General features: G+C 39.8%; 1 long non-coding RNA gene and 1 other non-coding gene across 2 annotated transcripts; one reads left to right on the forward strand and one right to left on the reverse strand.

Annotated features, from left to right (window-relative positions):
• Positions 1-22,100: 22,100 nt before the first annotated feature.
• On the reverse strand, positions 22,101-22,175 carry Trnas-aga (transfer RNA serine (anticodon AGA)). The gene has a single exon. It is a non-coding gene; the product is annotated as a tRNA-Ser (tRNA).
• Positions 22,176-24,209: 2,034 nt separating this feature from the next.
• Positions 24,210-57,764, forward strand: LOC126253120 (uncharacterized). The gene is made up of 3 exons (XR_007545905.1): positions 24,210-24,301; positions 24,416-24,462; positions 57,602-57,764. It is a non-coding gene; the product is annotated as an uncharacterized LOC126253120 (long non-coding RNA).
• The last annotated feature ends 14,325 nt before the right edge of the window (positions 57,765-72,089 follow it).

The raw sequence follows: 72,089 nt of genomic DNA on the forward strand, positions 1-72,089 counted from the left end.
AAGTAGTGGGTACAGAATGCTAGGTGTCCAGTCAACAACCAAAGTTTCTTATGCAAGAAAGTGTACAATGTATGTAAACTAAATCGACCATACATTGTCCTTCCTGTATCTGTGCATACTGAGGTGCTACAACAAGCACATGACCACGTACTCTCATGTACCACCATGTTGCAGAAAGACTTTGATGGAGAATACAACTTGGTGAAGTAGGGCAGTATAAAAAAAACTTCACTCCATGTGTTCAAAGAACAGTTTTGAGTCACCAAAAGATGCAATTTCAGAGATTACCTGAATCTAATAAACAGTTAAATAGAATTATGGCAGGTAATATGTAAGAAGTGATGATGATCCACCATTTTTCAGCAATACCAGATCAAAAAGTGAGCACTGTAGATCAAGCCATGGATAATAATTAGCTGCTTAAGTCTGGTGTAGCAAAAACTGTAGTCACAGATCAGAGAACTATTTTTATGTTTTATCTGATGAGAAAGTATATGTAGTCTATTGAAACTAAAGAAATTGCAATTTAGTCAATTCCACACAGAAGCTTATGACTGTACAGAATGAATCCGCCATACCATAGCAAAGATATTAAGTCACTACATGAACAGTCAACATTTAGACTGTGATGTCTGTTTAGGCTATGCGGAGCAGGCATAAAACACAAAAATCCACATATGGTCAGGTCTTTCATCATATGAAGTGGTATATAGGCAAAAGATGCTGTCACCTTTTTGTTTAGTGCAGTCAAAGAAAGGAACACAGGGTGAATATGTGATGCAATCCACGAAATCACTAAAAGAGGTTTGGGAACAAATGAAACAAGCAAATACAAAGGCACTGGAGCATTGAAATCAAACTGGGAGGATACAAGTAAATTACCTCATTACTGTGTAGGACAATGGGTTTTACTAGCAAATCCAGTTCTTGAAAAATTTTCAAGGACCAAACCAGTTAGTATAGATGACTGTAATGCTCAATTTCAAATTACAATTACCAACGAAATTATGTCAGTCAAATTAAATATTTTAAGGGTACAGTTGATAGTTTACCACAAATACTGGCACTGCTACCAGAGAAAAAGAAATTACCACACGGAATGAGAGTAGCATAGAGTGTACCCTAGGTGTAGAGATAAGTGATAAAATAGCAGTGTATTGTGTTTAGTTTCATACTGGGATACCTAGATGAACATTATTCTTTCAGATTGCTGTAGCAGATTCTCTGAGAGATACAATTTCTTGCTAAGGAGTGAGGAGCTTCAAGGTCATTACTTTCTCCTAAGTGTTGCCAAACATGAAGTTGCATTGTATTTCCATGTTTATAATATTTTTACATGAATCTAAAGTGGAGGTGATTAAAATCCAGCCATTGGATAACAGAAACTGAATGGCTACAGGAAGTGGTAAACCATGCAACACATGAACAGTTACGTACTTTATTGTTAACATCAGAGCAGATTCTGTTGAGATTGCAACAAGTGGAAAAAGAATTTCCAACAGGGATACGACATACTGTACCACTAGTGACAAGTAATATAGCAATTTTCCTTCATGTTTCCACAGTTAAGGTGTATTCAGATCCAGCTAGGTTAGATATTAAAATGCAGTTTCCAGTTGCAAGTTTAAATTCTCATTAGCACTGTTTCATGATCTTTCCATATACAGTCAGAAGGAAAATTATCAGTATGTGTGTGTAAGTGCAAACTAATGAAGTGTTACTTATGTCGCTTCAAACATATACACGTGTTGTTATGTTTAAGATATCTTAGCAGGTGTGTCAAGGAGTTAGTCACCATTTGTTCAGGGCAAGTAGTTCAAACTGGCAAGTGAGGGTGTGAAATTCACTTGTTGCTAAGAAATACAGGAACATCAAAGTAAAAAAGTTTTAAAAAGTAAAAAAGCAATGCCACGACCACATTTTCAGTGGATTGGTAGTCACTGGTTGTATCCTAAGTTTTCACCTGAGGCAGTGACAATAAATTGCTACAATAATAAGGCATTTATGGTGATGACAAATTTAGAGTTAAACAAAGTGGATTATTAGTAAATTGAATCAGGTGTGATACAGCCAGGAAAAAGTGTCACCTTCCTGAGACAATTTCAGGTACCACAATAAGTACAGGAACTCGAGAAATATTGTTCTGCCCGGAGAGACCCTTTAGCATGTTACCATGAGCTCCTGAAGGAGGCTGTGTTGTTACCCATACAAGACCTAGCCTTCCTGAATAATACATTAAATCCAACCTTACTATGGCCAGTAGATGAATTAATTACTGCAGAAAAGGACAAATTTCAGTTGTTCAAAAGTTACAGCATTTACACAAATACCAAGAGAAGTGTAAACAGAATATCGGTAAAATGAGTATCTCAACCACTAGTTTTATAGTCATACTAGCTCTGATTTGTGCAGACACAACAATGACTTGTATTCTCAGTAATAAAGGGACTGATCTCGAATACTGTTTTATTTGCATCTAATGACACCACACAGGTCTCAGTCTGCATCCTGCTAAAAGTGTTGGGGTTTCCAGCCCAACACTGTGCGACCCCTACAACATACATTAAACACAAGTGTAGAGCAGAGTACAAAAACTCATATCTGCTAGACAACTATTATTACAACGTAAAATGTGGGCCATGGTATGGTGCTTCGACGACCAATCCACCTGTCATGAAATAAGCTATTCAATACCGCTTCAACTGCACGTGAGCTACGTGCCGGGCTTCCATCATGTTGGAAGTACATTGCCATTCTGTCATGCAGTGAAACATCTTGTAGTAACATCGGTAGAACATTACGTAGGTAATCAGCATACATTGCACCATTTAGAGTGCCATCGATAAAATTGGGGCCAATTATCCTTCCTCCCATAATGCTGCACCATACATTAACCCGGCAAGGTCGCTGATGTTCCACTTGTCGCCGACATCATGGACTTTTCACTGCCCAGTAGTGCATATTATGCCGGTTTACGTTACCACTGTTGGTGAATGACGCTTCATCACTAAATAGAATGCGTGCGAAAAACCTGCATTGTCCCGTATTTCTCTTGTGCCCAGTGGCAGAACTGTACATGATGTTCAAAGTCTTCACCATGCAATTCCTAGCGCATAGAAATATGGTACGGATGCAGTCGATGTTGATGTAGCATTCTCAATACCGACATTTTTGAGATTCCCGATTCTCTTGCAATTTGTCTGCTACTGATGTGCGGATTAGCCGCGACAGCAGCTAAAACACCTACTTGGGCATCATCATTTGTTGCAGGTCGTGGTTGACGTTTTACATGTGACTGAACACTTCCTGTGTCCTTAAATAACGTAACTATCCGGCGAACGGTCCGGACACTTGGTGATGTGATATAGGATACCGTGCAGCATGCATAGCACATGCCCATTGGGCATTTTGATCATAATAGCCATACATCAACATGATATCGACCTTTTCCACAATTGGTCCATTTTAACACGGGTAATGTATCATGAAGCAAATACCGTCCGCACTGGCTATTACAGCGCCATCTACCACAAAGTGAAGTAAGTGGTCCAACTAAAACATTCATATTTCTTTACATACTACACGAATATGTAATAAAAAATGGGGGTTCCTATTTTAAGAAAAGCAGTTGATCTCCATTTGACCTATGGCAGCGCCATCTAACGGGCCAACCATAGCGCCATCTGGTTTCCCACTTCAAGCTAGACCGAGCGAGGTGGCGCAGTGGCTAGCACACAGGACTCGCATTCGGGAGGACGACGGTTCAATCCCGCGCCGGCCATCCTGATTTAGGTTTTCCGCGATTTCCCTAAATCGCTCCAGGCAAATGCCGGGATGGTTCCTTTGAAAGGTCACGGCCGACTTCCTTCCCTGTCCTTCCCTAATCCGATAACCTCGCTGTCTGGTCTCCTTCCCCAAATAACCCAACCCCTTCAAGCTAGACGAGTTTCGTTCTTTGTAGTTATTTCGTTTGATGGTTATTTCGTGAGATATTTGGCCCAGTCACTATCAATGGACCACCGACAAAGAAAAGCATTTCTCATCAATTTACCAACCATTGTACAGAAGATAAAGAAAAACATTTCTGATCAATTTACCAATCATTGTACAGCAAGATAAACAGAGATGTCACTGAACAAGCTTATTAAACTACGTCATGCAATAGTCAAATAAAATAGTCTCATCAGTAGATACTCACAGCTTGGTAAAATCCTAGCAGTTACAACACGATGCCGTAGGTGGCAAATGATACGTTGTGGATTGCACCCAGGTCCTGTCAAATAAAAGTTGACAGCATGGTATATCACCTGAAAGGCATATATTATACCCTTGTTGCTTGCCATCTTGTAGATCACATTCTGCTGTCTTGAACTAGCTCAGGATGTATTATGAATCAGTTAACTGATTTTATAGTTGTGACTGAAACATTCGTTGCCTCTTTATGCTGATCTATGCCTATAAATCCCCATATGAACTCATACCTACAATGTTAGTGTTTTTAGTTCATGTGAGAGCGAAAAACTTTATCTTTTCATAGTATGTTTTCTGTGTTTAACTACGAAAAGACGACAGCTTATCGCCACATGAATAGGACTGTAATAAGTGATGCCTTGGGGGAAGTTAACAGTCTCTGTGGCCTCATGCAGACAAATCTGTAACTTCCGCCTTCATTTGCCTAGTGGAGCCTATACATATTTTGACACTTAACAAAACTAAACCTTTCTCACCTTTCCCACTACGAAATATTTCTCGAACTTTTAACCAGTGTCTCTAACGTATTTTCCTAATTTCTACCAGCGAATTTAATCGCCAAAATCCAGAGCTGATTCGATCCACTTCACAACAATGCCTTAATCATCAAAGGTAGCAATGACCACAATGGCTTACGCTCTACTTCAGGTGTATTTTGGTTCCAATCAGATTCCGTGACATCAAATAGTCTCAGTTTAAAATTATGAAGACTGGTCTTCAGCTCTGATGGAACATACGCTGTTCATCGTTTTAAAAGAAAATGTAATGTAATTATATTTTGATGTTGAGTTAATTTTGAGTTCTTTGTCTCCAAGAAAACAGCTTTGCTCTCACTGAAATGTTTATGCACTTTATGGTAACTTTTTGGAAATTCAAATATGAGGGGGATAAATTGACCTTACTTTAACTGTAGCGCACTCGATACTAATACAAAATTTCTGATATGCCATGTGACAAAAATAATTTTTGTATTAATAATCACTTGAGAAATAACTGTCATCAAAATTTACTTAAACTGAAATGTATTCTCAGCAAATTCAAATTAGAGAAACGATCATTGCATTTGCACACGGTTTTTAGCTCTGAGGGAACGTTCCACATCATAAACTTACGATATTTATGATGACAAAAATTTTTCATAATTGTAGACTTAAAAAAACATGTTTATATACTCCAATTATTACATCAAGTTACTTGAGTAGTGGAAGCAAGGTATTATTAAGGTAAATGACGATTTTATGACATAAATTTTACCTTTCTGCAGTTTCAAAACTTATCACATATTTTGAGGTAATATATGAGCTCTCCCATACTTCTGATAGTGTTAATAAACATCTACTCTTCCTTGCCTTGAATATGTAGACGTTGAGTTGCTGTTGTCGAGGTGAGGTGGTAGATGAATCATGTCTTCATACTTCAATATGACTGCACATTATTGTGACAAGCCATTGTGCTCATTGCTGCTATTGTGCCCTTGGTAGCCACATCCAACTCACTATTTGCAAGTAGAACGTGACAGGAGAGCTCGGTAGGTGGTACAAAAGTACCATCTGCCACATACTAGAACAAGACGTGATAATGGAGCAATCCGATATCACATGTCGATATTTTGAGAATACTGAAGAGACGTTTGCAAAACAACATTCTTGGGAAACTGATAACTGCGCCAACTTAAGACCTAGAATACTTTCTCAAGGTCGTGAATTCGATTGACCTCATTTATAAGAGCAGTCAAAAATCAAATAACTGTAAAAGAAACCAGATGAGTCCACCGAGAAATGAAGAACTTAATAATCGTGGTCCTCCCCATGAACCATGGACCTTGCCGTTGGTGGGGAGGCTTGCGTGCCTCAGCGATACAGATGGCCGTACCGTAGGTGCAACCACAACGGAGGGGTATCTGTTGAGAGGCCAGACAAACATGTGGTTCCTGAAGAGGGGCAGCAGCCTTTTCAGTAGTTGCAGGGGCAACAGTCTGGATGATTGACTGATCTGGCCTTGTAACATTAACCAAAACGGCCTTGCTGTGCTGGTACTGCGAACGGCTGAAAGCAAGGGGAAACTACAGCCGTAATTTTTCCCGAGGACATGCAGCTCTACTGTATGATTAAATGATGATGGCGTCCTCTTGGGTAAAATATTCCGGAGGTAAAATAGTCCCCCATTCGGATCTCCGGGCGGGGACTACTCAAGAGGACGTCGTTATCAGGAGAAAGAAAACTGGCGTTCTACGGATCGGAGCGTGGAATGTCAGATCACTTAATCGGGCAGGTAGGTTAGAAAATTTAAAAAGGGAAATGGATAGGTTAAAGTTAGATATAGTGGGAATTAGTGAAGTTCGGTGGCAGGAGGAACAAGACTTTTGGTCAGGTGATTACAGGGTTATAAATACAAAATCAAATAGGGGTAATGCAGGAGTAGGTTTAATAATGAATAAAAAAATAGGAGTGCGGGTTAGCTACTACAAACAGCATAGTGAACGCATTATTGTGGCCAAGATAGACACAAAGCCCATGCCTACTACAGTAGTACAAGTTTATATGCCAACTAGCTCTGCAGATGATGAAGAAATAGATGAAATGTATGACGAGATAAAAGAAATTATTCAGGTAGTGAAGGGAGACGAAAATTTAATAGTCATGGGTGACTGGAATTCGTCAGTAGGAAAAGGGAGAGAAGGAAACATAGTAGGTGAACATGGATTGGGGGGAAGGAATGAAAGAGGAAGCCGCCTTGTAGAATTTTGCACAGAGCATAACTTAATCATAGCTAACACTTGGTTCAAGAATCATGAAAGGAGGCTGTATACATGGAAGAAGCCAGGAGATACTGACAGGTTTCAGATAGATTATATAATGGTAAGACAGAGATTTAGGAACCAGGTTTTAAATTGTAAGACATTTCCTGGGGCAGATGTGGATTCTGACCACAATCTATTGGTTATGAACTGCAGATTGAAACTGAAGAAACTGCAAAAAGGTGGGAATTTAAGGAGATGGGACCTGGATAAACTGAAAGAACCAGAGGTTGTAGAGAGTTTCAGGGAGAGCATAAGGGAACAATTGACAGGAATGGGGGAAAGAAATACAGTAGAAGAAGAATGGGTAGCTCTGAGGGATGAAGTGGTGAAGGCAGCAGACGATCAAGTAGGTAAAAAGACGAGGGCTAATAGAAATCCTTGGGTAACAGAAGAAATATTGAATTTAATTGATGAAAGGAGAAAATATAAAAATGCAGTAAATGAAGCAGGCAAAAAGGAATACAAACGTCTCAAAAATGAGATCGACAGGAAGTGCAAAATGGCTAAGCAGGGATGGCTAGAGGACAAATGTAAGGATGTAGAGGCTTGTCTCACTAGGGGTAAGATAGATACTGCCTACAGGAAAATTAAAGAGACCTTTGGAGAGAAGAGAACCACTTGTATGAACATCAAGAGCTCAGATGGAAACCCAGTTCTAAGCAAAGAAGGGAAAGCAGAAAGGTGGAAGGAGTATATAGAGGGTTTATACAAGGGAGATGTACTTGAGGACAATATTATGGAAATGGAAGAGGATGTAGATGAAGACGAAATGGGAGATAAGATACTGCGTGAAGAGTTTGACAGAGCACTGAAAGACCTGAGTCGAAACAAGGCCCCGGGAGTAGACAACATTCCACTAGAACTACTGATGGCCTCGGGAGAGCCAGTCATGACAAAACTCTACCATCTGGTGAGCACGATGTATGAGACAGGCGAAATACCCTCAGACTTCAAGAAGAATATAATAATTCCAATCCCAAAGAAAGCAGGTGTTGACAGATGTGAAAATTACCGAACTATCAGTTTAATAAGTCACAGCTGCAAAATACTAACGCGAATTCTTTACAGACGAATGGAAAAACTGGTAGAAGCTGACCTCGGGGAAGATCAGTTTGGATTCCGTAGGAATGTTGGAACACGTGAGGCAATACTGACCTTACGACTTATCTTGGAAGAAAGATTAAGAAAAGGCAAACCTACGTTTCTAGCATTTGTAGACTTAGAGAAAGCTTTTGACAATGTTGACTGGAATACTCTCTTTCAAATTCTGAAGGTGGCAGGGGTAAAATACAGGGAGCGAAAGGCTATTTACAATTTGTACAGAAACCAGATGGCAGTTATAAGAGTCGAGGGGCATGAAAGGGAAGCAGTGGTTGGGAAAGGAGTGAGACAGGGTTGTAGCCTCTCCCCGATGTTATTCAATCTGTATATTGAGCAAGCAGTAAAGGAAACAAAAGAAAAATTCGGAGTAGGTATTAAAATTCATGGAGGAGAGGTAAAAACTTTGAGGTTCGCCGATGACATTGTAATTCTGTCAGAGACAGCAAAGGACTTGGAAGAGCAGTTGAACGGAATGGACAGTGTCTTGAAAGGAGGATATAAGATGAACATCAACAAAAGCAAAACGAGGATAATGGAATGTAGTCAAATTAAGTCGGGTGATGCTGAGGGAATTAGATTAGGAAATGAGACACTTAAAGTAGTAAAGGAGTTTTGCTATTTAGGGAGTAAAATAACCGATGATGGTCGAAGTAGAGAGGATATAAAATGTAGACTAGCAATGGCAAGGAAAGCGTTTCTCAAGAAGAGAAATTTGTTAACATCGAGTATAGATTTAGGTGTCAGGAAGTCGTTTCTGAAAGTATTTGTATGGAGTGTAGCCATGTATGGAAGTGAGACATGGACGATAACTAGTTTGGACAAGAAGAGAATAGAAGCTTTCGAAATGTGGTGCTACAGAAGAATGCTGAAGATACGGTGGGTAGATCACGTAACTAATGAGGAGGTATTGAATAGGATTGGAGAGAAGAGAAGTTTGTGGCACAACTTGACTAGAAGAAGGGATCGGTTGGTAGGACATGTTTTGAGGCATGAAGGGATCACAAATTTAGCATTGGAGGGCAGCGTGGAGGGTAAAAATCGTAGAGGGAGACCAAGAGATCAATACACTAAGCAGATTCAGAAGGATGTAGGTTGCAGTAGGTACTGGGAGATGAAGAAGCTTGCACAGGATAGAGTAGCATGGAGAGCTGCATCAAACCAGTCTCAGGACTGAAGACCACAACAACAACAACAACAAATAATCGTGGTATTGATAATAACAACAACTAATACTACAACAACTGCAGTAATACCTGAAATCAGTATGTCAACACACAGTGTGGTTGGAATCCATACGCGCCACTGCAGGGATATAAAGCTAATGGAGGATTCAGAAATCATCCAACAGAGAAATAGTAGAGATTACAATTCAGGATGCTGTGGCTCACTAAGAAATAAACGTAAAGGTTGGAATACTTGGTGCAGTTTCAGCGATAATAGAAAACAAGGGTACAGGAATGGGAATGGACACCCATGTGTAAATAACGATTATGAAAACAATGGGTATGGGGGCAGTATAAACCAAAATCAACGGAAAGCTACCATTAATTATGTGCAGAATGGAACACAGCAAAATACAGATCACGCTATAAACAATGTAGAAGTGACTGATGGGGGAGAGACAGCATCCCTCTCCCTAGACAGTAAATGCAGTTCTGTAGGGCAAGACCCCCCCCCCCCAAATCGCCGACCGAAAACGGGAATAGGGGTATGATGTTAATATATTATACCTTAAGGTGTGACAAAGATATCGATATGCGAAGTAACCTATGTAGAGATCACACAAATAATGTAAAAGGAATAAATGATGAGGTATAGGCGATGGATAATGCCAAAATATTAACAATAGATGTACACGTGATGCTAGACACAGAAGCATCTACAAATCTAGTTTCGTACAGCTTGTTCAATAAAATAAAAAGGAAACTAAACCTACCTACTTTACCTGTGCAGAATTGACATATTTTAACAGCTATAGGAAATAAGTCAGAAGACATCAAGTATCAAACCTATATTCCGATAACTTTCATTGGAACCACAATCACTTGTACTCTCCTACTGATAGAAAAACTAATAGTCAACTGTCTCCTAGGAATGGATTTTTTCAGGCAATATCGAGTGAAAATTGTCATAGGCAATGGTAAATGTTATCTTTACTCTGGCAATAACGTATTTATGCTGATTTAATGAAAATAAATTCTTGGGTGATTAATCAGTTAGCAGATAAACTGAGTATCCATCTGATGTATCCATTAACATTTACGTGAATGACCAATGTAATGGACAGATCATTCGGTTCTTCTCATGTGCGATGGTCCATATAGGCCCTATTATGTGAAAAAGTGTAAAAATGTGAGTCAGCTTTGAGAGGAAGATACTTCATGGAACAAAGTAAGGCAGCAAGTAACAAGAAGTGACATCGTAGACTTGAGAGCCCGTTATAAGTTACATAACTGAGTTTTGTTTCATCGTCAAATGCCTCAGTCTGTTAACTGATGCATTTGCATACCAGAAGCATATGTAGAAAATTTTATCACATATACTTATAACTTGTGAGGTCACTATGGTGTAACCAAGTGTGCTCGTAAAATAATGTCAGACTGCTAGACCCCTAACATTGTATGTACAGTATGATAGCTCATCAAGAAATGTGTAATCGGTCAAAACACCAAACACTTAAACACATCACGATTCAGTGCATTACATTATGTTCTACCAGTAAAGTCCCTTGACCTCGTATCAGTCGATGTTGTAGGACCTCTTCTGACTGCCAAAGGAGAAGTAAAATATGTAATAGCCTTGTATGACGTATTTTCTAAATATCTGCAGATGTATACCATTAAAACTCTAATTGCAGGGCCTATAATCAGGCGAATAGTGACAGAGTGTTTTCTGAGAGTTGGTAAACAAAAATCTGTTCTGCTTGATAATGCAACTAGCTTCACAAGTGCGAAGAGGAAAGAATTTGACAAATCAGATAACATGGAAGATATTGATGCAACCAAACTTCATTCTGAACCCAGCCCAATAGAATGGGTCTTTCGTGAGTTTAACAGGTTCATCAGATCATATACACGACAGAGACACACTCAGTGGATCGAATACATGATGTCCATTCAGCAAATAGTAAATAATTTGCCTCACTCCGCCAGAGATTTTACACCAATCGAATTAGTGTACAAGCAGTATAAAATACACAACTTGGTTAAACCCCTAGCTTAATTTTCTGAATAAACGATATCGTTAGAAGGTCAGACAAGCCTTAATAATGTTGGAAGCAAAGGCACAGGATAGGAAAAAATAGTATGCTAAAAGAATAGGTCTACAACTACTCTTCACATTGGACATGAGGTGCTATTGCACAGACATCCTCAATCTACCAAACACAGAAAGCTTAACAAAAAATGGCAGTTGTTGTATACATGACCATACATTATACACAGAATACCACACCTGGGATGTTATTTGTTGAGCAAACCAAAAACAGGACAAATACTTGGATTATTTCCACATACAGATATCAAAGAAGTTATGCACTTAACAAAAGAGAACACTGCACTTCAATCACTTCTGCACCTACCATCTAACAGAACTACAACATTCTATATTCCTTACAGAAATTTAGAGAACGCATCTCATAGCAAAAAATTTCACACTTGTAGGATGTGATTCAATATATATTTTCGTGTACCTACATGCAAAATGTCCACACACTTTTGAAACACATTGGAGAATCTCACAATGAATGCTAGACTAGTTATAATCCAAGGTAACTACAAAGATTCTTCGAAATATATTATGAAAATTTTGTTCATCTATTCTAAGAAAAGTGACATTTTACAAACTGCATGTTAAGTATCTTTTGGAAACACTGAATATGAACGACAACAATACAGTCTGACAGCCTACACTTGAGGCTGTGCAAAGAGAGATGTTGCAGATGGTAAACATTTCTTCCACGCTCCTCTTCTTGCTTTCGACACAGTCTGCAGAGTCCATATTCGTGCATGTGCGCTATATTGAATGCGCCACTTAAGAAACACTGATTGAATGTATAAGACACAGCACGTCATTCAAACATTGGCTAGTGAAAACTACAAAATAAGAATTAATTGTGAAAAGCAATTAATATGAATAAACAGCATTAAGTAAACACTGATACACACATAACACCAAACTACAGAAATTCGAACAAGTGAAGAAGCAAATTTTCCATGTTATATATGCAACTACGAGTTGTTATAGGAACAGGGAGTACACTCTATAACCCCTACCATTGGCCAATGTATTAATCAAAAGAATAAACATGTAAAAAGAGTGTTGTTACTGCACACTTTGTATTTTCTATACAGATTTCGCTAGTATGAAATATTTTGTCTAATGGCATGTCCATTTTGTCATGTGATTATGTGACATACTTCAAAACCAACTTCACTCATTTGACCATAAATAGGCATCGGATTATGTCCAAGAAGAAAGATACATAACAGTAAGAATCCATGTGCAAACCAAATTATTTACATGGAAAAAGATATGGTCAAGCACGAGGAAGCAACTTTTTTCACAAAGGTTACGGTTATTCTTAGGTAAAACAATAAATGTTAACATACAAATGTTAACATATAAACTATGAAGAGGAATAGGCTAGTGAATTTTGTTACAGTACTAAAATTGATTGCGATGTAAATTATACTATCAATGGCTACTTACAATAATAAAGAACTATACGATTTATATATAACTACAACCAAGTAAGATATGCCGATTATGCCATACTTTAAATTATTCTGTTGAAAACTACCTCTACATTAAAGTGAATACAAGAAACTAATGTACTATATAAGAAGTAATCATCATCATCATCTTGGACAGTTTCCAGCCACTGGCTGGGTCTGTTGGGAACACAAGCCTCTCCATCGTGTTCTGTCTTTCCACCATTCCCCCTCTTCCACCTTCGTCCAGGTCTCTCCTCTTCTCGTCACACATTCCCTCACTCCCTTCACCTATCTATCTCTTGGTCTTCCTCTGGGCCTCTTCCCCTCCAGTTGCAGATCAAACATCCTCTTTGGAATTCTTCCCTCATCCATTGTCTTCATGTGTCCATACCACTGCAGTCTTGATTTTTCTATCCTGTCCTGTACTGGTTCCTCCTTTAGTCTTTCCCTCACATACACATTTCGCAATCTGTCTCGTCTTGTTACACTCAACCTGCTCCTCTGGAACTTCATTTCGCTAGCCTGTATTCTACTTTTGTCGCTTTTGTGCATTACCCATGTCTCACTTCCGTATGCCAATATGGGGACAAAGTAGATTCGGTATATAGTTCCCTTGGATTTCTGTGGCACCTCCTTGCTCCAAATAAGCCCCCTAATGCATTTGTAGAACTGCCCTGCTTTTCTGCACCTTTCATTTATTTCCATTGCGTTTCCCCCCTGACTTTCAATCACGCTTCCCAGGTACTTGAAGTTCTCTATCACTTGTAGTTTTTCCCCTCCACAAGTTATATCCACATTTGGCCTATTCTTCTTCCTTGTTGTGACAATTATTTCACTTTTCTTTGCAGAGAAATGCATTCCATATTGTGCTGCCGTTGCCTCCCATGCATCTAACTGCTCTTGCACCTCCTTCTCGCAATTTCCCCATAACATCAGGTCATCGGCAAAAAGCACTGCTTTCATTTTATGATCTCCAATTGCCTCTGATACTTGCTGTAGGATTTCATCCATAACAATAATAAACAATAAAGGCGAAAGTGCACTTCCCTGTCGCAGCCCATTTTCCAGCTTGAACCATGCAGTACGTTCCCTCCCCACTTTCACACAACTCTCACTTCCCTCATACATTTTTCTGACTTTTCGTGTTATCTCTTCATCTATCCCTTTTGCGTTCAGCACATCCCAGGGCTTGTCCCTACAGATACTGTCATACGCCTTCTCAATATCTAAAAAGGCCATGATTAAGTCCTTCCCGTACTCATAGTGCCTTTCTTGCAGTTGCCTTACCGCAAATATGAGGTCCGTTGTTGATCTTCCCGGTCTGAAACCGTACTGCTCCTCTTGCAGTCTACTTTCAATCTGCTTCTTATTCTCTTCTTCAGGATCTTTTCATAGATTTTTCCACAGTGGCATAGCAGGGTGATTCCTCTGTAGTTCTCACATCTCCTTTTATCCCCTTTCTTGAAGATCGGGACTATAATTCCTTTCTTCCAATCCTCAGGAATTCTGTTCTCCTTCCACACCACCCTCAGCACTCTGTATAGCCACTGGGTTCCTACTTCTCCTGCTGCTCGTATCATATCTACTGTTACTTCGTCCCAACCTGGTGCCTTGCCCCCTTTCATCCTCTTTATGGCTTCTTCCACTTCATTCCAAGTTAGATAATCAATTTCCCCACTATTATAATCGTCTGCTGTCTTAGGCTCTCCATCGCTGTTAGTTACCCACTTGGCGGCATTCAACAGATCTTCAAAGTACTCCTTCCAAATCTTTTTGAGCTCATGCATTTCCTCCACAACTCTTCCATTATCATCCATGATCCTCAGGCACTCGCTTCTGTTGTTCCTCTTATTTCTTACCATGGTGTAAAGTACTTTTTTGTTCCCTTCACTGTCCTCTTCTAACATTCTTGTCCATTTTTTCATCCACTTCTTCTTCTCTGCCCTTACTATGGTCTGTGCCGCTTTCTTGCTTTCCTTATATTTTACCCTAGCTTCCTCTGTTCGGGTCTGGAACCATTCTCTGAAGGCTTTGTTCTTTCGAAGTACTGCCTCTTTACATATGTTGTTCCACCATGGGGTTTCCTTACTTCTCTTCTTTGTGCTAGTTCTTCCGCACACAGTCTCAGCTGCCTCAACTAGAGCCCTCTTAAAATCTCCCCATTCTTCTTCCACTGTTCTCTGATCTTCCTTTGGCAGCTTCTTCCTGATCAGTGTCTGGTACTGGGTCCTCCGTTCATCCTCTTTCAGCATCCATGTCTTCAACCTTTTCTCCTGTATATCTGTTGCCCTCCTATCTTTTTTCTCTCTCAGGGTGGCTACCAACAGCCGATGGTCACTGTCTAAGGCCTCAGATGGAATGACCTTAACATCTGTGAGGCTGCTCATCATCTGCCTATCCACTAGTACATAGTCTACTACTGAAGTTTGTGACCAGTCTCCACTGTACCAAGTTATTTTGTGGCTACTTCTCTTCTTGTACCAGGAATTTGCGATCGCCAGCCCATTCCTCTTGCAGAATTCCAGCAACAATTTTCCTTCTCTATTTCGGTTCCCCCAGCCCTCTGGTCCCATTATCTCCTCGAATCCTTTCCTGTCTGTGCCAACATGTGCATTGTGTAAGAAGTAATACAGAAAGAAAATGAAATTAGCTACACATGTTAAAAAGGCAAAAACTTTGCCTACCTAGCAACTACAAGCCCTGAGGTAAGTTAAGGCTCATAATGGCATATAAACGTTATTTACACAAAGACAGTGCAGCAGGCAAATCACTATCAAAGAGCTTGTGAGGAAATATGAAATACTGATAAACATATACTCTGAGAGGTATGAAGATGAAACGTTATTAGCAAAAATGTTAAATGTAACAAGCTGTACTTTATTTGCGTGTATGTCTGAATGAACACGTTGGCTTACCTACAGGCAGTTATGCATAATTAAGAAGTTATGTAGGAATAAGAATTTTTTAGCGAATGATGAAAAGTAGCACGTCCCATTTGGCGGAAGGATTGCATTGGAGGTGGAAGATTCAAATAACAGTCCCACCCTCCTGAAAATTAGTTTATACTTTCTGTGTGATTATTATCTGTGAATTTACAGAAAGGAGAATAAGTATTTACATTTTTATTCAGTATGTTGAAACAGCTAAACACGAATGTAGCTCTGCCGTCTGGAGATTAATAACTAGTACAGTGAATCTCACATTAACTCAGACTCTGTATTAAGCAATTACATAAAACTTTGAATGCTATTAATAATGAAATACAAACATGTTTACGCAACCTACATCTGATGGTATATTAACACTTATGTTTACATTGTACAAAGAGTAATACAAAACTAGTGCTGTAGAAAAAAATGAACAGTGTATTTAAACACAGTGTTACCAGTGAACATGAACATAAATTGCAATGAAAACATATAAAGCATACATATATCTCGATTCATAGCATAAAAAGATGGTTTGAACAGTGATTATCTGAGTGAAAAATATACACTCCTGGAAATGGAAAAAAGAACACATTGACACCAGTGTGTCAGACCCACCATACTTGCTCCGGACACTGCGAGAGGGCTGTACAAGCAATGATCACACGCACGGCACAGCGGACACACCAGGAACCGCGGTGTTGGCCGTCGAATGGCGCTAGCTGCGCAGCATTTGTGCACCGCCGCCGTCAGTGTCAGCCAGTTTGCCGTGGCATACGGAGCTCCATCGCAGTCTTTAACACTGGTAGCATGCCGCGACAGCGTGGACGTGAAATATATGTGCAGTTGACGGACTTTGAGCGAGGGCGTATAGTGGGCATGCGGGAGGCCGGGTGGACGTACCGCCGAATTGCTCAACACGTGGGGCGTGAGGTCTCCACAGTACATCGATGTTGTCGCCAGTGGTCGGCGGAAGGTGCACGTGCCCATCGACCTGGGACCGGACCGCAGCGACGCACGGATGCACGCCAAGACCGTAGGATCCTACGCAGTGCCGTAGGGGACCGCACCGCCACTTCCCAGCAAATTAGGGACACTGTTGCTCCTGGGGTATCGGCGAGGACCATTCGCAACCGTCTCCATGAAGCTGGGCTACGGTCCCGCACACCGTTAGGCCGTCTTCCGCTCACGCCCCTACATCGTGCAGCCCGCCTCCAGTGGTGTCGCGACAGGCGTGAATGGAGGGACGAATGGAGACGTGTCGTCTTCAGCGATGAGAGTCGCTTCTGCCTTGGTGCCAATGATGGTCGTATGCGTGTTTGGCGCCGTGCAGGTGAGCGCCACAATCAGGACTGCATACGACCGAGGCACACAGGGCCAACACCCGGCATCATGGTGTGGGGAGCGATCTCCTACACTGGCCGTACACCACTGGCGATCGTCGAGGGGACACTGAATAGTGCACGGTACATCCAAACCGTCATCGAACCCATCGTTCTACCATTCCTAGACCGGCAAGGGAACTTGCTGTTCCAACAGGACAATGCACGTCCGCATGTATCCCGTGCCACCCAACGTGCTCTAGAAGGTGTAAGTCAACTACCCTGGCCAGCAAGATCTCCGGATCTGTCCCCCATTGAGCATGTTTGGGACTGGATGAAGCGTCGTCTCACGCGGTCTGCACGTCCAGCACGAACGCTGGTCCAACTGAGGCGCCAGGTGGAAATGGCATGGCAAGCCGTTCCACAGGACTACATCCAGCATCTCTACGATCGTCTCCGTGGGAGAATAGCAGCCTGCATTGCTGCGAAAGGTGGATATACACTGTACTAGTGCCGACATTGTGCATGCTCTGTTGCCTGTGTCTATGTGCCTGTGGTTCTGTCAGTGTGATCATGTGATGTATCTGACCCCAGGAATGTGTCAATAAAGTTTCCCCTTCCTGGGACAATGAATTCACGGTGTTCTTATTTCAATTTCCAGGAGTGTAAGTACTAAACAAAGGATATTGAGACATAGATGGGAATATAAGGAACATCTTGCTATGAGCAGGAGATGGATTTACAACCAGTATTTCAGCTGTCCACGAAGCAAGTAGCGTAAATTGTTTGTGAAAACAAATAGTAGTACAAGAAGATGCATGATGTTAATCTTAAACAGAACTTGCTTGATGTAATTCCTACACTTTTCCTTTATTCAAGTAGTGGTGAGGTGATGAAAATGCTCTTGGTTGTGCTGATGATAAGTATCAGTTTTCAGGTTTTTATGGGAGATGTAAAGGTTTTGAGAAGGAAATTCTTCACTCTCTGAAAGAAATAAAAAGGAGAAAATTTTCTTAGAGATACAAATAAAAGTGACAACAAGAATTAATTACGAGGAGCCTCGAATTAGAACATAGTTAAGTATTTCTTGTAACTATACTTGTATGACTTATGTTTGTGTCATGTCTTTGTAAACATGTTCATGTATATTTTATAAACCTGTGAAAACTTATCTTATCCAACATCAGAAATTATAGTGAAAGAGTACTATATAAGTTGTGCAGTGTGGATTTGACACCAAGTGGTTAAAAAATTGTGCTGTGCAACGATTCAAATTTGCAATCGCCAAGTGATTCATCATCTGCAATGCAGGCAGTTTAACGAATCTGCAGTGCCTAGCCTAATAAGCAGAACAGTGACACACGTGTGCTAAGGAAAAGATGAACACTCACCAAAATGTCTATGAAGATTTCATGCAGAGACAGTTGGTCCAGTAGGGTCCTTTGGCGTCACGATGCAGTGAAGATCTTTACAACTTATGGAATCCGCAGGCAGGTGTAAATAGCTACTCTGAATGAATACTACAAGCTACTTTCACTCCATCATTTGCGCGAATAATGCTCTATGTGGTGAGGAAAATAACAGTCACAAGGAACATCAAAAAATGAAGCCAGTTGACACTCATGATTCGACGACAACAGAAAAACAAAGGACAGAGAGGACCTAATTTTCGTTGTGAACTAAAGGAGAGATATGCATTTGTCAACATTTAAATAAAGAAAGATAAATATTTAATTGTATGTGAAATACGACTACATGATGTGAAACAATTGTAATATTTTCCTTTCACAGGTAAAGTAATGGATTTATTTGTAATTTTAATATATTGTAAGGAAATTTTTGGTAAAATATATGGCATATAAAGAATTTGATAAAAACAAGGTTCTCACATAGCTGATACACATTAGTCAAATAGTATATTAAAGAATAATAGACAAATATGCCAATAGTCGAACGACCAACACAGAGGTTTCTGACCCTTCAGCCATGGAAACAGATGACTGCACATTGCCCCTCTGAGTAAAAAAATGTAAAATTTATAAACTTGTATAAATAAATAAGAAAAGGAAATTTTCTACTGTGTGCTATGTATATGAATCCACAGCCAAAAGTAGGGGGAAAGGGTAATGGCACTTGTTAGATATGTCCAAAGACGTATATGTAAGATAAAGAAGGAAGTGATGTGCTGCAGCAGAGAGATGCTCTTAGATGGAGAGATCTGACTGTTACTTCTATTTTTTAAGTTGGCAAAAAGAAAGGACTTTAAGATGTGTCTTGATGAAGAGAGGATGTGACCATTTATATCACTCTTCCTATTGTAACAGTTTTCTTAATAATATTGGATTTGGGGTTAATATAAATAACCTGAAGTGAATTACAGTGCCTGTCTATTTATTTGACAAACAAATCATCCCATCACAATGAGGCAACTCAGTCAACAATTAGCAACTTCTACAGTGGATGTATTTAACATGACCATCACAGCAGAAAGAAGACACAAAAGTATCCCACTGAGAAGAAAACGTAACGAGGAACATTTACTATTAAATTTTCTAGAAAGTTTATTAAAGACATTTTTGGTGGTCTCTGTTCAGTAGCCAGTCGTAAAAGCATTTCATTAACTTCCTTTTATGACTTCACAGTTAAAATTCAGTCAGCATTTCCAGTTCAAAAACTCTAATTCATTAACCAGCCTGTAGTAAAAAATAGAATATAATACGATATTTACATAAATGCTTTGTAGTTTGATATTGCATAAATTGTGGGCTCTAGTTATTAGTTTAAGTCTTCTGGTGCGATTTTACTTCCATGTGATTAGCAGCATTAATCAGCCAGCAGTACATTCAAGTTATTTTTGTCACTTCACTAAAGACATTTGGCTTTTCTACATCTGTCAAAGTGAAATGTTCTCCTCCACTGAAACAGTCAATTTATTTGAAACAAAGTGTTTCTTTCCACACTATTGACACATTTCAACTGTTCGCTCAATTTCAAGTCCATATTTTCATTTCTAGTACATATAGCATCAACAGATAGCGTTAATGAATCTCATATTACGCCACAATAAAGAACCAAATATGACAGAGTACTCCAAGAAAATTGATGTCCCAAAGACCTTGCCTAAGAGCTTAATAACGCGTACTTCAGTGTGATCTAGATATACAAATGTGCATTTTGTGTCGGATTATCCTTTTCGGTGTGCTTCACAAAATTCCAATGCTTTTGCCATACTCACAGATGTCTTATTCCTTTTATGACATAACATGAAATCTCTTTATGTTATAAATGTTCACTTGAAGGCAACTAAGAAGGCGAATTTGGTCAGTAGTATTGAATGACATCTTTTGTTTCATATATATCGACAGTTGATGAGAATAAATGGTTTCATTTACAATTCTACCTACGATGAAGCACAAATCTTTCAGTCACAACACTCTCTGACACCTATCCAGTACATTCTCCAGTGACCAAATTACTTCTTAATTTGTGTTGCTTATGTCTTAAATTTAGAGAATGCCATTCTTTCGAAAATTATAGACTGGGAGGATATCACATTTTATCATTGTATTACGTTTTCCTTGCTTGATATCTTTGATATATTTTGTGAGCAGTTTTTTATAGTACTACACATCTCACTTTTGACTTGATTTCGTTAATAAACACTAATAAAAGAAAGAGAAAACCTTAGATCACACGTTCTAAAAGTCATTTCTGTACTGTTGTTGCTCTGTATAAATGACTGACTCTATATAGGAATGCCAAGAATTTAATGAGGCAACAGATTAATTTCAACTTGAAACTATCTGGGACAACTTTCCTGAACTTTAATATATAAGAACAAAAATTGATAGCGATTTACTGCATAGCACAACATGAACCAGAGACTATCATTGTAATATGTCTGGTTCAATAGCATTTTACAGATTGTGATTGCTCTTTATACCTAGCTCGTGCATTGTTCTCAATTAGAAAACAGCAATAAACAGCACAGAGCCAACATATGTACCTAGAAGATATCTTTTTCAAGTATTAATCTATTTCATATTCAAGCATTATCCACATATTGAGATCATCTAAGTCTGTTGGAAGTAAGTGCAAAAACTTAAATCCCTATGCTCAAAGTACAAGACATAGAATTAACCACTTTGTTCATACAACAGAAACCTTGCCTTTATAAAAGTAGCCGTTTTCTTCACTGAAAACTTGCCAACACATATAAAATATAGCCAACACTGTTCCATTTTACTAAAACAGTATACTTGTTCTAAGTGGTTTCTCGACATGTTGTGTGACTCTTGTATAAGCACATGAGTAAAATTTATGATGTACAAAATCAAAAAATTAATTCATTTTGAACTGTAACCAGTGACAGATTGAATGTAACACGTTTCTATACCGATGTCGCTTTTCCCAATGTTAACCACATTAAGTTACCTATACAAAAAACGATGTCCTTTTTACATATCTTAGAAGCATCGATGTAAGTGAGCGTAGCATTTTCTTAGTTCCCAGATTGTAATACAGAAGCTGACATACAGAGCACAGGCGACCAAGCGACGAAATTCCAAGCAGAAACGAGACCTGAAGCGTTTGAACAGTGTAGATACTGAGAATAGAGAATGAGATTTTCACTCTGTAGCGGAGTGTGCGCTGATATGAAACTTCCTAACAGATAAAAACTGTGTGCCGGACCGAGACTCGAACTCGGGACCTTTCCCTTTCGCGAGCAAGTGCTCTACCAACTGAGCTACGCAAGCACGACTCACGCCCCATTCTCATAGCTTTACTTCTGCCAGTAGCTCGTCTCCTACCTTCTAAACTTTACAGAAGCTCTCCTGCGAACCTTGCAGAACTAGTACTCCTGAAAGAAAGGATATTGCGGAGACATGGCTTAATCACAGCCTGGGGGATGTTTCCAGAATGAGATTTTCACTCTGCAGCGGAGTGTGCGCTAATATGAAACTTCCTGACAGACTAAAACTGTGTGCTGGACCGAGACTCGAACTCGGGACCTTTGCCTTTCTTGGGCAAGTGCTCTACCAACTGAGCTACCCAAGCACAACTCACGCCCCGTCCTCACAGCTTTACTTCTGCCAGTAGCTCGTCTCCTACCTTCCAAACTTTACAGAAGCTCTCCTGCGAATCTTGCAGAACTAGCACTCCTGAGAGAAAGGATATTGCGGAGACATGCCTTAGCCACAGCCTGGGCGATGTTTTCAGAATAAGATTTTCACTCTGCAGCGGAGTGTGCTAGTTCTGCAAGGTTTGCAGGAGAGCTTCTGTGAAGTTTGGAAGGTAGGAGACGAGGTACTGGCAGAAGTAAAACTGTGAGGACGGTGCGTGAGTCGTGCTTGGGGAACTCAGTTGGTAGAGCACTTGCCCGCGAAAGGCAAAGGTCCTGAGTTCGAGTCTCGGTCTGGCACACAGTTTTAATCTGTGAGGAAGTTTCACTGAGAATAGACTTTACACATCATCATAATTTCACACACACTCACACACACATACACACACACACACACACACACACACACACACACACACACACACATACATACACACATTAACACCTGTTTTCTGGAGCTCGGATGTAGCCATCTGCTAGGTTCTTAAAAAAAGATTTTGAAAACGGTTGTTTGTGGTGATAATATCTTTAAGTCAGGTTGACACACTCAAGTAATGTGATGTCACGTCTTGTGGCATTCTGTAGCTACCATCCTGAGCTACCATACACAGGATGCCACAAATTCTATGAAGTTACACAGCTTTCAGTATGGTGCCAAGTGGAATCATCAATATTAAAGGTATAGTACAGTTTAGGGCATTTGAGCTGGGAGAAGAATTAAATGGGAGGAAGATAAAAACCAAAATTTGGATCCGAAAACATATTTTGTACATTAGGGGCCACAAACAGATATTTAAAAGAAATAACACTCAGAGATAAAAATAATGTCTGCTACAGCAAACCAATTACAGTTACCACGTAAATATCATCTGTTCATACATGCAACTGTAGTGTCACTGGGGTATGCCAATAGCTGTGGTGTTACTTTAGTTGCTTGTGTGAATCCAGTTTTATTAAGCTGGGTTCACACACTTATCTAATGTGGCGCCGCAGCTTGTACTTTTCTGTAGTGGCACCGCGAGGCACTGCTCACACAGAACGCAACAAACAATGTGTATTTTACTGTTTAAAATATGTTGTCAACTGGAATCATATTTGTGAGTATTAATATTTATAGTGCAGGTTATGTCATTAGAAGAGTGACAAGAGTTGAAGACAAGGAAGATGAAACCCAAATGTCAGATCTGAAAATGAATTTAGTGTAGGGCTAAATCAGCAGCTACAAACACATTTACAAAAGAAATAACATTCTAAGACGAAAATGCTGTCTGTTATAGCAAACTAATCATCAGCTGACATGTAAATACTATCTCTAGACGCACCACTCTTCCGAGATTTTAGAATCTTATTCTCTTCGTTGATCTAGCCGTTTCGAATAACTAATTTTTAGCTGGCCAGCTGCTACATCACATTTGGCGCTATTTCCTGCATATATTCTCACAAATCACTAAATTGTATGGGTCACTTTTTAGATTATGTATTACGTTTGTTATTCATTTTTCATCCAAAACTCGTTTAGAATTATGGGATAGGCCTAGATCGTTGATTTGAAAAAATTATGCACACACACATAAACGTTAACTGCTCCAGGAAATTAAATATAGGTTATTCTTTTTGTCGTTCCAGAAGCTAGGGAAATGTACCTTCTGATCACTATTTTGACTATTTTCAGTATTAAATTAAAAACACACGGAAAAATGGAGCACAGCATCATTTACTCCATTATAACCGCGACAGAATGCTCGTATTTCGAAGTACAGCCGCCAGGGAGCGATGGGAAAAGTGAAATAGCGCAACAAAGTACAACCAAGGTGAACTTTTTGTCGCGTGGCAAAAGTTGCTTCTTTTAAGTTGCGACCCTGAAACCTCTGATTTCACCCACGTAGTGCAATACGCCACTAGCTGTGGCGACAGTTCGTTGTGTGTGTGAATTGTGTCCCCGACGTTTACACGAACGAGTTCTATCGATTGTAAGTCGATAGTCGCTCTAAGCTTCTTCCGGTATAGGTCCATGTGTTTGTAACACGTTGTTCAGTATTTGGACGTAGGAAAGGGTGTTGAAGGTATTTATTTGGGGCATATTAGTTGTTTTTTTTGTAATCGTTGTTGCTCTTTTTGTTGCTCGTGAAGCAAAAATGTTTTTCTATCATGATTATTGTGTATTTTTTTTATTTCAGGTGACTGAAAATGGCGAAGTCGAAGAACCACACGAATCATAATCAAAGTAAGCGGTCATTGTGTTAATGAAACGTTTTGCCATATTGTTGTCATCAAACTGAGCAATGTGGAAACATTTTTTTTCTTTTTAACTACCTATTTTCTTCTTGACTAGCAGTATGTCGTTTGGAATAGTAGTGTTCTCCCCTACCACTCGTTTTCTTCTTGTATAGCAATTTATTGTGGAGAATTCTAGTGTCTTCCACCTGTTTACTAAATCCAAATTGATTTGTATTTACGTTGAAGTATGCTTCTCCTGCATGGCTGTCCGAGGGAGCTAGGTTGTAGGTTAGGTAAAAGTACAGACGCGTATTCTCATGGACGCAGGCTTCTTTACGTTCGGAATTTTCCACTCTTCTAGGCTAATAATTCACTTTATTTATTAAATTTAATGCAAATGCAGTATGTTTCATCTTAGACTCTATTTATAAGACAGTTTCGTCAAGTGCTGCATACTGGACGTAAGAAACGCAACGAAGTTTGACCGTCATATATTTAGTCGATGTGGTTAGTGCCGTTTCTGATATCTTTCGTGCTGATGGGAATGGTTTGTGAAGAGAAAGGGGACTGATGACCTCAGATGTTAAGTCCCATAGTGCTCAGAGCCATTTGTGAACAGAGATTTGTATATCGTACTCACATGACCTTCCATCTTCAAATCTTGATTGGTGGTTTGGAAAGTTCTCTGCCTTACACTGAGAGTTGTTAGTCACACCGTCTGCCATTATCTGAGGGGTTTTAGACTTTACAACAGAACAATTGGGTCGCATTGTTTAAAAGAGTAAAGCCGATTTCATTGCATTCTTAAATTTATCTTTTGTACCATCTAGATTTCTACTTTTATGTCGTTATCAAGTACAATGTTATAAGTTGTTGGACCATTAATGTCGTATCTGGCAAGACAACCTAAAGCAGGTATACCAGAAACAAAGTTTGAGTTTAAACAAAATATTAAGTGAGCTACCGTCATTTTAAACTTCCCTAAATCTCAGAAACCACTTAGAGTTGCGTATTCAAATTTTCAGGCAGTAATAACATACAAATTATGAGTCTACTAAACTAATAGAACAACTTAATGTTATGTATAGCCTAATTAAAATTATTTAGGATAATGTACAGAAAAAGTAGACAAAATTTTTAACCATGTAATTAAAAAATTGTATTTCCGGAAACAGTGATTGAAATGCAATTATTGTAGTTCCGTAGGCCCAGAACATACAGTTTAATGTCTGTTTTCTACTGAAATTAGCCAGTCAGTGAACTAAAAATGTGTCCACTTCTTCTGATCTTCCTTTGATATAGAGCGATTCCTTCCTGTTGAAGCAATAGGAACTGGAGCATTTACAATCTTCAGAACATTGTGAACAGGAAGTGAGCAACGGTGGTGGTGTTGCTGTCCTTCAGCTGGAAACCTATATCTAGTAGCCGGTCCATATGGTAGCATAAAGTTCACTACAGTTTCGTTTAACTAGTAACTGGTGTCTATAATCTCTGCAACCCACCAATCACAGTCATAGACACACGCCACAAACGTCCCCCTTCTCAGGTTGTGAATCTGAATAATATCATTCTGTTTCTGGGGTGTTGGCCGAACAAACGAAATTTCTATCTTTCTTGCTCTTTGAACTGTGTGCAATATGAGTTCGCCTATGACGGAGTCCAAAGATGTGTCTTCTGAATTCCCCAGGAGTAGTTTGTTTGGACCATTCTCCTTTTTGCTGTTCACGGAATTCTTCAATTTCCTCTTTGGAATTCCCCAGGAGTAGTTTGTTTGGACCATTCTCCTTTTTGCTGTTCACGGAATTCTTCAATTTCCTCTTTGGACAAACAAATGAGGGCTGTGGATGTGTAAGATTTCACGACTCATAAAGTCCTCAGCATTTTGAATCACAGCTGTATTTGTTGTCTGGAAAGATTGTTTTGTATCATGGTGCTTCAGCAGAACTAACCATCGCAAGGCCCCTTCCCATAACCAGTAGTACTGTATACCCAGTCATTTGGCACAAGCGAACTACTGGATTCAAACAGCTGGTAATGATTTTTAAAATGACTAGGATCACCATCAGATATGATTATGATCTTCTGCCTGTTTGCAGTTGAAGAATTTTACACATTGCTAGCAAAGCATGTGTTGGGTCATGTCCTGTGTCATCACTTATAACTGCAACAATTTAGTCTTGTTTGGAAAATGTGTCACTCCTAACCCTGGTCATTACTCCAATGATACCCTGGGTCGACCGAAGCGTCCGATCCCACCCGTCGGCTTTGACCCGTAACGTAAGGCTGTTGTGTGTGACGTCACGACGGCGCCGAATTTAGTTTGTGAGAGTCGCGTGTTTGTAGGTGTCGTTTTGATGCGATCGGTGGTGCTCTCTGGTGGTGTGTTAGGTGATGTTTTTGGTTTAGTTTGCGAGTGTGGCGTCGTGTGTGAATTTTGGGACATTTCTTTTTTTATTTCTTTGGTAGGTATGGATATGACTGACAGGGTCAACAGTTTTCGGTTGTCGGCTATGATGGCGGACAGTGCTTTGTCTCTAATAAAATTTCTTCAACTATTCGGGTTTTTTTATGAAGTCGTGAAGTGTTCAGTATGTCGTGAAGAAATGAGGCATACTTAAAGTTCCGGCGTCTCGGGCCAGGGACGGCTGTATGTGGAGATGTCGTAAGGATAACAGGTCAAGGGAAGTGTTCGATCACAATGTGTGGCTGTGAATGTTGGTATTGGTATCGGGAGATGTTTTTGAGCTATATAGGTCGAGGGAAGTGTTAGGTCCTAATTAATGGGATCGGGAGCTGCTGTTGAGCTATATAGGTCAAGGGAAGTGTCCGATTCCAGATGATACTGTGTTTAGTGGTATTTGGGGAGTTTTGTGATATCTGTTTTTTTCGTCGTTTTGTATGGGGGCGGGTGTCTAAATTTGTTTCTATTTAGTTTGTCCCTACCCAACCCCCCCCCCCCCTATTTCCCGCACTTGTCCTGATAGTGTCATTAGGCTTTTTGTGGAACGTGTGTGTGTTTGTTTTTCGATGTATTTTCGTCCTCATAATGTGAACGTAACGACTTTATATGCGCCATATTGGAATCGTGGTTTATGGTCGTTTCCGCCATATTTGTGACGTCATGGGTCAAAGCAGACGGGCGGGATCGGGCGCTTCCGTATTTCCGATACCCTTGTACTTCTTGTGGGGAAATTACAGACCAGTTGTTAGCGAAATCACAGTGAAGCACTAAACATAGTTCTGCAGCCAGTACACGCCCTATCAGTTGTGCAGTGTGTTGTTTAATTTCTTCAGGTGCTGGTGTGTTACTGCTTTAACTGCTGTTTTAACAAGTCCATCAATGAAATTGCCAAAAGCAACAGTTTTCTTAAGTAGTTTATCTTCCTCCCATGTCGCATATGTAATTTCTGCAGTGTTACCTGCTACGTCTTCCAGGCCAAGTGCCTGTAAAGACAGTCCTCCCTTTCCAGGGCAGTCCCACATTATTGAAACAAACAAGTCTCTCGCTTTATGTCACAGACTACTAATGACTCCACAGGCCCAACCAAGGTGTCATGTGCTCCAGTAAGTTCTTCAAAGTTCACGCAGTACACACATTAACAGGCATCTCTGGGTGGATGTGGAACTACCTTCTTAGGTCGTCGTGCATAAAATTTTGATATTCCAATATGTGAAGTTGTATAGTTGCTCTTATAAATTGCAAAAGTTTCTTTAATACTGCGAGTTGTGTACTTCACTTTCACAACTCTTTGACCTTCAACTGTTACAATTATAGTATATTGGTTATTGACCCTCTGGTAAGAAAAGTTCCATTTATCTTGCAGGTAAAATGACTGCACTATTTGAACTTGATCTGCTTCTACAGGATGGCCATAATAGGGATCTGATCTTCCAAAGACTCCTTTTACAGACCTCATATTTATTGATTTGTCTACCATGTACTTTGATACTGGTGGAACGTGGTTCAAAATTGTTTTCTTTGGAAATGTCTCTGGAATAATAGTTTAGACTTGCACCTTTTCACTGTAGGATGCACAATATTCAAAAGCTGAATTTATATTTGTGAAAAATTCCTGGCAAGAGTGCTTTGGTTCATTTTCTTCTGAAGGTGGAATGTCTACTTTGAAGAGTGTGGTCAGTTTTGCTGTTGTGTATTTATCCACAGCTTTAGTAATTTTTCAGCACTTTCTTGATACATAGAGCGTATGACTAGATTTCACTGACCACGGTTTTTTAACAGGACTAACACCTACCTCTGTAGTTGACTGATTCATGGTATTTAATTCTTCTATTGATGCAAAAACTGCATCATCTCCATCATGGGAGGCTTCACCTTTTCCAGATACTATCATTTTTTTTCTTCTGTCAAAACACTAAGAAGACAAAAAGCCGTCACTGGAAACATCCTCACTTTGAAACATAGTCTTCAAATGAGAACACGTATTGCCTACCTGAACAATTTTTTTTGCCCCGCTCGGTCAGAGGCATCTTGTCGCAGTCCATGCGGCTTCCCCCTTCGGAGGTTTGAGTCCTACCTTGTTCAATCCTCTTTTTCTTGCCAAAGCTGGAAGGAGCATGCCTTAAACTTTCAAAGCTATATTGTTAACTTCTGGACTTGGCATATTGATGAGTAAGAATACCAATTCAAAAGTAGGGAAAATGGATTATCGGTAAATACAAAAAAATTAAAAAAAATTCAAGTTGTTAATAAAAAAATCTGTTGTTATAGTGTCTTTAATAGTATAAGATTTGCTTTCAGTTTAGGGAATGTAACTGTGCTAATATGTGTTTTTACATTATTTTACAGTATAGAATATAAATAAAATAAAACTTCAGAAAATGCTATTAAGAAAATAAAATCTAGATGATCATAATGGAAAATTATGTTGTTTAGAATGTTTTAACCCTCCATGCATGGTGATGCATATATGCGTTGTCACTCAGTTTCCATCGACCTTGTAAATCAGTAATAGTTCTTGAGGACATTGCTGAAATACCACTTTCAGTTGTTGCTTCCATTATTGGCAATTTTCACTGTGTCAGTCTTCTGTGAGGTAAATCTTTGGTGTTGACATTGTACCCTCTTAAGTGTTGAGTACTGAGTGTTTGAATAATCAGTAACCATTGTTGTAGCTGAAGGTAAGCACTAAAACAATAAGTTTTGATGGCCTAATTTGCATATTTTATATACAAACTAGACTGAATCTTCTATGCATCAAACCTCGATATTCATAAGTTTTCAGTATCACTTTTTGTAGGTTAATAAACTATTGTATAAAATGAACCAAGAGACCCCTTAACCCTGCTACTTTGGTGGATCAGATGGAGCTGATGCTCATAAGTCATCACCATTCTATTATGACAAAAGGCAACTACAGTCAGTTAAGGAAATGCCACCAATAGACAAGGAGTTTCTATGATGTCGGCCTGGGCTTGATTTTACTGAAGATGCCCGATTTTGTCCATGCCTTGTTGATGACAAAATTTCAGTTCTTGCAGAAAACTTGCTGCAACCCATTTGGTAAAGAAAAACACGAAACCAAGAAGGCTGTAACAACAGTGAATTTTAAGCTTCAGACTGCAAGAAATTGTAAAGTTCAAATTTTGACCCTGACCTCAAATAGCTGGACTATTGAAAAAACTACTAAAGAATTTGCTGTTTCAGCTAAAATGGATAAGTCTCGGGAACTAAAGATAAAGATATAGGATTTTGGCAACACATGCAAACCGAAAAGGAAAAAGGCTCAATGATGAAGTAACACAAAATGTCGTCACTTCTTTTGGAGATGAATTTTCTCGTTTATGCCCAGGTTAAAAGAATTGTATTGCAGTAAAAATAAATGAGACATAGATTCACAAGCAGAAATATGTGCTCCATTGAAACCTGAAAGAAATGTTCAATGCTTATTGTACGCAATATGGAAATCAACTAAGCTTCTCAAAATTTTGAGAGCTCAGGCTGGAATAGTGTACTACAGTTGGTGCTTCTGGATCACATTATATATGTGTATGTGCAATTCATCAAAACGTCAAATTAATATTGGCTTCAGAAACATCCATCAACAATGACTACAAGGTTTTGAGAAAAAAAACTAGGCAGTTTGGAATCAAAAGATTATATGCTGCAATGTTGTGAGGAATGTCCAGGAAAAATAGAACTAGAGGCTTTTCTCGAAGATGCTTTTAAAGACTATGACCCTGAAGAAATTATTTAATACCGATGATAGGTCCATATTGACACACAAGTGGAGACATGTTAGAGAACTGTTAAAGATTTCATGGAGACATTGCTTTTGAAAATTACCAGTGTAGGAAGCCATCACTTTGTGACAAAGCACTAAAGTTTATACCTTAAGCAGCTGAAAAGAAATGTTGCAGAAAATGCATTAATTATATTGATATATTTTTCTGAGAATTATTCATGTGTTGTCGAAGATGCTGTGCAAGGATTTCACTGGGAGAATAGTCAGGCCATGTTACATCCATTTGTTATCTATCTTGGTGGCAAAGAATTGAGTTTTAAGATTTGTATGATCAGCAAGTGTCTCCATCACGATACCATTGCTGTCCATGCCTTTCAAATAAAGTTAAAAGCATATTCCGCATGAACAAGAGGAAGCCCTCATCAGCTTTATGCACCTACATGGTTCTGCACCTTCCTTCCACTGACCAACTGCTGAAGATACCTGCTGGATTCCACAGCAACATATTTTTATGACTTCACAAGCAGCATCATCATCAGGAAGACACTACAGTTTTTTAATCTGTCCTTGGCAAAACCGTAGAACTATTAACTAAAAATGGAACTGACTCTTTAATGTTTTTGTTTTGCAAGTTTGCTGTGTTGTCTGTTATATTTGTTTTATGGCATATGTTAAATGTATGTTTGAAACTAATTTATATATTCAAAAAATTAATTGTTGGACTTGGTGGTCAAAATATTTCGCTTTTTAATCTTCTTGAAGTGCTAAAACAACTTTAGAAATGTATTCTTACCCATCAATATACTAGATCTAGAAACTAAACAATATACCTGTAAAACCTTAGACCATGCTCATTCAAGTTACAGCAAGCAAAAGATGATTGAACAAGACACAGTTGAGATATTGCCCCCCAAAAATACCCTAAAATTTGCATGTAGAAATTTTGCCCAGCTTTGCAGATGCACATCTTTCTTCTAGACATCCAATGTTAGTTAAATTTGATCCAAATATAGACATCAGTCATAGGAATAACCCTCTGAAGTTTTGGTGTGATTAGTTCATACGAAAAGCAGCAGTGGTTGGTCAAACCTTGGCCCTCAGAATAGCATGATGAATTTTTAGCCACTTTAGATGTTTGTATCTATATTTAGGTGTAACTAAATTCCAGATTTTTGCCATGGTGTGGTACAACGTAAAAGTTGTATATGTATATTAAAGCAAATGACCAAATGTGTGCTATAACTTAAAAAGCCTAGCCACTTAGCACATTTTCACCTTTGTCTGTGATGCAAAGATGAGCAGCCTCTCTTTAAAAGCCCCTAAAAATTCAACCACTGAAGATACTGAACTGAAATTTAGCATACAAGCATCAAAGACCACAAATAACTTTCACACAAAATTTCATTAGATTTGGAGATAGTCAAGTGGGGATCCCTGGTCCCCTTGACGTGTAATGACACTTCGTGAATTATATTCTGTTGTGTTATAAAAATGACCATTTGTGCAAAAATAGTCTCGTTTATTTGGTGTGTTTTACAATTGCTGCAGTATTAGAATGCCCAATTTAGTCTTATCTAGCAAACAGTGACAAAATAGATGTAATCAGATCGAGAAACCACACCAATCTTGGAGATTATTTGTATTAACAGCTTTTTTAGTATTAGATAACATTTCAATTTTTCGTGTAGCAGAACATTTGACAAACTTCGATGAGGTAATCGTTTCATTCGTAGAAAGGAAAGCGCGCCATGTAAAACTGTAGCATGATTAGAGAGAAAAAAAATGCTAGGAGCTAAATAGGGAATAAGAGTGCAAATTTTCTGAAGAGTTCTTTCTTTTAAAAAAAAAAAAAAAAAGAAAATAAAGAGGTGCAGGATGTCAAACCGGCCAACTGGAAGCAGGAGAGGTACCTCAGGATGTTTTAATTTCCACTGTCCTGAATATAGTTTGTGGTATCCATTTTAAAATACACATGTTTCAATTCCACAGAGCGAAATAATACAGCGACGTGTGATAGAAGAATGCTGTGTGAAGAGGTGTGGCACTGCACTTTGGCACACTTCAGACCAAATAACATGCCTTACATTGCCTCGAATACATATGTTTCATGCATGAGACTCTTCAGAAAGATGTGCCCCTACAAAATGAACGCACTTTCAAAAATTTGATTTTTTAAAATTTTTGACATATCTCAAACCCTCGAGGAGGGGGGGGGGCACTATCTAGTATTGCCCAGGTTCAGAAATATCGTAGATCCGCGGCTGATGTGCAGAGCAGTCTGAGTTATAGTGGGGAAGTGGGTAGTTGTCACGTGACCCGTGTTTACATTTAGTGATTTTTGCTGTTTCCTCTTCGTTTACCTCCCCGCGTGGGTCCGCGGGTTAGAATAGGCCCGAGGTATTCCTGCCTGTCATAAGAGGCGACTAAAAGGAGTCTCTCACATTTCGGTCTTTATGTGATAGTCCCCTGTAGGGTTTGACCTACATTTCTCAAAATTTTCCCGAAGAGTGAGCCAATGGGGAAGGGTGCCTTACATGGTGCATTGTGTCCATCGTGCATTGAGATAGATAGCCCACTGTCTCGTCGTCACATTGCAGTCCCGCCCAGTCTCCATCTATTGGGCAAGGGCACCATCCTGGGTGCGTTTTCCACCATGTACTATGCAGTGTTACTTTGTGCCGAAGATGACCATGCACTTCTTTGTATCTCATATCCAGCACAGTAGCCAGTCCGTTGTGGTGCCACCATGTACCATGTTGGTTGTAGCCTCCTGACAACGCAGGATCGCTCTGCTGATGTCTGCGCTGTTAACTCCCCACATATGCCAAGGAGTAGTTGCCCGTCACCCTGGTGCATCGGGACTCCCGGCAATGGCCATTCTGCCAGGTGGTTTTACTACGACTGGGTAGCACCCATGGGGAGGGCCCCTGGTTGGAGTGGGTGGCATCACGGCGGATGACATTCCATGAAGCGTAGTACGTTATCTCTTGCCGGTGGTCCAGCGCCAGCAGTCTCTAAGTGGGAAAAGTCTAATTTAATGCTAAGAAATATGACCCCAAGTTGTCCCTCTCCCTGGCCACATCATGGGAGGAACGCCAGGCTAAGGATGGCAGTGAAGTGTATTCGGCCCTGTACCTCGTATGTATGAGAGTTGATGGAGAATCTTTCTTGTCCATGAAGCCTCAGTTTTTTGTGGATCATTTGGACGACACATTTGAGGAGGTGGAGGGCTTGTCCAAAATGCGCTCTGGGTCAGATTTGATAAAAACAGCATCATCTGCCCAGTCATGGGCGTTACTCGCTTGTGGCAAGTTGGGGTATGTTTCTGTTACCATCACGCCTAATAAGAGCTCACCAAGATGCGTACCAGTTTAGAGTGGCGAGGTGTTCATTTTGTTCGGCGCTTTAAGCGTGGTTTGAGAGATAACCAGGTTGCCACCAGTGCCTTCATCTTGGCCTTCGAGGGTGACACATTGCCCTAGAAGGTCAGGGTGATGGTCTACTGCTGTGACGTCAAGCCATACATCACTCCCTCGATGCGATGCTTTAAGTGCTGGAAGTTCTGCCATATGTCTTCCCACTGTACTTCAAGCCCCACCTCTCGAGATTGTGGATGTCCATCGCATCCCAGTACTCCATGCGTCCCGCCTCCCATCTGTGTCAACTGCAGAGACTGTCATCCACCTTGCTTGCCAGGCTGCAGGATTTTATGGAAAGAGAGAAAAATAGTGGCATATAAGACCCTGGACCAACTGATCTACACTGAGGCTAAGAGGAAATTTGAGCTACAGCAACTGTTGAGCTTTACACCTGATTTCAGCATTGCCCTACAGGAAACCTAGTTCCTGGCAATGGGGACCCACACCCTCCACGGCTATAAGGGATATTACAGGAACCGTAGTGACTATAATCGATTGATCAACTCCCTAAACCTTTCCTACTTTTGGGAGATATTAACATCCATAACTCCTTGTTATGTGACACCATGCTTACTGGCGGAGGCAAAAATGTCAAAGCTTCACTGTCTCAGTTTGACCTCTACCTCTTAAATACTTGGGCCACCACAGGTTTCAGTGTGGCTTGAGGTAGTTACTTGGCCATTGATTTATCAATTTGCAGCCCAGTACTTCTCTCATCTATCAACTGGAGAGCACATGACAACCTGCCTGGTAGTGACCACTTCCCCATCTTCCTGTCATTGCCCCAGGGTCAGGCCCATGGACGCTTGCCCAGATGGGCTTTAAACAAGGCAGACTGGGAAACTTTCACCTCTGATGGCACCATTGACTCTGCCCCACATTGTGACATCGATGTGATGGTTCAGCAGGTGACTACCACCATCGTTTCTGTGGCAGAAAACGCGATCCCTCGCTCTTTAGGGAGCCCCCAGCGAAAGACAGTCCCTTGGTGGTCGCCGGAAGTTGCTGAGCGTATTACAGATTGTTGGCGAGCTCTACAGTGACATAAGCGACACCCTTCCCTAGAGCATCTGATAGCCTTTAAGTGGTCCGTGCCCGTGTATGCCAGCTTATAAAACGACGGAAACAGGAGTGTTCGGAGAGGTACGTGTCTACCATTGGGTGTCATACGTCACCTTCCGAAGTCTGGACGAAGATCAGGCATCTTTTTTGGTACCAGACCCCAACAGCTGTCCCTGGCGTTACCCTCAATGGCGTGCTATGTAGCGTCACAAACACAATTGCTGAGCACTATGCTCGAGCCTTTGCGTCCGAGAAACTCCTCTCCCCCCCCCCCCCCCCCCACCCCCCCAACCTTTCGCACCCACAAACAGTGGATGGAAAGAAAAGTTCTCTCATTCACTAAATGCCACAGTGAACCCTATAACACCCCATTTACGGAGTGGGAGCTCCTCAGCCCACTTGCACATTGCTCCGAGACCAGATCAGATACACAGTCAGATAATTAAACATTTCTCGTCTGACTAAAAGTGCCATCTCCTCATCTTCAACCGGATCTGGTGCAATGGTGTCTTTCTGTTGTTGTGGCGGTAGAGCACCATCGTTCCACTCTAAATTTTTATCCAGAATTTCCTGTCGCTCCGTACTTTCTGTGTCCACGTTGGTGCCTCCCATAGTTCACCCCCATATCCAGGAGAATGGGGTTCCACAGGGCTCTGTATTGAGTGTATATTTAGTGTATCACTATTTTTAGTGGCCATTAACGGACGAGCAGCAGCTGTAGGGCCTTTTGTCTCACCGTCTCTGTATGGCGACAACTGTTGCATTTCATACTGTTCCACCAGCAGTGGTGTTGCTGAGCAGCGCGTACAGGGAGCCATTCATAAGGCGCGGTCATAGGCTCTCGCCCACTGCTTCGAGTTTTTGGTCACTAAATCGTGTGTCGGCAGTGTACCGTTCATCCGGCACTAGAATTTTACCTTCATGACAATCCACTCACTGTAGTGGAGACATATCGATTCTTAGGACTGGTTTTCAACACCCGATTGACTTGGCTACCTCATCTTCGTCAGCTTAAGCGGAAGTGCATGCAGCATCTCAATGCCCTCCGCTGCCTGAGCAACACCAACTGGGGTGCAGATCGCTCTACTCTGCTGCATCTCTACAAAGCCGTTGTTCAGTCCCACCTTGACTATGGGAGTCTGATTTATGGTTCGGCGGCGCCCTCAGCATTACATGTACACGACCCAGTGCACCACTGTGGGGTTCACCCAGCAACAGGAGCTTTTAGGGCGATTCCGGTGGCCAGCGTCCTTGTGGAGGCCGTAGTTCCTCCATTGCAGATCTGACGTGCAGAACTGCTCGCCAGTTATGTCGGACACATTTGTAGTTCTCCTGCTCGTCCGGATTACCGTCTCTTTTTTCCACCTACGGCAGTTCATTTCCGCATCAACGCCCAGTTCAGAGCTAACGATTGCGGTTCATGTGCGATACCTTCTGTCTGAACTGGAGTCCTTCCTTTTACCACCTCCCATCCAGGTCTGTCAGCATACACCTCCTTGGTGTACACCTAGGCCTCAGATTCGTCTGGACCTTTCACATAATCCTAAGGACTGTTACTCCTGCCGCTCTCCGCTGTCACTTCCTCTCGATTCTTGACGTGTTCTGTGGCTCAGAAGGGGTTTACACCAATGGCCGATTGTCATGTTGGCTTCGCCTACATCCACGGAGGTAATTTTGAACAGCATTCCTTGCCCGATGGCTGCAGTGTATTCACTGCAGAGCTGGTGGCCATCTCTCATGCACTTCAGTATGTCCGTTCACGCCCTGGGGAATCGTTTCTTCTGTGTACTGACTCGTTTAGCAGCATACAAGCTACCGACCAGTGCTACCCTCGCCATCATTTGGTAGCGTTCATCCAGGAGTCCATCTATGCCCTGGACCGGTCAAGTCATTCAGTGGTGTCTGTGTGGACCCCAGGATACGTCGGCATCCCAGGCAACGAACTTGCCGACAGGCTGGCCAAACAGGCTAGTGTGGAAACTGCTTCTGGAGATGGACATCTCTGAACCTGACCTGCGTTCTGACTTATGCCGTAGGGTTTTTCGTCTTCGGGAGACTGAATAGCATAACAGTACACACAACAAACTGTGAGTTATTAAGGAGGCCACGAATGTGTGGAAGTCTTCGAAGCGGGTCTCTCGCAGGGAATCAGTTGTCCTCTGCCGGCTCTACATTGGCCACACTTGGGCGACCCACAGTTAACTCCTGTACTGCGAAAATCCGCGAGAGTGTCGGTGTGGCACACGGCTGACAGTGGCCTGTATTCTGGTGCACTGTCCCACTTTGACTGCCCAGCGACGAAATCTTGGTTTACCTGACTCGTTGCCGCTAATTTTACCTGGCAACGCCTCATCGGGTTTTATTATTGAGGGTGGGTTTTATCATTTGATCTAAGTTTTAGCCCATGTCCTTTGTCCCTGCGTCCTCAAGCCTAGTGCTTCTAGGGTGGAGGTTTTAATGTGTTGCAGAGTGACTGGCTTCCCCTTTTTTTCGCATGGTCAGCCAGCCATGGTAATCTGCTCTGTTGTTTTAATCTCTTCATCCCATTTCTTGTGTTTCTGTGATTTTCTTGTCCCCTTTTGTCCATTTACATGTTTGTTGCCCTTCATCATTCTTGTGATTTTTCCTTTCATTCCGTTTTGAGTAGTCAGACTCGTTCGTTTTATTCTCACACTTCTGGTGTTGTTTTATTCGGGACAAGGGACTGATGATCTCGTAGTTTCGTCCCTTTCCCCCTCTTTTAATCCAACCAACCAATCTTCGTTTACTGCTCTCATGTCAAATGAAAACAAAAGGAATTTCTGTGGCTGGGAGCTATCAGGTGAATTAAAATACATTCACATAATTACGGCAGGCTAAGCTATGTTATTAATTTCAGATTTTATTGTATTTACATCTTTCTGACCGTCAAGCATTAATTGCCTTGCAGAACAATGAAGTTACTTTTGTTGATTTGCTAAAGAAATGTTCTTTTATTAATCTTTTCTGATGAGGCAGTCAGTATATTTGAAACGAAGTGTTTAATTCCACACTATTGGCTAGTTTCAACTGTTAGCAGCATTTCAAGTGCACATTTTCATCTTCTATCACGTATGCCATTATGCCATAATAAAGAACCAAACATGAGTTAACACATTATTGGTACTCCAAGAAAATTTACATCCCGAAAACCACATTGAAAAGATTAATATCTGATCGAGGCATACTTCACTGGGAATCTGGACATACGAATGTGCACATTAAATGTGCACATTTTAGTATGGGTCACAAAATTCTGATGCTCTTGGAGTATCCTCTGGTGTCTTGTATTTTATGACATAATGTAAGATCTTTTAATATTTTACACATACGAACATATGGGCCTCCTACGTCATCGTAGCTGCACAAGTGCGGTGGCACCTGTTATCTGGCACTCTCTGGCAACTGCTGAAACGAACCCATTTCTAACAGGTCGCGGGAAAATATTACGAATAATAGTTTGAAAAGTGTTAATTTCAAAGTAAATTTCCTTTTACGCAAGTTGAACTATGTGCAAGAATGTACTATGAATTTCTTAAATAACAGAGCGTTTGACTCTCATTGAAAAATAAACTAGTTGATGACAAGTCATTTAGATGAATTTCGAGCCTAGAAGATCAGACATTTACATTGTTATTGAAAAGTTTACTGGCACATTTATGTAATATTTCCCTAAGTGTAATACCCGCATAAAAGACCAACGTTATATGTGAAAGCTTAGGTTCTCTTGCAGCGTATTAACCTTAGGGACCAATATTATATGTGAAAGCTTCTCTCTCTCTCTCTCTCTAGCAATGCTATTTATATTAACATAAACCATTAACTTCTCCTGTTAGCGTGCTCTCGCTACGTAACAGTGATGTTGCTGTTGGCGCACATCATCATGTGTCCTAAGCTCTGAATATCTGCTGTCATCGGCTGGCGAGATCATTTGACATGAGCTATGACTGCTTACAAAAGTGCATTGCAATATTGATTTCAATGCTTCGGAAAGTAATATCTGGTGTTTGGTGGAATTCAAATTTATACTTTCGTAATACAAAAATATGCAGCATACATGCTGCTGTAAATTAAAGATCTTTCCAAAACGTGTTTCTCTCCCCCCACCCCTCTCTTTGAGTTTTGTTTTCCAATGCGCTGGGAAATGAAACGCCCATGTATAAAACCATAACCCTTCAAAGGCTTGATAAGTTATACAGTTCTGGGAGAAAATACACTGTCAGGTAATCAGGAAAAAGTATGTTTTCACCCGGGACAAAGTGTATTTTTAATCGGGAAATCCGCGAGAAATCCAGGATTTTTTTTTCCTTGTGCATGTATACACCCTGTTGAATGAAACCTTTCCTGCTGTTATAGTTGTCATCAGTCGGGAAAGTTGACCTTCCCCCCCCCCAGCATATGTTACCAATTTTGCATTGGGCTGTAGTGCTATTCCAGGGTGTATATGCAGACAAGGAAAACAGATTCCCAGATTTTTCCCGAATATCCCACTTAAAAATACACTTTCTCCTTGTTGAAAATGCACTTTTCTGTGACAGTGTAAAATTTATCCAAATTTTGGTGTAGAATTTCCCGGCACTTCAGAGAATGACACTCAGAGGAAAAAAACACGTTCTGGAAAAATCTGTAACATGCAGTGACATGTATGCTGTGTATTTTCTTATCATGAAAGGATAAACTTGAATTCCACGAAACACCGCATGTTACTTTCTGAAGCATCGAGATTGCGATGCGTTTTTGTAAGTCAGTCGTGTGATCTCACCAGCTGATGACAGCGGATATTCAGAGCATAGGACACATGATGTAGTCAGCCAATAGCAACATCACTGCTAAGTAGTGCAAACACACAAATATGAAAAGTTAATGGTTCAAATTAGTATACATAGTGTTGCTACAAGAAAAACAAGCTTTCACACACAATATTGGTCTCTAAGATTAATAAGTTGTAAGAGAAGCCAAGCTTTCACATATAATATTGATTTTTTTTTGTGTGCACATGTTACACTTTGAGATACATCATACAAATGTGCCCATAAAATTTTTAATAACACTCTGTAATTTAAGAAATTCATCGTACATTCTCACACACAGTTCATCTTGCGTTAAACGATATTTACTTGTAAAGTAACACCTTTCAAACCACCATTCACAATATTTTCCAGTGACCTGTTAGAAATAGCTGAAGCAGTCACCAGGCGTCACTGTGCTTGTGCAGCTATGACAACGCAGAAAGCCCATATGTTCGTACATGTAAAACATTAAAAGACCTTACATTATGTCATAAAACAAACGACATCAGAGGATACTCCATGAGCATTGAAATTTCATGAACCTTACTAAAATGCACAATTCGGTTTAAAGTGCATATTTATGTCCAGATTTGGATGTAGATTTTCTTGTAGTATCGGTACTGTATTCTCTGATGTTTGGTTCTCTATTATGGCATAATGCTACATGTGCTAGAAGATGAAAACTTACACTTGAAATGCAGGAACAGTTGAAACTAGCCAGTAGTGTGTAATTAAACACTTTGTTTCAAATAAATTGACTGCCTCAGCAAAAAATATTAATAAAAGCCAAATTTTTTTAGCAGACTGACAAAAATAACTTCATTGTTCAGAAAGACGATCAATGCTTGACTTTCAGAAAGGCGGAAACAAATTAAAATCTGAACCTAATAACATTTTAGCCCTCTGTAATCATGGGAATGTACTTTAATTCACTTAATAGCTCCTGGCCACAGAAATCAGTTTTGTTTTCATTTGATGTGAGAGCAGTAAAGTAAGAGGGAACAGCAAAATCACTAAACGTAAACATGGGTCATGTAGAGACTACTTTTCAAAAATATGTTCAATTTGTAGCGCACATCTTTCTCGCTTGATACATAAAAGATATGTGTTCGAGGAAATGTAATATGTGTTGTTTGGTCTTTTAAGTGTACCATGGTGCAGTGCCATGCCTCTTCACATAGCATTCTTCTACCACACGTGACTATATTTCGCTCTGCCAGCAAACTATATTCGGGACAGTGGATATTAAAGTGTCCTGTGGTGCCTCTCCTGCTGCCAGTCGGCCGGTTTGACATACTGCCCACCTCACAATTGATACTGGATGGGATTATTTGTAACCAGGAGAACAATAACTCTTCAAAAATTTTGTGGTCTTTATTGCCTCTTAGCTAATAACTTGCTGTTTCGTGTCTATAAAATTAAAAATAGAATATATGAAACCAGTAACGACAAGAGACAAGCAAGACAGTACACATTTCTTCAATCTTTACATCCTAGCATTGTTTTCTCTCTAATCTTGGTGCAGTTCGCATGGTGTGCTTTCTTTTCTGTCACAGAATGTGTTACCTCAACAAAGTTCGTCAAACGTTTTGCTACACGAAAAAACGAAATGTCGTTGTCTAATAATGAAAAAGCTGTTAGTACAAATAATACCCAGACTGGTGTGGTTTCTTGATCTGATTATGTGTATTTGTCACTGTCTGTTAGATAAAACGTAATAAGCCTGTCCAATATTGCAATAATTGTAACACACACCAAATAAACGATACTGTTCTGGCACAAATGGTCATTTTTATAACACGACAGAATCTAATTCACGAAGTAGTAATATCAAATGCCTTTATGTTAATAAATAGTTTCACATTTCATTCATACGCTCCAGCTTCCCAAGCTTGAGATTGAAAAGTAGTAGCATGAAATTTTTGTGTAAATTTGAAATTGTCATACTTCTCCATAATTTGTGCAATGACCCCGTTTCTTCTCCTGTCTCATTCTAACAAACAATCTTGTCATCACTAATTCTGTAACTATTCTTGCCAGTGTCAAAACTTATTCTCCGGTTATATTCATTAACCCCGGCACAATCACTAATTTACTTATTCCACGTTTATTCTCCAGTTAGGTGTTATTGTGTGTTTGTACAATGCGTTTTCTGTGCTACTTTCAGAATAGAACTTAAGCGACTGCTAAATTAGGACTGTACAACTGGCCCTTGCTAGTCTAACGGTCTTCCCAAAAATTTTCTGTCTAAATTTCAGTTTCTTGAATATATTGAGAAGATAATACACTATCTTTCTTACCTGTTGTTCCTGTTAGTCATTTATTTCCACTCTGGTAGACTGGACCTATAGATTTCACTAGTAATTATAACAACACTAATCATTCGCAAACACAGTCAATTACAGTAACAGACAGTGATTGGCATTCACCCATTCGGCTTTATTCTGCTCAGCTCGTATAGCAGGGAAGTTTATTTCTAGATGCGACGGGGATTTCCCTGGTGGCGACATCATGTACACTATGCACGCATTCAAAACTCAACGCTCCAGCTTCCCAAGCAATGTGTTCAAAAATGTTCCAAAACCAGCAGGGAGGCATTTCAAAATCATATGAATAATTGATAGACCAATGGGTGCTACATTCTAGGCGCTTTATGAAACAAGGTTTCTTCCTCAAGAATATGAATTTGGCGCCCTCCTCCCCGTCCCTCCTTGAAAGTGCCGGCCATAGCAGATACCCCAGTTTGCCTTCCCTCCCCGCATGAACCTGGCAGTTTGGGCGCGCCATAAAAATTTTTCCAGTTAGCATCTGGCTAGTTGCTGCTACTGCTTATACAGCTAACAGCTACACTTCTGTAGCCAGAAGTGGAAGAAGGTATTACTCATAGGGGATTCAAGTGCGCATGCACATGATCCTGCTCAAACGAATCTAATGTAAACTGTTGTGACGTCTCGCTCATTGGAAGCAATTCGTTGTTACGAAACATTCAATAGTCGGAAGCTTTTGACACATTTTGCTGTTGAGTGTTGGCAGACACTTGTATGAGCACTTTGTGTGTGTATATGGCGCATTTCCTTTGCAACTTAAGTTGTTGTTGTTGCTTTTTTTTTTTTTTTTTTTTTTTTTTTTTCTAGTGTGATACAGTAATATCCTTTGTTAGTGTGTTGGTTCTTACCAGTCATAGTTACAAAAATTTTAACTGAAAACAAAAAAATGAAAAATTCTCGGGTTTTTCCTGGTTGTCTTGGTTGTCTTGTATACACCCTATATTCACATTTTTTGAGACACAGATTGTGGATTAACTGAATCATTCAATACTGAATCATTGGCTCACAACAAAACAGGCACCTTTCAGCTTAGTCTGAACCTCTGGGTACACTACAGATCAATCTGTCACCACAAGTATGATATTGTGTTCACATTTGTTGGCTTTGCGATCTCGCTGTCACCTTCCAGCCTAACCTATATCTTGCAATTTGACTAAATCTGCTTTATTGCAACATATAATAACACAGCATGCAAAAGTTTGGAAACAGTCAGAATACAAAGCGAGAATCAGTACAGGGAATCACCATAAAAACCAAAGAATAAACGAATATCAGCAGTAACGTAACTTAACAAATGAACTTTGGGTCTTGAGCATAATTGATATACGATGCACAGCCACTTCATCACTTCTCCACCCCCCACCCCCTTCCCCCAGTGCTATTTGTATCTTCAGTTGAAGTGGATGTGACATCCCCACATCGATGACAACACTTTTTGCTGCTGCCAAGGTGTCAGGGTCAGTGTCCGTGACAGGTTTTGGAGTGGCAGGTGATCCTCTCATTTTTTGTCACGCAATTTGCTCATACCGGTGTAGGCAGTGCGGAATCCAGGTTTAAGATGGTCGACAGAGGTTGTTGTTGGGTTACCCATGTTATCAACCACAAACATTGTGTTATCTCTCCTGAAGACTGGACGCAATCCATCGTATGGTGACTGAAAGTCTTGTGGCGAAAAAAAACTTGGTCGCATTTGCACAGTTCAACAAAGACAAAAGGGTGGTGAGTCTGTTGGCCTGCCAATGCAAGAGGACAGATTTGCTGTACCTGTGTGCGTAGTTTGTTGATAAAGTCTGATGTCTTGATAAATGTGTCCAGCATGTTGCTGAGGATCTCGCCAACCAGTCAGATCAGGTCATCGTAGAAAAGATCTGCTGCAGTAGATTTTAGATCACCCTTGATGAGCATTTGGAGGCATAGGATGACAGTCGGCAGCGTTTCTGTTCACTATTGAGATTAATGGCACCAAAGGGATACTTCTGACAGTGCAGACATTCCACTAAACCATTTTCTGCTGATAGATAAGCTGTTGTTTGAATGCAATTCTTGCGTATCAGGGTGGCGAGTGCCTGAAATGGGTAGGATAGATACTGGCTGCACTGGTCAGTGATAATGCAGAGGGGCACTCTGAAATAACCAATCCTTAGATGAGTGAATGTGGTTGCTACCATTTAAGCAGTGATTTTGACTTCGGCAAGTGATCTTATTCTGCTGACAGGCCATACGCTGCTGTACAAATGTCCTGTAGTCTTTGTCCACACAAAAGTTTGTTTAACCAAATTTGTCATGCCTTGGACTCACGGATGAGACAAATCATGCAGGGATGCAATTGCGTGTTGTTGAACTTGAATAGTCGCGAATGGTTTGGCTTCGATATGGAGGCGACAATTATGCCAGTAAATCTTGAAGCTCGTTGGATTACTGCACCAAAATGAGTGCTTCATAATCAATTGTGCATGTAACTGCTTTCACATGAGAGAGGACATCTGCTGACACATTCAGTTCTCCCCTGATGTTAACTATGAGTCAAAAATTGTCCTGTATAATCTAAATGGCGCAGTTGACGTGGTGATGCTGTGTCCGGTTTCTGACAGAAAGCACACATCAGTGGCTTGTGGCCAGTGATCACCGTAAAGTATTAACGTTTGAGGATGTGCCGGAACCTTTGATTGAACTGTGTGCAGCATACAACTTGTGACCATATGTTGACCAGCTCTGCTGCGAAGGGTATACCTTCTGGCTGAAGAATGCTAAGGGTTGCCAATGCTTGTCTACTTATTGCTGAAGTGCAGCACCTATTGTGACACATCAGCCATTAAGGCAAGTGGTGCTTACAGGACATCTGATTTCGGTGAGACTCATAAAAGGTCATTCAATGAGTGCATGGTTATGCATGAAACACTGGTTGAAATTAGTGTCGCCGAGGAATCATCACAATCCCCCGGCTGTGGGAAGTTTGTTGTAGCTTCTACCTTCTGTGGTGGCTGCATTCCTTGGGCATTGATGGTGTAGCCCAGGAAATGGACTTCTGATGACCTAAAGATGCACTTTGTTGAATTTATGAGTAGTGTGTGTGAACAAAGATAAGCAGAGATCTGGTGTTCAGTTTTGTTATTGGATATCACTAAGACCTCGTGAATGTTAACATAATGGAAGTAGAAATCTTGTGTAATTTTAGGCATAAATGCTGAAAGGACTACACAGTGTTGAATAGTCAAAAAGACATTTTCATACATTCAATGAGTCGGGAGTCGGGTACAGACGGTGGTTTTACCTGTGTCTTTTGGAGCAGCCAGTACTTGGTTGAATGCAAAGAGCAGTGCATGTTGAATGCAAAGTTTTCTGTGTGCATGACTGGATGTGATCAGAAATTGTTGAGTTGTCAGTAATTACTGCATAGGTGCCCTGTGTTTGTCTTTTTGGGAACTGTGTAGCAGCAAGTCCCAGTTAGTGCATGCAGGTGGCAGATTCCTATTGTGAGTGTGAAGGAAAACACCTATTTTGCAGCATTGAACTTTCCTGGTGTTGTCAGTATGTAATTTCAGGAGTTAGATGTATGGAGAATCACTTGCGATCATTCACACAGCAGTATCATCCACATAGCCCTCATGTCCCTGGCTGGCCAAATTAGTGTAACATTGACGACATGACGATGACAGAAGTCCGGTAGCAGGTCGTAAAATTATAAAAGTCTGCCCCAAAGGAAGGTTTCATCACATCTGCCAAAATAAATTCCACTCATACTTTCTGTGGGCCTAAGCTTTGCGACAATGTCGTGCGACCGTATTTCTGGATGGTAGAATGATAGGTGGCAAAGGGACGACAGTCTTCACCAGTGCGGTGAAGCAAATGGGAAAATGGATATGTTGGTACGTTGGCTCCTGTATCCACTAAGAATTGCAGTCCCATATAGAACTCAATGACAGTCAACAGTTGATTTTTGGAAAGCCAGCCAGTTTCATTACTTCATTTCACATCACACACAGAGGACTGCATTTCTGTGCTTTGCAGCGAAGCTGTCTGTGGTAGCAGCAATGTTTCATGGCGGATGGCAATTGGCTGTGTTTCTTCTGAAAACGGTGGAATGCTGACCGTGTTTGCAGAGCAGCAGCTTGTGGCAATTTGTGCCTGTAATGATGCAATAGTATTATCCAACTGTGATTCATGTGTGGATGGGTGCATTTCTGCAATGGAGTCTGCAGTTTGTGCAGTTGCACCAAGATCACTGGTGCGCACTGTCTCTTCTGCGAGTCAGGTGGGAGGCATGAAAACCAGATGTTTCATAGCGTATCCTCGTCGACAGCTGTACTTGCTAGAGTCTGTAGCCGGCACAAGAGTGGTGGGAGGCATGACAACCAGATGTTTCATATCATAGCCTTGTTGACAACTGTACTTGGTGGAGTCTGTACCTGGCACAATGCTTACAAGGGAATGTGGTCACCTTACTCTTCAATCTGCCGTAATTTCTCTAGATGCATTGCTTCGGACTGCGACAGGTGAATCATGGTGCTTAGTGGTGACACCAGAGTGTCCTGCACTTCCATAGCGATGTCTTTTAACACTGTGGCAGTGTAACTGTATTTGGTTTCATCATGGTGACATTGACTAGCACAAACTGTCTCTTGAGCTGTGTAAACCACAACCTTTGGTTTTCCCGCCATAATGTTGGTGATTTGATAGTGATCCTGTTAACCAGTGTGCTCGGAGGCACATCCAGCATTGCGAAACCATGATTCAGTATGCAGATGGGATGGCTGATTCAGTTGATTCGTTCTTGGACATTCAAAGCGTAACCATACAAAACATTGAGCAACTGTGGTGATCATGTCAGGATCATCAAAATGTTGTTGTTTGCAGTAAATCTGCTGTATTTGAACATTTAATAACACAGTGTGAAAAAGTAAAAACAGTTTGAGAATGCAATGTGAGAATCGGTGCAAGGGATTATTGAAACAATATTTTGTTCTAATGATCTCAGTGTTAACAGAGTGCAAAAGTTACTTTTCTTCTTTGTCATTATTTGCATGCTGCTAGTCTGAACAAAATACACAATTTGGCAAGTGAAGTAATATATGATCATGTAAAAATTGCTTAATTTTTTTAATGGAAAACACAATATAGAACGGAATTCAGCTTTTATTTTCAAATGTTAAGTTGTGAGAGTTTAGGAGCTAACGTTATACATTATAAGTTGTCCTCTTGCCATTGTTCCAAAAAATAAACCTTTTCTGCCTGTTAATGTTTGGATCCTTGTCATACCTTTTATCTGTGACTTGATCTATTTGATTAGCATATCCCCCCCCCCCTTCCCCAACGGCCTTGCTGCTTTGGTAACATCATTTCCCATCAGATCACCGAAGTTAAGCACTGTCATGCTTGGCTAGTGCTTGGATCGATCACCGTCAGAGTTTGCTGAATGCTGTTTGCAAGCGGAGCGTAGTCAGCCTTTGAGGAGCTGCTTGATTGAGGAGTAGCGACACTGGTCACAAAAACTGACAATGACTGGGGGAGTGATGTGCTGACCAAATGCCCCTCCATATCTGCATCCAATGATGCCTGAGGGCTGAGAGGATGGAATGACAGTCAGTTGACACCGTTGGGCCTTCAAGGCCTGTTCGGGTGTTGTTCATTTTTGTTTGTTAATTTTGTTTACACATACAGCATTACTACCTTTTTTTTTTAAGCTCATTAGTGATTTAGGTTTGAGTTGGTTACTGTGTGTAGTGCCACATTTAAATGCCAGCCAATGCTGGATTTTAGAACAATTTTGATGTGATATATTGTACGTGCCAGTGCAACCAGTCTATATTGAATGGTGACATAAGTTGTCATGAGAATCAATATATGTCATTACTTATCTGGACTAGGTGTGATTTGATATAATATGGATTTACGAAAATCCAGTTACTCTATATTTATGTAGTATACTCACGGTTAATTACAGATAAAGTATGTAAGTGTCTTTTGTTTCAAACTTCTGTGGTATCTGTGAGCAGCACAGGGCATAGAGATTTCACTAACATCATTTCAACTGAAGTTGTTTCTACCTGACATTTTAGGTAAATGGTTAAACCAGACGAATAATACTTCTGGTGTTTCATTTCGTGCTTTCTTTATTGTATCATGCAAACTGCCTTTAGTTGTCATTTTGAAGTAGTGGCCTTCAGTATCTTTTTGGTTTTTCTTCCAGTCTGACAAAGGTGATGTCACTAAAACATATTCTGCTGCTGCTGTATTTTTCAGTGGTTCTTAGTCTATTGTGTGTAGTGCTTCTGGGTAAAGTAAACTTGAATATGTTATTGTTGTATGCTAGACTCTTTGCCAATCCAGCCATTCCTCGCACATATTTGTGCCAAATTAGTGGAAGTATTGGAGTTTTTCATGAACTAAATGATTTTCACCAATGCCTGTCAGCTGCCACATACCGTGTAATTTTTTCCAGTTTGATAGCCATCCCTCGCTAGCTGCAGACAATTTCCTACTTCCAAGTTTTTTGTTAAATGCAACTACTTTTTCCATTATTATTGAACCACTGACTCGAGCTCCTTTCCTGCATTATTGGAGCAACCACCTGTTAAACAGCTACAACAGAAAGTTATGCAAACAATTAAAAATTTTCTGCATGTAGTAAGTAGTTTCTCGTCAGACATTGTATTCAGCAGCAATGGCTTTCTGTGAAGAACCTTGATTCGACTTACCTGCAAGTTTGAGTTTCTGCTTGAGATATAGTGTAACATGTTTCCTTTAAGAAGAGGTGACACTGAACTGTGAAGCCAAATGAAACTTCCTAGCTGATTAAAACTATGTGCCAAACCAAGAGTCAAACTATGGACCTTTGCGTTTTGTGGGCAAGTGCTCTGCTGACTGAGCTACCTTCACACGACTCATCCTCACAGCTTTTTTAAGGTAGGAGACGATGTACTGGTGGAACTAAAGCTGTGGGGACAAGTTGAGTTGTGAGTCATGCTTGGATAGGTGATGGTGCAGCACTTGCCTAAGAAAGGCAAAGGTCCAGAGTAAGTCTCCACCCAGCACGTAGCTTTAATCTGCCAGGATGGTTTAACATCGTAATTAACTAACTATATTGTTGCAGAGGATAATATATTGTTGTGTGTGTCATTTCTGCATGAGTGACTAGATGCCAGATGGGGGTCAGATTACTGAAAGGCCAGATTTCTGAGAGCCAGGTTAGAGTTTACTAACGGCCAGATTAGTGAAAGTTTAGTGTAATTTAATAGAATGGAAATTCTGCTACAAACTATTTAGAGATTTTATGTAAGTACTTTATTATGTTTGTTTTCTGTTCAAATGAAGAGCGCATTTTTTTTTTAAATTATTTTTCAGATAGGAAAGCACACAGAAATGGCATTAAGAAACCAAAGAGATACCGCCATGAATCGACATTGGGTGTAAGTATAGTGTTCCCTTTTTGTACTGAGGAACACAATGCCTTAATTCTCATTTGCCTAAAATTTGATGGTAATGTTCATATAATAGTCTCTGTGTGATGAATTGAAAGTCAGTTTGTGCTCTGTGAGAAAATAATAGCAACATTTCTGATAACATTATGGACTAACTTGATCAGTTTTAGTATCTTTTGTCTCAGTACTAAAAGTAATTTGCATTGCTCAAGAATGCATTTTAATTTTTGAAGTTGGGAAAACCTAGATTGCATTCCACTTTTATTTTCAAACAATCTGATGATTGGACTGATGATTGGAAACTCCGCATTTTAAACATTGTCATTACAAACAATGTAAAGAAGAAATAAATGACTTCATTGTTCATAAAGTAGATAATACTTATTTAATATGAAAGAAAGTAAAGATAATTGGATACTTCCTTGTCTGTTCATCATTGTCTTCATGTATTAGTGTCCAGTTTCTGAACATTTTCCTGTTATATCAGGACTTGGAATGGGATGCAAACAACTTTGTTCTGTAACATAGGGAGATGCATAGCAACAAAACTCATACACAAGGCATGTGGCATCAATTCAGAGGAACTTGCACCCTGGCTGATAACTCACCAACTTTAATGTTTTAATAGTATGAGAAGATACTGCACCTAATTTGCCTCGTGTTGTATCTGAGTCAGTGTACTCCTCCCCACTGCTATACAACTGCCCACTTTTTTTACTCTTTGGTCTTTGTATTGTTTTTGAGCTGTCATCTTAGTTGTGATTATTTCACTTTTTGTGATCAGTAAGTAGGTGTTCTGCCTACTAAGTTATTTTTGTTTGTTATTCATGTGTTAAGTGTTAACATTATTTTGACAAATACACTGCTGGCCATCCAAAATTTCCACCAAGAAGGACCGGAGATACCACAGCTAAATTGATTTGGGAGATAACACTTTGTACAAAGATCACATTGAAAATACAGTCCCATGTGAAGAAGGAAGATGATGAAATCAGTATTGAGTGTTCCTGCAATTGCAGGTTATAAACACTGCTACATGCCACAGCATTGAACCACAGTGGTTCTGGATGTGTTGTTGAGGTATAGCAGTCCATGCTGCTTCCAAATATTGTCATAGTTGATCTAGTGTAGCAGCAGTTGGTGTAACCTGGGTCAGTCTTTCTGCAATCATCGACCAAATGTTTTCGATAGGTGAGAGATTGGGAGAACAGGGAGGCCAATGCAGCAGTGCAGTCCAATGGATGACAAAGAAGTCTTCAACATTGTGTGCCACATGTTGTTGCGTGTTATCGTGGTGCTATGTGGCCGTAGCCAAGCTCTGAAGGTATGACAGGACAACAGTGTCTGACACTTTAGAGGTGTAATGCTGGCTGGCTAGTGGATCAGCATTGCATACTATGGTGCTGTGGTAGTGGAAACCAATACCAACCCAAATCATAATTGTGGTTGCAGGACCAGTATGGCAATAGATAAGGCAACAGCTCCAACAGTCTCTTATCACAGTTTTTCCATACTCTAATCCAACCATTGTGATGTTGCAGGCAGACTCGAGATTCACTGGAAAAGACAATGTTGTTCCGTTATGTTGTCCTTATCCATCGTCTATCGCACCATAGCCAGTGCAAACACTGTGGCATTGGCTCAGTAACAACAGAAATGGCAACCTAGTGAACAGGTCACTCTGCTGTCTGCTGCAAACAATATTGAATGGTGTGCATGGATGCTACTTGTGGAACAGACCGAATTTGTTGTTTGTGACGTGACAGAGAGATCCATTGCTGCCTTGCACACAGTATGCCTGCCATCACATATAGTGGTGCAATTAGGTTGGTGCAGTCGGTTGGTCCCGTCAGTCCATCGTTCTCACCTGCGACCTGCCATTACAGACCCGCATCACAGTTGCTTGGTTCTGCCCAACACAATCATTGATTTCTCTGAAGGTCAATCCACAGTCTCTGTAGGCAACTATTCTTCCAAAGTCCATCCTTAAACTTGTTTGAAAGATGCTCACTGTCTTCTGTGAGGCACACTGAAACTACTTACGCAAAACAACCACATGACAGAACAATTCCACTTTGTGTAGCACTTGTAGGTGGTGCTACTTTCACTTGTAAATGTTCACCTGTGCTGAAATGCTAATTATACACATCTCTTGTCACCACAAACGCATGTTGCAGATTTCACCTGCTTTGGATGCTTCCTTAAGTGTTTTGCATTTTGAGTGGCTAGCAGTTTGTATTATACCAATGCACTGCCTTTGACTCCAGTGATGTTTCAGCCACACGGAAATGAAACTGACAGTTGTGTGTGCTGAATCAGAGCTGTCAGCCGTAAGTCAATGATGTGAAGCAAGTTTTATTAATGAGAATATGTGATGACAGTTTTGATCCTTAGATAGTGTCCCGTATCCTTAAGTCACATTGAAACCTTGCATAATGGAAGGTGATTAGTGGTATTTAGTGAAGAAAGAACAAAGTTAACATTTGTTATTGAAGTGTGAAGTGCACCATAAAGAACAAACAAAAATTCAAAACATTTCTGTCCATTGGTCATAACATTGTTTATAGTGATAAATCTGTGTATTCCAAATTTGTCAATTGTTTATGCCACACTGTAAAAAGAAACTAATAGTTTTTGTGACACCGCGTCACTTAGGTGAGAATTAGGGGTCCAAAGGGAAGGGAGCATTTGAGGCTGGGAATCTCCTTTCTACAATTTTCTTTAACCTTTAAGAAAGTTAAAAAGCAAAATATGTTTCAGGATGCAAAGATTGTTCATACCATCTGTAGCTGCAGACTTCATGAGAAAATTTGGACAATATTTAGAAACAAAAGATGGAACCCTACTGTCCAAGATATGTTTTCTTTGCAGCAGCTGGGTTCATTATGCTATGAAAAGTATATGTGGCGTAACTGCTCTTGAACACACTACATAAAGTTTGAATATCTCAACATGTAATATACATCTTTAGACCATTTTTTAGGAAGACAGTGCTTGAAGATGAGCTCTTTGTAGAGCAGTTCCTTTGCAACTGGTTTCCTATATAAAATTATTCAGTTTGATGATGTGTTTTACTTAAGGAAGAATGTATACCATATTTTAAGGCGCACCTTTTTCTTCAAAAAATAAGTCTCCAAAATTCAGGTGCATCTGTACCCGAAATTAATATGAAAATGTCCAGAGTCTAATTTAAAGTCACTGCCAGTCTTAAAAAGCCATATATTTGATGCTGTTGGAAACCTCTATGTGGCAACATTGGTTTGAACTGGGAGCAGCAGTGTACCTGTGCAACAAATGTGAGTTACGGGGATTCACAAGCTTGCTAACTCTTTCTTCCACCCCACCATCAGAAACCCAGAACACTTTCTAGCCTATGATGTGTCATTGCAGTCTACGGTGCAAGTGAATTTGAATAGAAAGCGGTTTGTGTTATTGGTAACATTACAATATTTTTGTTTGTAGCTAGTTTTGTAGTAGTAGTAGTAGTAGGCTTCTAAGGGACTCGAAGTTCCTGTGCCGATCTCACATAATTCCTCCAGATGCTGCTGTCCTGTGCTGCCTCTTGCTAATTATTTATTCCCAATCTTTCGCATATGCAATCAATTTCATCCTGCCAAGTACTCCTGGGTCTCCCCCTTGGTCTTTTGCCATATGGCTTCTCCCTGAATATTCTTAACACAGTTTGGTCTTTTATTCTCATCAGATGTCCAACCCATTGCAGTCTTCTAGCATTTATTATGTTTACTATCGTTGGTTGTTGTGTTAGCTCGTGGATTTCTATGTTGTGTCTTCTCTTCCAGCATTGTGATTCATTGTCATAATATGGACCAAAGATTTTTCTATAAACTTTTATTCTCAAATACTTGTAAATGGTGGTGTTCTGTTTTTTCGTTACGCTGCACATTTTTGCCCCATAGATTAGAACTGGTCTGATGATTGCATTATGTAACTTTGCTTTCCTAGTCAGTAGTTTGGACCCTAAGGAAAAAAATAAAAGGTGTGGGTTATAAACTGAAAGTAATAGCATATGCAGGACAACATGGAAACAGAGGAGCTGAGCAGGATTTCTGCCCTTCACCAACAGAAACGCCATTTGGGATTGGCAGGCTAGTAATGAAGAACTGAAAAAAATGAGAGAAACTAAATGTGCAAATGGAGGACTGAATTCAAAGTGGCCAAAACTTGATGATGTATTGAAATGGATTCAAAGACACTGTCAAAATGGCCTTGGAATTAATACAGAAATGATTAAAATGCACACTTGTAAGCTAGCGCTACATTAAGGGTGGAGTTGGTTGGTGTTGCAGGTTTATGATGTGTCAGTGACTTAGCATGTAGAGTGAAACAGAAATTCTGAGAAAATGCCACAAGGTTATGAAGAGAGAACATTATCTTCCATTGCTTTCTTATTCTACATCGAAAGAAAACTAGCATGGAACAAAGCCAAATAACAAATATGGATGAAACCCCTCTAATATGTGATGTGCTAAGTAACAGAACTGTTGCCGTGAAAGGTGCTAAAACTGTAATCATAAAAACAAGTGGACATGAAAAAATGCACTGCACTATTGTGCTGTCCTTTCAAGTTGTGCTGATGGTACTAAACTTAATCCAATTGTCATTTTCAAGTGCAAAACAATGCCAAAACCTTCTGAAATACTGTTAGGTGGTGGTGTTCACATATGTGAGGAGTATTGGATGGAGGAGGCTGGCATGAAATTATGGATTAACAGAATGTGGGACTATGGGAAAGATGCTTTATTGAAGAAGAGTGCTTGTGTTGTGCTAGATCATCTTAGTAGTCATTTGAAAAATTCTGTGAAAAAGAAATTGAGACAGGGAAATAGAGAGCTTGCTATTATTTTGGGAGGACTTATTTCATAATTGCAACCTCTTGATGTATTGATAAATAAACCATTTAAAGTATATATGGGAGAGGAATGAAACAAATGGATGGTGGATGAAACCAATAAGAATTCATGCCAAAGGGAGCTTTAAAACGGCCTACAAACAAACGAGTGTGTCAGTGAATAACACAGTCGTAGTCTATAGTGAGAGAAGACATTATTGTTAAGTGCGCAATAAGTAATGCTCTCGATGGTAGTAAAAACCATCTTGTCTGTGAAGAGGGCAAAGATTACGACGAGGAGGAGGAAGGTGGTGGTGGTGGTGGTGGTGGTGGTGGTGGTGGTGGTGATACAGATGACAGTTTTCAGGTATTTTAAAGGTCAGTTTGGTCTGACTTTGCAGTCTAATAATAACAAATGTAAAAGTGTTATTTTTTTAAAATGCTTAAAAATTAAAGTGTGTGTAAAATATGGTATGTCTACCCTCAAAAAGTGAAGAAATGAACTAATAAGGGTGGACAGGGTAGCAAGGTAAAGATCAGAGAGAGCAAAGTCAAAAATTGTGGGAATGGATAAAGAAATTTTTTAGAAATCAATAAACAAACAATGAGAATGACCTGAATAACTTCGAATTTATCAATGTGTCCTCCTGGTGAATCAAATTTGAAAATGTATTCCTTGATAATGGTGCAGTCTTTGTCAAGGCTGGGTTTTTCAAGGAGGCAGCAAAAAAGAATTCAACAGCACCTTTCACTTTAGACATATTGTTGTGGTCTTCAGTCCTGAGACTGGTTTGATGCAGCTCTCCATGCTAATCTATCCTGTGCAAGCTCCTTCATCTCCCAGTACCTACTGCAACCTACATCCTTCTGAATCTGCTTAGTGTATTCATCTCTTGGTCTCCCTCTACGATTTTTACCCTCCACGCTGCCCTCCAATGCTAAATTTGTGATCCCTTGATGCCTCAGGACATGTCCTACCAACCGATCCCTTCTTCTAGTCAAGTTGTGCCACAAACTTCTCTTCTCCCCAATCCTATTCAATATCTCCTCATTAGTTACGTGATCTAAACACCTAATCTTCAACGTTCTTCTGTAGCACCACATTTCGAAAGCTTCTATTCTCTTCTTGTCCAAACTATTTATTGTCCATGTTTCACTTCCATACATGGCTACACTCCATACAAATACTTTCAGAAACGACTTCCTGGCACTTAAATCTATACTCGGATGTTAACAAATTTCTCTTCTTCAGAAACGCTTTCCTTGACATTGCCAGTCTACATTTTATATCCTCTCTACTTCGATCATCATCAGTTATTTTGCTCCCCAAATAGCAAAACTCCTTTACTACTTTAAGTGTCTCAGTGTCTCATTTCCTAATCTAGTTCCCTCAGCATCACCCGACTTAATTCGACTACATTCCATATTCTCGTTTTGCTTTTGTTGATGTTCATCTTATATCCTCCTCTCAAGATACCGTCCATTCTGTTCAACTGCTCTTCCAAATCCTTTCTGTCTCTGACAGAATTACAATGTCATCGGCAAACCTCATAGTTTTTATTTCTTCTCCCTGGATTTTAATACCTACTCCGAATTTCTCTTTTGTTTCCTTTACTGCTTGCTCAATATACAGATTGAATAACACCGGGGAGAGGCTACAACCCTGTCTCACTCCTTTCCCAACCACTGCTTCCCTTTCATGCCCCTCGACTCTTATAACTGCCATCTGGTTTCTGTACAAATTGTAAATAGCCTTTCGCTCCCTGTATTTTACCCCTGCCACCTTTAAAATTTGAAAGAGAGTATTCCAGTCAACATTGTCAAAAGCTTTCTCTAAGTCTACAAATGCTAGAAACGTAGGTTTGCCTTTCCTTAATCTTTCTTCTAAGATAAGTCGTAAGGTCAGTATTGCCTCACGTGTTCCAACATTTCTACGGAATCCAAACTGATCTTCGCCGAGGTCGGCTTCTACCAGTTTTTCCATTTGTCTGTAAATAATTCGCGTTAGTATTTTGCATCTGTGACTTATTAAACTGATAGTTCGGTAATTTTCACATCTGTCAATACATGCTTTCTTTGGGATTGGAATTATTATATTCTTCTTGAAGTCTGAGGGTATTTCGCCTGTCTCGTACATCTTGCTCACCAGATGGTAGTTTTTTGTCAGGACTGGCTCTTTAGACGTAATACTGTTAAATTTGAGTGGCAGGAACACGCAAAGGAGACCTTGTACAAAATAAACTATTATTTCTGTTTACTTGATATTGGGAGTTGTATGAGTTCTTCTCCTTCTGCATTATTGAAACTTTAAGCTTTTCTTCTTGAAATGAAATGTTGTGATTCACTGAACATGAATCATGTTGTTCATGTGTGATCTGCAGTAGATTCAACTGTTTTGTAGTTCTCACAGTAAGAATGGGCAGTTTCATGGTTGGTTGTTTTGGAATTCTCTTTATTGTTGTGATGCAAATGGAATATGTAACTTTGATGGTGTAGGAACTTGCAGAAAAATGAATCAAAATTCTTCAAACTGCCAATTAATTTCCAACTGCAGATAAGAAAACTGTTTGTTTGGTTCAAGTGGCACACCACTGTTTGAAGGAGGCCAGTTGTGTAGATTAAAGTAGGGCTAAAACTCATGGAAACTAAACAGATTCTCCAACATTAAGGACGATGTCTCATGCTTGTAATCTCAGAATGCCAACAAATTTTCCCTTTTGGCATTTTTCTCAAATGTAGATAATGTCTTTAAATTTGGAGAAGATGAAGTGACCTTTGCCATATATAAATACGGAATATGATTACACTATTATTGAAACAATTGTAGGAGAGGTCAACTACTTTTTATGTGAATTGTTATACAGGCTGTTGAAAAATTAGTCATTAAGTCACTTTAAAATGATTTGTATCTTAAGTTGGTTTTATCGCTTTCTTTTTATAAGTTTCAACTTAAGATCTTCACAGGCATGATGCTAATACATGTGCATTAGAATTAACAAAAGAGATGTTTTGAAAAATTAAATGCATTTTATTAGAACTAAATGCATGCATTTTTTACAGGTGGATGCAAAGTTTTTGAAAAATCAGCGTTTTGCAAAGAAACATAATTTGAAACCAAAACAGCAGCTGAAAAGGGCAGAAGAACGCAAAGCAAAACGAGAAGCTGCTCAGCAGAAATGATTATGTATTGTATTTTTTTACAATAAATTATGTTTAAAGATTTGCTACAGTGTTTTAATTTTTAAATTAAGTGACCAGAATGTGCAGAAGCATTTGCATCTTCGGAGTGATTTATTTCCCACTGGTCAAACCAATCTATTTTTGGCCTTATCTAGTGCGTCTAGACTCAAAGATGCAGTGAAGTGCACCACTATAGTTAAGAATGCTTAATATATCAGACAATCTGGATCCACCCTTCAGCACTAATTTCCATTACTTCCTCCAATGCAGTACTTTATCTTGTCCTTCTTGTGAAACTTGATGTTCTAAGCTTGTCACTTCCTGCCCATTTCTCTTATGGCTCTCTTTACCATCTTGCTCCTGTTCAGCCACACTACTTCCATTTATATTTCTGGTCTGTCACCTCAACTATTGCTGCCTACAGTTTTTGACAACCACCCCTTCCTATCTTTACTACACATGTTGGTCCTCAGTTCTTTTCTATTTCTCTGTAAGTTGTATTTGTTCCTGTTTTCTTCTTCTCGTAACTTTTTGCACATACTTTGCTCTGTCAGCTTTTGCCCAGTTCATATTTACCTTCTTCCTGGCGAGTGTGTTTTTGTGTGCATAGGTGCAAGCACATATAACAATTAAGATCTGTTTCCTACTTAACCTCAAAACCTCAACCACATACATGAAGTGATTAAAAAACAGCAATCAGCACCCAGATACATTCTTTGGAGCCTCAGCCCAGAAAACTTCAGAAAGAACTAGACATCATCACACACATAGCAACAAACAGTAATCTAGTCACAAAGTTAAACAAAAATTAAAGAACAAAATAATGACACAAAGAATACATGAAAACAAGAAACTTGATTCAAGATGGCACACAATAATGTACAAACGCAAACTCTCAAATAAAACAACAAATATTGTCAAAAGACAAGGACTAAACGGTAGCATTCAAAAACACAGCTCAATAAAAAAAAAAATATCAGAAAGCAGGAATACATCAACTTCGATGCAATACATCTGATGGAAGATATGTAGGACAAACCAGCTGAACACTCTACACCCAGTGCAAAGAACACATTGAGCATGGGAATATGGGACAAGCCATTCAACTATTGCAGAACATTAATAGAAAATAAGCACAAACCTACTACAAGAGAGAAAGAAATGAAACTAGATGGAATAAATGAGACACCTCCTAACATTACAAGAAATTTACCACATATACAAATCAAAGGCTGAAAGGAAGGTACTACTAAATGACCCAAGTGAATATGGCTGACTACTCATAGTTCACACTGATGGATCCCATAAGACAGTAATCCCAGTAGCTGATCACAATTCCCATTTCTCTCTCCCAGTATACGAGGGCTATCCACAAAGTACATTACGTTTTGGAATTAAAAATAAATAAAGTATTGGAAATTTTTTTATTATATACAGATGAAAGTCACACTTAAATACTACTTTTCTACATAGTTGCCATTTAAATTAAGGCACTTATCGTAGCGATGGACGAGCTTGGAAATTCCTTCGTCGTAAAATTCGGCCGCCTGCGCCTTCAACCACGTGGTTACCTCTCCTTGAAGCTGTGCGTCGTCATCAAAACGTTGCATAGCCAACCACTTCTTCATTGCTGGGAATAAGTGGAAGTCGCTCGGTGCCAGGTCGGGACTGAACGGCGGATGAGGAAACAACTCCCACTTAAAAGATTCGAGAACTTCACGAGTGGCATTTGCCGTGTGGGCCCGGGCGTTGTCGTGAATCAGCAAGATCTTTGAGCCCAACTTTCTCCTGCGCTTGTTTTGTATTGCTCTTCTGAGGTTGTGCAGAGTTTGGCAATACCTTTGAGAGTTTATTGTAGTGCCTCTTTCCAGGAAATCCACAAAAATCACACCTTTTCTGTCCCAAAAGACAGTCGCCATCACCTTCCTTGCCGACATTGTCTGCATGCATTTCTTGGGTTTTGGGGGGGAATTAGTGCGCCCCCACTGCATTGACTGCAATTTTGTCTCGCAGTTCACATGCTTAACCCATGTTTCGTCACCAGTAACGATGCGATCGAGTAATGAGTCGCCATCATTCTCGTAAGCGTCCAAAACCGTTAACGCTGCAGCCATTCGCTGATTTTTGTGAATCTCTGTCAAGATTTTTGGTATCCATCTTGCACAAAACTTGTGGTAACCAAGCTTTTCGGTAGTGATTTCGTGCCACAAACTTCGTGAAATTTGTGGAAAACTCATAGTGTTGCGTTATTGTGAAATTACGGTTTTCACGGACCGCGGCATCGACTTTTTCGACAAGTTCGGCAGTCACTATGCTGGGTCTTCCACTTCGCTCTTCGTCGTGAACGTTAGTTCAGCCATTTTTAAATTTTATGACCCATTGACGCACTCCACCTTCAGTGATTATGTTGTCCCCATACACTTAACAAAGCTGCCGACGGATTTCTATCGGTGTACAGTTTTTTGCAGTCAGAAACCTTATTACAGCACGCACTTCACACTTCGCGGCATTTTCAATTAACGCTGTCATTTCAAACTGTCACAGTAACTCAACGGAGTACAGCACGAACCCTCTAGCACGGCAGCAAGGTTACTAAATAATAGACTTGGCCACTGTTTCTATGTTTCGATACGTGGAACTGCTTCAGTGTTTCGGAACGGCTGTGGTTCACTGTTTCGAAACAGTGGTGTTTCATTCCGCCCCTGTCTCGGATAACCAGATTCGATCTCGAGCCAGACACAGAAACTGTATCGTTGTTTCAAAATAAGGCTGTTTCAGTCCACCTGTGCTTGGAACGGACTAATTGTATCGAAACAGTGATGTTCATTCAGCTGTGTCGGACGAGATTCGGGCTCGGCACAGGTACTGAAACACAACATACCACTTCGTGAAACACTTTCAAGAGTGTCGAAATCTTTTTGACAAGCAATAGCATGAAGATATCCGAAAATAAAGCTTCGTTTCTAGCTGACTGTCCTATCCCGAAATGGCGTAACATCTGCTTTATAAACACTAACCAAACAATAAAACAACGCATACTATTCACATTCAAAATAATAAATGTGAAAAATCATTCAGTTAAATTACACTTTTTTAAAACATACGCTTCTCTGTTCATGTACAGTAATCATATTAAGAAACGCAAGTGAATAAAAAAAAGGCGTAGAGTGACAGTTATTAGACATATATACAAATTTGATGTAGATATAATTGCAAGCAATCTGTTCGACATATCACTGATAGTGTAATGGTGAACGGGAAGGGCTGGGAAGCATGGTGAATTTATAGTAACGGTTCGAAACACCTCGAAAGACAAAATTTTTTTCTGTTATATTTTGTTATTTATTCGAATTATTTGTGAGGCTATAGTCACTGTGCCTATTATCCACAATGATTCCCTTTGTGTGCATGGAAATTAGCAGGATGGGTATATTACCCATACTAGCGGAATGTGGGAATCCCTGTAGCATATCCGTTGTTTCTGCAGTTTGCTCCCACCTCCAGTTCCGTTCGTGGTGGTTCTTCTGTCTTCAGCTATGGCTGTCCTCAGCCAATTGAAAAGTATGTAAGTCACACGAGACGAAAGCAGCGCATTCGCTGCATGAAATACGAAACTGCCAAGACGCCTAAGTGATAGTTTCATACTTTCTGCGATATGATTAGCGCTCTCGAACCTCATTCGTGTTTATATGGACATACTTATACAGTAGACATTCAAGATGACAAAATGTGTAGGTTTATTAAATTACAAAACACAAACTGTTTCGAAACAGCGTATCGAAACATTACATTGTACTGTTTCATTTGCTTCGAAACAGTTACGTGTTTCAGTTTGCCCATCTCTACTAAATAATAAGACTGGGCAGTAAGCGCTCTGCTCTGCCATTGGCTGGCCTAGTGACGTCAGCGTGGAAGCAAGCGCTCACAAGCAGACGACACGGCATGCGCGTTTACGTCAAGTTTTTGGCGGAAGATTTTGTTTATACCAGAATTGAGATGTCTAAACTGCTTTTCTGCTGCTAAACTATCACAGTTAAAACTGATGAGTTATATTCTTTCTCAGCTTATGCCTCACACATCGGTAAAATATCAGATCACAACCACACTGACACACACTCGAAATTCGAAACCTCGGCTCAAATAAATCAGAAACGATTCATTTAATCGCATTGAAATGAATTTACTTAAGAGCTCGAAGTTGCACACACTTGTTTGTAAGAACAGCATTCCTTCTTTCTAAAGCCGCTATAGTATTCATGAAAGAAACTTTATTCGTGTCTGGAAAAAAACTGTCATCTGTACATGTGCTCTTATTATGATGTTTCTTATTTGGTGACAGCTTTTCCAGAGATCTCTTATGTAGTTCTCGTTTCTTATACCGTTTGGTTCTGTATTCTGTTGCGGGTGACACATTGACAGTCGCATTCACGGCAAATTGCACGAAGGAACTGCATCTGGATTGAGCATTCTTTTTCGGGGCAAATTAAGCAATTCAGACTGTAAATCCCTTAAGTAATCTGTTTCTGCGAAATGGTGAGAACATATTCGTGCATGCGCAACATTTACACTGTCTTTCCTACAACATTTCGACAACCATAGTTTTTGTAATGTTTCATTACGCGGGAAACTGTATCACATTACGTCAGTTCCCTTTATGCTCCGGTTGTAGGAAAAACAGCCCGTAAAAGCAGAGCCTGGCATTGTAAAAATTAATTTTCTCACTCACTTGTAGATTCTCCAATAAGAATTTCACAGGACGAACCATAAACTATAGAGCTGGCGAACACAATGTTGATCCCGCTGTCCACTGTCGCTAACTATTTCAGTTCCGAATCAAATATCAATTACAGCAAAAACCGTTAACACTCCCGAATTCCGAATGTTTCCGCTGTTGACTGAGTACCTCAGAAGAAAGAACTCAATCAAAATACTCCTTCAAACACGTTTGGCACAGCTGCTTCCACCGTGACGTCATGCGCACAACTGAGAAAACACTTTGCTTTCTGCGCATAGCTTTCTGCGCCCCCCTGTACGGCAGGATGCCGACTGAGCGGCGGAATGCCATGACACCAAAATGGCCGCGCTAGCACCGCCCCTAACTCACACAAACAAAAACGTAATGTACTTTGTGGATAGCCCTCGTATAAATGTATGCAAAGGAAGGGAAAAGAGTAATACACATATAGTCGCAGAAAAAAAAATTGAAAGCAAAACCTGAGAAAGTTGACAACAATTACAAAAGTGAATGTTACTCTAGACACAAAAAATGGCAGTTAAAATGCTGTATAGTGAAAAGTGACAAACAAGAAAACTGCAACCTCTTAATCAGTTTGCCACATACGAAAAAGCTGTTTGGCTTAAAAATAATGAATTAGATACTGCTCTATAAGTACTTATCTATTTTGTTATAAAAACCTCAGTGAACTGTTTTGAATCTATAACCTAAACTTGTAAACAATAACCTGTATATGCAAACGAAAAAATCTTGTAACCAAAGATACCTTGTGATGGTGAAATGTGTCAGTACACAAGGTAAATAAAAAAGCAATTTATTGTGCAGCGTGCGAAAGGAGTTTTTATTTTGAACTACTGTAATTTATATACAGTTGCTGTGAAAATGACCAGCACAGGAAATTTAATTTAATCTCCTTTAAAGTACTATCCTTGGCTAACAATGCCCTTATCCCAACATTGAATCCACAGCTGGAAGCATTTCTGCAAGACGTCTTTTAGAAGAGCATTCAGCTGCTCTGTTGTGGACCTTCCAGAGTCAGGAATGGTGTCAAAATGTTTCCCTTTAAGCTTGATTTTAATTTTTCAGGGAGAGCCAGAATTGCATGGTGCTGAATCTGGTAAGGCAAATGGAGACAGACAGGATCACTTTATCATTTTATAGGCACAATTTTCCTGTTTTATTGTACCCTAGAAATTATGTAACAATTTTGTAAAATTGCAAGCTTCCCAAGGTAAAATATTAGGACAATTTGATTCTGTTGAGGCAGTCATACGAAGCACAGACAGAGCATCAACAAAATAGGTGTGAGAATGTTTAGTGAACCTTATTGTGTGGAGTGGCGTTCTATGACTAACATATTCCTCCTCTCTCAACTTATCCAATTTCTTATCAGGCTCCAAGAAGAAAGAGAAAAAAAAGCTCCCAAAAATCTGAAGCTTGTACACATTTCATTGGCCACACTACTTTATATTTTGGAAAGTGTGAAGTTTATGTACTTGGATATGCAAATCACTTACTTAAATGAAATTTCGTAACATAGATGGAAAATGCTGTATCAGTTTTCCAAATAAAGACTAGTACTGTGCAGAGGGAGTGAGTCACAGGAGCACATGCTGTACTTATTACGTTTTACCTCAGACTGAAGTTCTGAGTTTCTAGGATGGTAGGAATTATTCAGGATTGCCACCAGTTCTGAAAATCAATGAATTTCAAACATGTCAAGGAAATTAAGGGAAAAAACTGGAAAGTCTCATTTTTGGCTGAATGGATGAAATGGTCTGTTTATGGAGACATCGCACATCGTTGCTAGCTGGGTGCAGTGGAGTTGCTGCTGGGTGTCACATGCCCCCTCCCTGCTTCATCCTTCCTACTGCTTCTCCCCTCAGCTTGCAGTCAGTGCTGCCACCACTGTTTAAAGCTAGCCGAGCAACTGCCGATGAGAGGGGCAGGGAGGTGTGAAGAGTGGTTTGTTTGGATCAATTATTGGTTTGAATAGCTGGCCACATATGACCTGATTTCCACAATGGCCAAGTTCCATGGGTGTGTGACAGATTGGCCAGACCCTGTCCATCATATGTAGTCTGATCTGCCCACAGGCCCGGCCCGTTCGTTTGGGGTATAAATTGGCAGATTTTCTTGATTTATCTATGGATGCCACACTTGGAGGTGCAGAGCTGACAGGCCAGAGGGCATTGGCTTCTGATGTCAGGAGTTATGACTGTGCCTCACTGCAAGTATGTTGTACAGTGTGGCTTTATACAGGTGTTTTATTTATTGTAGTACATTTTGCACTTTGAAAGTAGTTTATATAGTTGAGAGAAAGTACGGTTAGTGTTAGGAAGAAAACTGGCAGTCGCCGGTGGTTTGTACGCTATGTACTCAATTATTTCTTGAAAGAAAAGTCACACGATACCTGTAAAATAATGGACATAACGTAGTGGTTAATAGTCTACAATAATGAGCATAGTACAAACAACATTTTATTGGCGCTCACTTGTGTTGGTTTGTATGGCTCAGCACCCCCTCCCTCCCCCTCCTGCTGACTCCTCCTCTTTTACCCTTCTTTCAAGAAGCCCACATCTCTGAGTTTATTTCTGAAATTATTGAAGGTATTTTAAATCCACATGTGCAACTACAAAAAAAGGCCTATTTTTGTCACCATGTATGTTAACTTTTTAATAAACACGGAAGTCCTTTAACTAAAAATGAATTTTGTACACACAATTCACATATTTACTTACCCTTCACATCATAAATCCTGTAAAGGAAACAGTAATTTGCTGCTCATTCAATATTTGATGCATACGTTTTGGGTTAGTCATATTTCATGGGCAGTCTGTTAGGTCAGGCTTGAGAGTTTAAGGTACGATGTTTCAGTATGACCAGTAACACACTGCCAAGACATTTACTATGAGGGAGGGTTGAACTGTGGCAGTGACCCTATTGCTATTAGAACTTAGATACTACAGCCAAATCTCATTGGCTCCATCAAGAAGAACTACAAAAGATCATTCTTGAAGCAGTTCAATTTATTTCACCTTTGTTTTTCTGTTCTATAAAGGAGATGAGCAAACAAAGTTCTATAACATGTTGACTACATGTGGCTATTAGCAGCCTATGTGTGGCCCAATGTCGTTTTGGCTTACAGTGTAGTGTTTCGAGAATTTCCGCGTAAATTCTAGAACCACTCGGCCTTCGACTGTCTCGAACACACGATATTTTAAATATAAGTGTGAGAGAGCCCATCTACTGCACGTCGCCTGTCTGTGTGTGCAGGTCTGAAGTGTGTAGTAAGAAGACTGTAGACACAGTGGTCGAATGGCACCGACAAGTGTTTGCCAGTCGTGCCATGGAAGTTTAATGAAAGAACACTACAGACTCAAGGAACTTCTGTGTTTTTCTGTGCTGCTTTATAACTTTGATTATTGCATTGAAAAAAAGAACAGTTGAAATATTGTTAAATGAATGCTTGTCTTGGACTTGGAAAGGATAAGACGTGTATTCAGATTCAGGATGAGAATGGTTTTTTAAGCCAACTTTCTCTTATGTGTAAATGAACTGTCCTAACTTTTGGATACACGAAGAGATTTACTCGATAGTGTTTGTTTATGTGGAGACTGACATTTGTAAAAGTTTTGATGTTTGAATATGCATCATTAAGTGAAGCAAAAGAAACTGTACATCTGCTTATTTTTTTTATAAAAAGAAAGAGTCTTGAGAAATTCCTGTTCCTAGCAAATATACTTCAGAGAAGAAGAGAAAAGGAGGTTGCAGCAGGAAGCTACCCAGCAGGGAAAATCATATCTCAAGTAAGTCATATCGTTAAAGAAGTGCGAGTTTACATATGTACTTCACCATTTTAAGTCATCCACAGCATTAGAGCTTGGCGACCTGTGTGAATGGACAGAAGAAAACAGGAATTTTGAGACGAAAACGAGATAAGATGACGTGTGTTGCCATAGCAACAGAGTATAACAAGACGTGAGAATCATTACGAGAAACTGGATTTAGCCCAGTAATCAAATGAAAAAAAATTGTGAATGCAACAAAGGGGAAGATGTAAGAAAGTTATAACATTAAAAGAATGAAGAGAAGATCTTGACATATGAAACTAAGAAGAGAGACACTGAGAGCAATTCGACTAAGATGATTTGGGGTGGGGAGTATACAGCTCTCGCACGCATCACGGGGAGGCAGACAGGGAAACCAACCTACATCCAACATCGCCGGCACCAGCTTCTGTTCCACCGGTGCTGACCTGCCACCACATCTGCCCACTTACGCAGCTAGAATTCTACGGCAGGTGAGTGTGAAATAAAAAATAAAAACTATTACTCTAGTAAGAAGTATTAAAAAATACTGTGGGGTGAACTTTTACTGTTTAATTGGTATAGTTCAAATTAGTATTAAATGCTCACAAGAGCTAAAGTCTATAGAAGCATGGACAGCATTCAAGAAACTGGAGAGGTGTCAGATCCATCCATGGCTATAATTACTAAAGAAGGACGTGACTGGTCGGAGTTAGTAAATCTAATCAAAGCTCAGAATCTTAAGTTAGACGTAGTAAATGCTCAATTAAATGAACCTTTAAATGCTGAGTCTGCAATTAAATACTAAATTAGAAGCTCAGAGTACAACAGAATGAAACTTTAGGATTGTTAAGTGCTAAGGTAGATTTACAAAGTAAAGAATTTAATAATCTATGTGAGGGCATGGGGGATTTGAAGAATGAATTCGATGCTTTAAATACTAAAGTAGAGAATTCTAAGATAGATTTAAAGAATGAATTGACTAGTTCCATGCACATTCATGTAAATCAATTGTTCACTGACTTTAGTGGTAAACAGAATGATAATTTCTATGAGTTATCAAAAAAGTTAGAGTTTGAGATTGAGGATGGATGCAATAATGTAGAATCAGAAATCAATGAAAAATTAGGATGTTTCAAGAAGGTGTGTAATGTTAAATTTAATGCTGTAAAGCAAGGACTGAATACTCTAAAAGAAAGTTGATAAGCAGAGCGAGTTAATGCCTGTCATTCAGTCGCAAATTGCAGGTGTAAGTACATGAGTAATAATGTAGAAAGAAGCTTTAAAGAGAAAATAGCAAACTCTGATATTGTAAATGTAAATAGTTTGGAAGAACAAGTTCAAGAAATTATAGAAAGAAAAGTTACTGAGAGAATAACATTCAGGAACATGTCGCCTATTGTTTCTTCCAAACTTTCAGATACCCGAAAGGTTATAGATGACGTGTTGAAAGAATTCAAACTTATCCAGGACAAAGTGGAAAAATGGACAACTTCACCTAATGTTGTGTTAAATAATGAAGTAGTTATTGATTTACAATGAGGAGCAAATTCAGGGTTATTGAGATAATTCCTTAAATTTGAGCCCAATGGAGATGGGCACCCGACACATTTTTTTAAAAGGTTTAACCAGGCTTTGTGGAAAAACTGGGAAGACTCCAAAAAGACTGAATAGCTGGGGTTACCTTCTAGGAGAAGCCTCCAAGTGGGGCACGGTAAATATTGAGAACTTTTCCTCTTGGGAAGATTTTCAAAAGAAATTTAAGGAGAAGTATTGGTCTGCAAGTGCCCAGGAGAAGTTAATATCAGATTTGTGGGGCCCAAAATATTACAATAACACTTGGGGGTACAAAGAGGAAGTACTTTGATTGCAATCTAACATGTGCAAAGTACTTGGATAATCCAATGGAGGGAGGAGGATTAGTGTGGATTTTAATTAGATGATTACACATATATGCGAGGAAAGATATCCTATGTAGCGGATGGAAGACGGTAGAAGAGTTGTCCTTTGTAGAAGCACTTGATGCCTTAAATAAGGACCACAATGAAAACTTGCACCAAAGTGAAAATCTGAACTACAAAAGGAACAGTGAGAGAGTTATCGAAGGATTTGATTATATATGTAGATGATATCCTGACAATATCAGCTTCTTGGGAAGGACATTGTCTAACCTTAAGTAAGACCCTAAAGAAATTTAAAGAAAAAGGTGTTACGATAGAGCTATCTAAATTGTATTTCGCACGCCAAGAGCTTAAGTTTTTAGGTCATATTGTGGTAGTGCAAGGTATTAGACCAGACCCTGAACGCATCAAAGCCATTAAAGAATGCCCACACCCTAGAAATGTAAGGCAGTTCACGGGATTTACAGGAATGGCCAGATACTATCAACGGCACATAAGACGTCAGGAACTGAATGATCCAGACATCTTACGTTTATTAAGGAGTGGTGTACTGTGAACTGGAATTCTTCTGATTCAAAAAGGGTATTTTTGGCTCAAAAACGGGCTGTTCGAGCTATGTATGGTGTAAGTTCGAAAACCTCTTGTCGACCCCTATTCAATAGTCTGGGAATTTTGACATTGCCCTCACAGTATGTATTTTCTTTAATGTCGTTTCTTGTTAGCAATATTAGCTTATTCCCAAGAGTTAGCAGCTTTCACTCAGTTAATACTAGGCAGAAATCAAATCTGCATGTGGAATGCACTTCCTTGACTCTTGTGCAGAAAGGAGTGCGGTATTCTGCTGCATCCGTTTTCAATAAGCTACCACAAGAACTCAAAAATCTTAGCAGTAGCCCAAACACTTTTAAGTCTAAACTGAAGAGTTTCCTCATGGCTCACTCCTTCTATTCTGCCGAGGAGCTCCTGGAAGAGCTAAAAAATTAAGCAAATTCCAGTGTTACATTCTTGATTTTCTTTATTTAAACTAACGACTTGTCGCCTAAATATGTTTCTTATATTTCATTTTATCTGTTTCTACAATCGTGTTATAATTTCATGTATTGACTCGTTCCATGACCATGGAAACTTCTCCTAAATGTGGTCCCATGGAACAATAAATAAATAAATAAATAAAAAGAGGCAAATGATGTGTTTGAAAATGGCTAAAGAGCACTTGTTGAATCATCCAGTTATGGGTGAACCATTTAAATTGTCAACAGATGCATCTGATTATGGTATTGCTGCAGAACTATTCCAAGGAGAGTGGGATCTAAATAATGTAGAGCACCGAACCATAGCTTTTGCCAGGCGTAGTCTATATAAGAATGAATTAAATTATACAGCTACCGAGAAAGAACTATTGGCAATTGTATGGAGTATTCAGAAATTTCAGACTCTAATATGGGAATCAGAAATCCATCTTAATACCGATCATCAAGCTCTATCCTTTCTAATGAGTAGTTGATTGTTGCACAGTAGGGATGTTGTTCCTACAGGAATATGATATTCGAATACACTATGTAAAAGGTTGCGAGAATATTGTACTGAATGCTTTGTCAAGGCTACCAATAGAAAAGGAAGAATTAAGACGTACGGAAGGCCCCGACGTTATTTTTGCAATTAATTTTATGTCAGTAGAATATCCGAACATCAGGTTACAAGAGATGTCTCAAAGAGTAACAGAAAATATCCATCATGATCCCTATTTTACAGAAATGTTTTCTATGTGTATCCGAAATTCCTTACCTCCTAATCAAGTAGAAAAATGGAAAATTATAGGTCATAATTTGTTTTGTAGAGACTGTGTAACATTGCAATGTTGGCACTTGTGAGGTATGTTCATACAGGGTATGGACCCTTTGGAACAAAAAAGTGTGTAGCCCATATGAATAACTTTTATTATTTTAAGAAGCTAGGGCCTAAAGTAGAATCTTTGATAAGAACGTGTGAAATTTCTCAGAAAGTGAACAAGAATAATACCCAAATGAAGTACAAAATGTATCGATTATTCCTAAGTCGTTGCATGATCTCAGAGCAGCAGATTTTTTTGGACCAGTTCCAAAAGGAAAGGGAGAAATGTCGTACATTTTGGTTATCATAGAGTGTTGTTCAAAATATGTTAAACTATATCCAATCAAAAGAGCCAATATGCAGACAGTTATACACTGTTTACAACAATACTTTCTGGACGTAGGTAAACCAAAACAGTTTCTTACGGATAATGGCCCACAGTTCGTGAGTAATGAATTTAAAGAATTTCTAGTATGGGGAGGTATTCGTCAAGTGTTAATATCCAACTATAACCCATCCTCGAATCTGTGTGAAAGAGTAATGAAAGAAATTGGAAACCTATGCCGTACCTACTGCCATGAAAAACATACTTTATGGGCAACGAGAATTAAAGACTTTTAACTTATTCTAAATGAATTACCACATTTATCAACTGGGTTGACACCATTAAAAGTAATAGGCAAACCCTTTGTAGGAGAACCTGTGATTAAATGTTTTAATTGGCCCGAATAGCCTATTGTCGATTACAAACTGAATCAGGAAATAGTTTCTAACAAGGATACCTCCCCATCGCACCCCCCCCCCCCCCCCTCAGATTTAGTTATAAGTTGGCACAGTGGATAGGCCTTGAAAAACTGAACACAGAGCAATCGAGAAAACAGGAAGTAGTTGTGTGGGACTGTGAAAAAATTAGTAAAATATACAAACTGAGTAGTCCATGCGAAGATATGCAACATCAAGGTCAATCAGAGTTTAGGAGCGCCGTGGTCCCGTGGTTAGCGAGAGCAGCTACGGAACGAGAGGTCCTAGGTTCAAGTCTTCCCTCCAGTGAAAAGTTTAATTTTTTATTTTCAGTTTATGTAACAAACTCTTATGTTTTCATCACTTTTTGGGAGTGATTATCACATCCACAAGAAAACCTAAATCGGGCAAGGTAGAAGAATCTTTTTACGCATTCGCTAAGTGTACAAGTTAGGTGGGTCGACAACATATTCCTGTCATGTGACAAACATACCGTCACTAGTGTCTTATAGAATATATCAGACGTGTTTTCCTGTGGAGGAATCGGTTGACCTATGACCTTGTGATCAAATGTTTTTGGTTCCCATTGGAGAGGCACGTCCTATCGTTTACTAATCGCACGGTTTTGCGGTGCGGTCGCAAAACACAGACACTAAACTTATTACAGTGAACAGAGACGTCAATGAACGAACGGACAGATCATAACTTTGCGAAAATAAAGAAAGTAAAATTTTCAGTCGAGATAAGACTTGAACCAAGGACCTCTCGTTCCGCAGCTACTCACGATAACCACGGGACCACCGCGCTCCTGAGTTCACATGCTCCTTGTTGTTGCCTGTCTTCCGCATGGACTACTCAGTTTTAATATTTTGCTTATTTTTTTCATAGTTCCACACAATTTCTTCCTGTTTTCTCGATTGATCTGTGTTCAGTTTTCAAGGCGTATCCACTGTGCCAACTTATAACTAAATCTGAGGGGGGTGCGATGGGAAGGTTCCCTTGTAAGAATTTAATTGGTAAAGCACAACAAAGAATAAGTAAACATAATGAAAAGGCTGTTGAACGTAAGTACAAGGTTGATGACCTAGTTCTTGTAAAACAACATCTTCAAAGCTTTGCCCTGAAGAAAGAAACACAAAAATGTTTCCAAAAATATGGAGGACCATACCGAGTACAAACGGTAATCCATTCCAAGACATTATTTTTAGTGGATCCTTCAACTGGATCAGAAAAGGGAAAGTACAATGTAAAAGATGTAAAATTGTACATATCCCCCGGGGACGTTAACATTCTGATTTAATGGGCAGAATGACGACCATTGGGTTCTGAGTTGTTTTCAGTGTTTCTTCTGT

Source organism: Schistocerca nitens, chromosome 4, assembly GCF_023898315.1.
Source record: "Schistocerca nitens isolate TAMUIC-IGC-003100 chromosome 4, iqSchNite1.1, whole genome shotgun sequence".
Lineage (NCBI taxonomy): Eukaryota > Metazoa > Arthropoda > Insecta > Orthoptera > Acrididae > Schistocerca > Schistocerca nitens.